This window comes from Psittacula echo (assembly GCF_963264785.1).
Source record: "Psittacula echo genome assembly, chromosome: 3".
Taxonomy (NCBI): Eukaryota; Metazoa; Chordata; class Aves; order Psittaciformes; family Psittacidae; genus Psittacula; species Psittacula echo.
Window position 1 is genome coordinate 45,201,280 of NC_137736.1, and position 72,089 is coordinate 45,273,368.

The following is a 72,089-nucleotide window of genomic DNA, read 5'->3' on the forward strand; positions in this document are numbered from 1 at the left end:
GCCTTGAATGTTTAATCAGTAAACACAGAGAGAAAATATTTAACTACAAACAAAAATCTATCATCGCTGCTATGTCATAAACACATAGGGAAATTCCTATTTAATTTTCTGAAATTGCTTGCTCACAGCACTAAATATGTGGGATTAAATTGGCTTTAAGAAAATGCAAACTGAGAAGCAATGAGATGTTTTGGGCCCTATGCTGCTTCTGTAGGCTTTGCAAAGATGCTATCATACAGCATTTCAGTCATGGCAGGAATGAACTGGAAGTTGCTTGAGAAAAGGTGGTGGGTAGGTAAAAGGTTGCTATAAAACCTTAGACCACCCCTAAGGTCATATTGCTTGAAGCAGCTTGAAAGCTGCTTGAAATAAGAAATGTTAAAAGCAAATAATGCAACTGTGGAGTAAATACAAAAGTGCTGTCTAACAAGACAAGGAGATAAAAAGACAAAAATGATGAGGTACCTCTGAATGAAAGAGAAGCAACGGCTATCTATATGGCCTTTCCTTAATCTTTACATCCCTTCTGCAGCTTCAAGTCCCAGTCATCTCTCACATTCCCCCTCTGAACATCCCATTGTCTCAGTTCCATTCTCTTTCTCCTGTGTAATCATCATTTAACATCTTCACTGACTGGAGGCCTCCTTCTTTAGTGTCTCCCAACTATCTCCCCTCTGACAGCTTGATTTTCCATTTGCCACATGTTACTCCAGCCCTGATTCTGTCTGTAGCACATTGATTCACCTTATGATCTTTCATTCATTATCATTATTTAGAAATCAGTGCAGCTTTCTCTCTTTCCATTCAAGCTGCACAGTCAATTGCCCAACCTGTTCTGAGTGAAGCACTGTTTGTTCTCAGATCTTTTTCCTTTCCTCTTCTTTTTTAAGCCATACTGTTTGTTACTAGTAATTTCCATCCTTTCCTGCTGTGAGTCCTTTGTATGATGTTCGTTCTATCAATTTCTGATTTCTCTGCTGTTCTACAAACTCTTTTTCTTGCTCTGCTTACACTGTTGCTGACTTCTTGACTGAATTTGTTTTCAAAATACAGACTGCTCTTTGGGTTTGAACTGTGCGACAGAGATCATGTTTAAGAGCTAGTATCTCTCTTTTAGGAACCAGTCTTTCTAGTGCATGCTACTTTCAAACCGTCTTTGTATCAATACCTAGGGGCCCACCTTTCCAAAGTGAGTTACAGCCTCACATCACTGCACTCAGAAAAGGGCGTTTCTACCCACAGAATTTGATTCAAACACTGAAAATAAAAGGGAGCAGCTAAACACCAACAGTGTTGCTCCTGCTTTACAGTGGCTGAGCTGAGAGTTTAATTCAGAACTTGTAAAACCTACTCCAATTTATTAATCATGGAAATACTGTGATTTGGACTGTCATCACCCTGGTCCTCCTAGAAGCCAAACCAAGCCTGGGCTGATGTGGATATTTCCTCTGCTCCTGCCCTAGTTACCGGGTGCCACAATTAAGGTGCTACCAATTCTGATGGCAGTTGTATTGCAGACTTTACTGTGAAGTGCAATCAATCAGTAGAAACTGGTTCAAGGGCACTAAACCAGGCTGCTATTATTTCAGCTGTCCAGGAAACCAGTGTGATTGTACGTAACAATATGGTCAGTGCCCTTAGTGGCAACTGTCTTCAGTTTTCCCAGCTTTTTTCCATTTTTTTCTTTCAGTGAGAAGTACATCACAAACACGCAGAGATATGAACACAAATGCTAATGTGTGGTAAGCAGTGCTTCTGGTATGCAAGTTGGCTCATTTTAAAAGACTTGATTTTCTGTTCTGTTGCATTGGAGAAGTAAATCCTTGAGAATAGAAATCTTAAAAATGTACCCAGACTTAGTAGTCACTTTCTAGAATCTTGGCCACATCTTTATATGATGCATGTAATGCTTATTCACTGTAAAAACCTATTTTTTCTTAAAACAGATTACCCTTCAGCATGAATCCAGGTTTTACACTAAAATCTTTAATGCCCTCAAGGGAGATAATGCATTAAGCAATGGATTGTATGAAAGTATATAACCTGGTATTTATAAGCTGCTAATAATCCCCAGCTTTCAAATAGATACCACAGCTGGCAAACTGAACATAATTAAGTAGGGAGTCATAATTCCATAAACGGTCTTTCTCAGTCATATCACCACAGTCATTTCTGTTCATGAGATGTAACGAACAGAAAGGTTAACAAATTTATTTGCTAATTAAGTCCTCATCTAAATAAAAATTAAAACACAGATGCCTTCTTCTTCTTCCTTTCCTTTCTCCTGACTGCATAGGAATGGCTTGCTAAGAAATTGTCATATTTTTCACTTATATAACATGGTTTTACTGACAAAACAAAGGCAGGCAGATACTAATAACTCTGCAAAGTGGTTCTGCATTTGTTAGTGAGGGTGAAGTCAAGATGAGGAGGTGGGAGAGGTGCTGGGAAAGGCAGGAGGTAAAAGAAATACAGGTTGTGAATTCAGTGTCAAACTGGTAATGAATGTGGTAATCAGCTGTGACAGGGAAGATGTATTTCTAACTGGATTTCCAAGCTTCAGTCTTGATCTTGGCAGACAGACAGAGAAAAGGCTAGTGAACAATCCTGTAGGCAAAACCATAACTATTTACAACCTGAGCAGAGATGTGCAGTGTGGAAGGTGGAAAGAGGCCATTTGAGGCCACGCTTTTAATTGAGAATCCCTGTCTTTAAGCATACGTTTGGCTTATTTCTAAGTCTATCCTAGCAAGGTTAATTTCTAAACTACTATTCTCACTGTTAATATTTTTAAGCATTATTTTCTACTTTTCTGACTCCTTTTATTGTAATTTTTACTTAAAAAATAAGAAGAGATTGATAATGCGATACCTAGATACATTATCACATTTCAGTGATCTTAGTGACACATGCGTATGTAAGAAGTGCTATTCTGTTACTAGAATAAAATATTTTAAAATCTGGAATGATTCAGACCAATACTTACAATTTTTAGAACCTGTTCTAAAACATTTTTTAGAAGAATGGGGTGTGCATGAATGAAGACCTTTCTAGTAAGTTAATCATCAGCCACAAAGCAGTGTTATTCATTCAAAGCCTTTTATTCATTAACATGCTATGGACCAAAGAAAGAGAGAAGAAATAAGGCAGCATAATACTCATAGGTTTCAAGTTACTTATATAGTTTTTGTGGTATCTATTTTATCCTGTTACACTTTATACACTGCCTGTCCAGGTGCTCTGAACAATCCTATTTATTAATACATTCCTTCTTCAACAAGGCTGTGGAGCAAGCAGGCTGTACCTAGGCTGCATACCTATGCTGCATATATAGTATGTTGGGTTATGTTAGGCAAGACGCAGTCCCACAGTGTGATTGCTCCTCAGGTGGCTATCTGTCTGTGGTGGTATCTTTTTCTTTATGGACTGTGGAGAGAGGAAGAGATGACTATCCAAATGCCTAAAGCAAGTGACTTAAGCTAGGTGGGGTTGAATTCCTGAATTCCTCCTCTCATAGCAGCACCTAGGTCAATGGATGAGCAGCCCTGAAAGCTTGTTACAGTCCAAATCAGAGAAAACTTCCAAGTTCCATTTGATTACTACATCCTGATGCTTCAAGACAAAATAACTTTTAAAAGATGCACTATGTCTTACACCATGCAAGTATGGAAAAATTGCAAAATGCCTTAACAAGGGAAACCTCTTGCTTCCTTCTACGAATAAGAAACTGGGGCAAAGAAACTGCTTTCCTACCTTGGCAGGTCAGTTCTGTCACTGTTCTTTAGGCTATGTCACCTTATTCTGCTATTACTTTAACACTTGATATGCCATGCCATATAGGGGCAGGATGTTTCCCACTGACATCAGTGTAGCCAGGTCGTGTCTGTGATGAATGAGGATGGAAGAAAGGAGTCCTTTATATTTTCATACTGATAACAGCCTTATTACTCATGCATAATTTGGCTCTGTTTCCATGTGAATATCATATTCAGGGCTTACTGTATGGACTGCATTTCATTTGGACCTACAATTTTCTGGTATTGGGTCTGTCTCACTGCAGTATTAGATTTCATAGGACGGCATTCCAAAGCCTGGGATGCATCAGCAGAAATTTTTAATTTCAGATGCCCAACTGACATCTGTTGTAAGCTGTTCCTAAGACAGATGACTTTCCTTATGGCTGGAGAACAGCAAGCTTTTATCAGCAATAAGCTTGCCACAGTTTCTTGTCAATGATACATCAAGGTCAAACATTTGGAGCAGATGAAGAGGAGACAGCCCATTTCAAAGCTCCTTTGTTCATAAGCACCCATGGCCAAAGCTGTAAGCTTCCTAGGCTGCAAAGAAAGTTAGATTTATGGAGTTTAAAACACGAAGAGGTATTTCAGCAAATGCTGTAGAAAAGCAGAACAGCCATTCAAATAATAAAGCACTTTTATTCTTTAAAATAGTATTTATCCCCCCCCCAGCTTAACACTGACAGTCTCTTTAACATTCCTCTCCAACAATAAAACACCTCCTTACACGGCTAGTATGCAGCTGTAGAAGAAGCATCCCCACACCGTCTGCTGCATATTAATGGCCCTGGAAACCAAACTCCTTATGCTGCAGAACAAATACAGCAAAGATTATAAAAACCCCAACAACCAAAAGACACAATTTAGAACATTCCTGGAAACATCGTGGATCTGTCCTGGAGATTGTAAGTAGGTCCTGGTCAAGACTTGGTATTCAACCTATAGTGCTATATAAACACTCCGGTCAGTGGTTCGCTAAACAGACATTGGATTGTATCCAGGCCGTTTCCCATCTGCTGTTTCCTGCTCCCAGTCATGCACACAGCATTTTCAAAGACAGAACTAACCCCTGCTGTGTTTTCTGGGATGCCTGATTTAAAACTTCCACACTGGGCTCAACTGTTTTACTGAGCCTCTCAGGTGAGAGCAACAGCATGTGTTATTGCCAGATGCCAGCCTGGACATCGTGTGTGAGCCCTTCTGCTGTGGCAGGGCTGGGCACGTGCAGAGGAAGACTCCAAGGATGTTTTGAGTAAAAATCTGAGCTAGTTCTGGATGCTGCTTTACCCCACGGTAAGTAAAGTCCTAATTGTAAGCTTAGCTTACTGAGTTCCACTGGCATAAGCATCTCCTTACGGCTGTAGGTCCCTTTCTGAGACCAGCTGTAAGGTCACACAGGGAAGGTGCAGCACAGCTGGCTATCCATCCCCGTGGTCTCACATCCTAGGCCCATATGGAACTGCCAAGCCACTTTTTTTCACTGCAAGCTCTGATTTATGCATCTGACAATGCCATTTAAGTTTCCTTTGCTGCAGCCACAGCCTATATATTTCACAGCTTTCTACAGCTGCTAAGAATCATTATTTTTATCTAAACCGATGATAGTTCAGGTCAGCGGAAGTTAACCAAATACTTATCAAATCAGCGTGTCTACAGAAACCCATGGCAGAAGAAAAGAGGTTCATTTTGCATTTCAAAGCACCCTTTTGATCTAGATGAGTGCCTTCAATTAAGGGGCATTTTTTCAAGTTATTTACTTATTTATAATTAATAATAAATGTATTTTTTAAACCCTCATGAACATTCATTTTTTTATTCTTTATGCTATTTTACATGAGAGTATGATAAGTTTGGGTTCATGACTCCTTAATCAGCTACATTCACTACCTAGATTTTTTTTCCTTGTTATTGTGATAAACTAAGCTCACCACCTGGACTCCTGGTTTGGCTGCAACCTTACCATCTTCAGGTGCACTGCACAGCTATAAAAGCTCATGCAAATAATCTGCTTTGCACTTGCATTTGACTTAGTATTGAGCGTGAGAAATGAACTGAAGAATCGCATATATGGGAACAGAGTGATTTATCACATTCGGTATCACATTTAATATCACTTTGTTAAATGATGCGGCTTAATTTTTACACAATCATTCACATATGCTAGAAGTGAGCCACTCTAAGGAACTCTGTAAGTGAAAGCTGTGATATTTTCTTTCACAATTGCTTTTGGCATTTTCATGTCAAGATAAAAAATAAAGGGTAAAAATATAGTGCAGTTTCCAGTTAGGTAAAGTCATGAGTGAACAATAGGTTTCTGCACATTTATGAAAATATACTGCTTGGTAATACACTAAAGTTTTCACAGCTATTACAGCAGTATTTTAACTTCTGGTTCAGCTACATTTAGTTGCAGTTAAAGCAGTATGCAGAGGCCAGTTAGGTTAACTACTGAAGTGCTTTACTTAGGAGTGACTTTCCATGGTTTGAAGATAAACTATGGAAAAATAACCAGAGCCTTCATACATGACAAAATAATAACTTATCTGCGCTGGTCCTGTAAATGAAACAGTGAATTTTGTCTAGTTGTGAAAAGCATTCTCTACAAGCTGCATTTTCCCCATTTTTCCTTTCAGTGCTGCAGCATGTTGAGCTGTGCAAGCACCTCACAGAGCACTTCCAGGAATTACTTCTATCATCTAAGAAAGAGTAATAAACAGCCACAGTGGAGGGAAAAAAACAGGAGTTTGTTGGTATAACCAGTGGTAAGTACCCAGGAATTTGTGGTTTAGAATGCACGCACATAATCTGGCTTTGTTGATTTTGCAGCAATGATAGAGACACAGGTGGTTTGGCCTAGTTTCTGCTAGCTATTCAAATAGCTGCAGGAATGAAAACAAAGCCAATGGGCAAAACACTGTAAAAATGGATTGATTAATTTTTCTTAGTAATTGCATCTGTGGAATCAACTTGTGCTGAAGGGGGAATGTGGAAATGGGGGAAGTTCTGACCTCACATCCAGGCTAACTGAAAGTAAGATCAGGCCTGATCCTTAAACAGGGAGAGGGACATGAATCCAAGGCCTGAATGCCCTGAATTGCCGTCTAGAAGTACAAGCTCTTATTGCCTCTCTGATCTTACTACATTGGATGCTTCTACCCATGATGGAACATTGTTAGTTTTATTTGCAGGTCAGCTCTATAAATGTGTCAAGATAAAAAACAGATTTTGTAAATGAATAAACCACCTCTCTCCATCATGCTCCTTCCCTGATTTTGTCCCCTTTCTAACTGTCTCGCCATTTCTTTGCAAGGAGAAAAAGAGAACAATTGTACACAGCTGTGGCAGTTGGCCAAGATAATTACAGTCCCCTCACCTGGCGCCTCTTCATCGCTTCCTGAACATCTGCACACTGCTGCTATCACCACTCCACATCTAGACACAGACAGCATTTTCCTTGTAAAATAAGTCCTTCTTCTTCTTGCTATAGGTAAGGCAGCAATGCTTATTTCTGCTGCTTCCAGACCTAAGGCCCAGTGCAGGAGGAGATTACATGTATTCTGCTAGCCTTTTATAAAACAGCCTGTATAGCACTATTATGGTCAGACAAGCTTAGATGTACTTTTATGTCAAATAAAATTCACTTGAAAAAGCCTCATACTCCACTTTAAGTCAAAAAGAAAATAAATGCAAGGAAAGGAGTCAGTCTGGCTTGATTTGTTATATATAAGCATCTGGCATGATAGAAAATGCCCTCAGGTACCTTGCCTAGTATCCAGCTGCTGGTCCAGAATGTCTTTGATCTCCTATAGGGGCTTACCCACATCTGCCAGCCCCATGTGCAGGTCTTAGAAACCCTAAGACCTAAACCAACATGAGATGAGTTTCAAAATGTTGTTCCAAGTCTGTTTATTAACTGAAGAACACCTTAGGATATCTCAGACCACACCAGATGCTTATCTGGGTAACTGAATCAATTTCAGTAGGCTTAGAGGAATTTACACTTTAAAAAAGATATCTGGTAATATGTTAATAGAGATCCTCACTGAGCTGTGAAAGAGAAAAAGATACAGAGACTTTTGTAATACAATAGCAAGTAGAAAGGAAGACATTTAACAAAAAAGGAAAAAAAAAAGGTATTTCTTTTTTGGTTGAAATATTCCTTTCAAGGGAAAAGAAAAAGGATGTACTACCATGTGTTTTCAGGACTGTTAGAAGTGGCAGTAACATAGTATTCAGCCACTACTGTATCTGCAAAGAACTAAAAAGAGGTAGCTTTAATCAGGAATGTAGAGAATAAGATACACAATTGGTTAAAACATCCAGTTCTATTTCAACAACACTGGAGCCTTAAACATCAAAGTAAACCCCAGACCCACATCTGTCTGAGTGACTGCTGCTTAGACCTCATGAATGTTGTGGATTCTCCCAGCTTACCTTAAAATCAAACCTTAAATTGTGTTTCGTTGGGTAGTTCACATCAAAAGCTCATAAAAATCTGAAATATTTAAGTGAGTTTAATGCATCTACTAAAGATGTTGAGCTTTTTTCTTTCTTTTCAGCTTCCCGATTCAAACTGGTATGATCAGAGGAAGAATTATATTAAGCCTTCTTTATAAAGTTACCAGCAGTAAGATTCATAGATATAGTATTTCTCTTCAGATCTTACCCTGAAATTAGTGATTAAGGCAACATCCCTCAAAATGCCATTAAGACATCCCTGATTTTAGTCTAGACTACGGAACATACTTAATTGGAATAAGGGATAACATTTTCAAAATTAACTGAAAAGCCTCAGGACCCTCCTAGAAGCTGTAATGCTTCATTAAAAACAAGAACCAAAACCAAACCCCAAACTGTTGTCTCTGCCTTTAACATAAGTAAGAAGGGAAAAAAGGAAAAAAAAAGTGCCATCTCACGCAAGTATTCAGAAAATTGCATCTCTGGGAAATGCTACCAATGTGTCCGATCTGTCCGTTGTGCCTTTTTCTCATGGTAATCTTTTATCTGGGAACAAAGCCATGCTTGCTGAAACAGCTCTGCTTGTATAAAATAACAGCTTGTTCAATAAGCCACAAAGGACAATTTAGTTCTCAGCACAAATAACCTGGCTGACTCTAGATGAGCCTCCTCAAGGAACAGAGCAATAAAGCTTTATTCTCAAATGAAGCTAAGCAACCTGGTTACACCATGCTAACACTCTCACAGGTAGCATCTGGATACCAAAGTAAACTCATACAGAATATGTGTATATAGTTACAATATGTGCCTAGCTCTGGGCTGGCCTGCGTATACAAATCAAAGGTTGTTATACATAACATCACCTTAATGTCATTCCAAGATCTGCCTAAGTTCTTCACACAGGGCTGGCCTTAACACCCAGAGAGGTGGTTCCACTTATCTTGACTATGGTATCCCATGTCAAATATTCCACTACAAACCAAGCTAACTTAAGTCCATAGCTCTGTAAGAGAAGAATTACATAGGAACTAAGACCAGAGAAAGGCATTTGCTCCTCTAAAAAAGGCATTGTGTACCTCAGTCACATTTAAACAAACAGCCCTTAAACAAACTTACTCCAGAATAGTGCATAGGTGTCTGTCTGGATGTACTTCTATTGTAACTCAAACTATTACTGTGATAAACTGGTAAATAAGGGAAAGTAAAGTGATAGTTATTACTAATTTGAGGGGGTAGTCAGATACTGAAAAGGATAATGGTACCTTGGGGTATCTTGTCAGTACCCAGACAGAAAATGAATTACATATGAAGAGTATAAGAATATTTGAGAGAATATAGTAATTGCCACAAATAAGAAATTATGTCACCCTTACCTTATTTTTAAAAACAGATTCAAGAACATTAACAATCAAACAATGAATTTATTTGCAGAACACATTTATCACACATAGAAAACAATACTTATTGTTTGGTTGATTAAATAGAGAAAAAAAACCAAAACAAAACCACAATACATTATTCAAAGTGTTCCATATATTCGTTAGCTGACATTTTCAAAATGAAGCTTTCTATTTTTTGTCTTTTTTTTTTTCTTTAAAAAAACCCCAAAACCCCACAATCATGAACAATGCATAGTGGGAACAAAGGGTCTAGAAATCTAACATTCCACAGCTGTGAGTCAGTGAGAAAAATAGAGGAAAAAAACCCCACAGTGAATTTCAAAACAATACGTATTCCACTGACAGGCTTCAGATAAGATCATCTGACCATATGAAATATAAAAGCAAAGTTATGTAGGGAAAAGAGGAATTTAAAATATTAACAAACAACTTGGGAAGGAAGAAACTAGATTATTTTTCTAGTGATGGCTTAGAAATAGCATCCAAACTTTCAAACTAATATCAAATGAAGGTCAATTACACTATGGTGCTGTAAGAAACAACATGAACATGTAGAGGTGGGAAATACCAAAGTCCATTTTGCTAAATAAGCTACAAGTACCCATACCACTTATTCAGCATGTATTTATGAGTGGAATGACAAAGTGTTAAAAAAAACAAAAGTTTGACCACCAGTCACTGAATGATTCAGTGAAGGGCTGGAAAACATATCTGCACGCTCTGAAATGTTAATTACAAGTTCTTTTCACATTTCATGCCAATGTAGATGGAATGAATGGAACTGCAGTGTCATATCCTGCTCTTTGTTCCTGTCCTTTCACGCTAGGTCAGCAATGTGAAGGCTTCATAAAGCTGCCATAAACAGGTTCTTCGCTGCCCTTAGTCACTGCCATCTGCTCTTCTCATGATCGTAGTGGATGAGTCCAAGGAACAAGAGTCACAGAGCTGCTGTTTTCTGGCAATCCCTAGTACAATGCTTCCATATGCTGCATTAGTACAAGATATGTATTGCAGATAACTCTGCCACATTAAATAACTAATCTATAGGTACTGTTCAGAATCAAGAGAGTATAAAATAATTGCTAATGCTGGATCTTATCCGAGTTAGATTCAGCTTCCTTACTCACAAGGTTACAAGAACAAAGCTGAGGCAAGACTGGTTGTAGAAACTGGTCTGAATGCAGGTGTACAGAATATATAAATAACTATTTCTAGAGTTTAATTTACATCTTTTTAAAGCAACTGAATACAGATGATGCTACAAAAACCTTTATAACCCTTCTTCATCTGCCATAAATGATATCCAGATACAAATTAAGATCTTACAGAGAGAAGACACAGAATTTATTTAGAAAAATATTTGCTACAGGTTATCCTTCGCTGTTGTGTAAATTTATACGAAACTATTGGGAGAACTTGAATTGTTGATATTCTAAACTGAACAAAAATATACCCTTATTTTAAGAAAGCTGAAACACCCTGATTTCCATGGGGACATCTGTCCTGAAAACATTACTTTTCAGTACACTTGTAACTAGTCTCACTCATCCCAGCTATCATTCAGAACAGCACAGGCAGCAGCATTTAGAGAGTGATGGATTCTAAGGTTGACCTCTTTCAGTTGCCCTGGAAAATCTGTTTATTATACTTGTAGCTGAGGCCTCACAGAAAGCAAGAAACATATTTTAAACACCAGCTGAACAAAACTCATGCAGCTGTGGTTACATTATGTCCATCACTTAATAAATAAGTTAGAGCAGTTATGGGAGAAAAACATAGATGCCATTTTAAAATCCAAAGAAAGCCATGGAATTTATAGAGAGAAGGAAAAGAAAAACAAAACCCTACACTGCACGTTATAGAGGACTGCTGTTAAGTTATGCCTGAAAAAAGCAGCAATACAGACTGTGGTTGTGTACATATCTATTATATGCATGTGTGCATGTGTACACACATATACACAAACACAGAATCATCATTGCTGAAAAAATGACTCAACAGTTTTCTGTTTCATTCGAGATAAAAAGGATAATAAATTAACAGATTTTCCACCATGGCTCATAAATTTGGGCTGATGAATCTGCAAGTTCATCTGTACCTTTTCTAGCAAAGTCTCTTCATTTCACTTGTACAGAAGCGAGATGGTTTTTATTTCCTAAGTTATCAAAGAGTGTGCAACATCCCGCATGCTAAGAATTTTGCCATTTTCATCTCATATCATGCATTATCAAAACATGCTGCAGAAGTCCTTGCTGATATAAAAAAAATCATAAAAACCCAAGTCAGAACAATGACTGCTTATAATCATGAAATTCTTCTGGCAATTTTCAAGTAAAAGCTACATATAACAGTTCCCAATGTTAGACATTATTTTTTCCATCTGATACAGATTTAAAATGCATAGTATATACATAAATAGTAGTATCCATCCAATCTTTAAGAATGTTCTGTTTTATACTCAGTCAATATGCCCTATAATTATATTGATGGATTTTGTATTAAAGAATACAGAATCTTTCTGAAGGGCTAATTAGAATGAGATGTGGAAAGATTTCATTTTAATGAAAGGCTTCCTTTCATTTTTTACAAAAACATAAATAGAAGAAACATTGCAAATACTGCAAAGTAAAAATCCAACACAAAAAAACCATTGTGTCCTCCTGTGTTCTCTCTTGCTAAACAAACAGGAACCCAGCAAAACTTCTCCCAGTAGCTGTATGTATGGTATGTGCTTATCAGACTGTAATTCATATGTTAGGCTTATAGGAGAATGAAATGCATCCACTGAACAACTGTTTCTTCAGAGTGGTCCAACTTTACTATTACCTTTGCCCAGAGGTAACCTAAAGTGTGCTGGGTCACCATTCACACCCAGTTTGTTTAAAGTCTTGATTCAAAGCACCTGTACGTATGTAAATCAACCCTTATTTAGTAGAACTCCAGCACACGGAGAAATGGACTCAGGAATTATTTTTAAACACTTCTAGTACTCTCTCTCACACATAAGATAACCAGGGTCATTACAGTGTATTAGTGTGTTTTGCTAAAACCATGACCGATGTCTTCTCTACCCTGTTTGATGACGCAGTGAAAAAACAGACTGAAGTTCTACTTAGTAGAACTGTGGCTTTCAGTGATTGTGTAAATTAAAATGGACTGGATTTAGTTCCCTTTGATAAAACATCATGTTTTCGTAGTACATTAAATAACCAGGAACAACCTGCCAGCCTCATTGTAGCAGATGTAACTTCTATGCGTTAATTCAGAAACTTTGTTTTTTAAATCCCTTGCCTGCATCTCCAGGTGGGGTTCTATGCCAAAGAATTCTCCTAAGCAGTTGTAGTCATCATGAATAAAGAGATAAAGTATCAAATTTGAAATGTTTTCCACAGAATATTTTCAAAATCACCATAGATGCATTTGTCGTTGTTTTAGATAATAAGAAAACACTGATACATAAATAGTAGCCGTTTTGAAAAGTAAATACCCTGTCTTACTAAATTGCATTAAAACTCCTAAGTGCAAATTAATTTTGTGCACTGTAGACTGGACAAGACACTGAGATAGAGAAAAGTGGCACAGAGCCACGATAAAAAAAGAGCTCAGGTTAGTAAACAGCCACTTAGGTGAGCGAGCAGGCTTCTGGAACATAGCCTCAGAGCCAGGTGCTCCTATTCCTCCTGTCCATAGAGAGATGGAAGAGTGGCCCATCAGAACTGCTATCCTGAAACCCCTATATGTTTCTAGGAGTGATGATGAGCTAAACTTTCAGGGTGTCTCTGAAAGAAAGAGAAGCCCGCTGGCAGTTTCTGATAGTTTGTGTTTCCTTTCTTGCATTTTGTGTGACTTCTAACAGTCCCCAAAGGGACCAACTCATGCTGGATTGGCTGGAGAATTTACTCTAACCGGGATTAGTGCCAACATGCCTGGGTTGAAATGACTGAAAAATGAGAGGCATGGGCCTGCCACCTCACAGAGGTGAACGGTGAACTTCAAGAGGACCACTCAGCCTGTGACAGCACTGGACACGTAAGTAAAGTAACACAACAAACAAACTTGCTCTCTCACTACTGCTTGCATCATCTTGAAAAAAGAATACATCTTCAGTGTGAAGGCTACTGTGCAAAAATACAATAGCACATCAGCAGGCAAATGCAAACATCATAGTTACGAATCCATGCTGTAGCACCAGTAACTGGGCTCAGCCCCACTTTTAAAATTATCCAAGCTTTTATCTCTGGTGGCAAGAGCATCTATATAAGCTGGTCATGAATGCTTCAGTACTCCCTGCAGGCCAGTATTCATGAGCTTAGTTTCCACTTCAGTTCCTGATGGAAAGGCCATTTCTGTAAAGAACTCTGAGCTGCAGTGGCTTCTATAAGGAGCACAGTACAAGGCAGAAGTTGCAAGGTATTTTTCAAAATTTTCCTATTTCAAATATTTAGGCTCCCACACTAAGGTTTTTTTGCCCTTTTTTTTTTTTTAATATCTGAGTATATTGAGGCAAGCTCTGATTGCACCTGATTTATATAAACAAGACAATATATCACAGGAGGACACAACAGTCAATATATAATTCTATTGGGTATAAAATATTTCAGACTTTAGAGCTTCAAAGTATGCCAGACACTTCAGTCAGCAAAATACTGACTATTCTACCACTGTTCATTTAAGAAGAAGGATGTGGTCTGTATTCATTTCAAAAACAGAGCCAAACGTTTAAATAGTTCAATTCACAATCACATTCTTCCTCTAAAAAACTGTGGTCCAAGACCAGCTTCACCTAGACATCTTTGTTAGCTATCTTTGAACAGAATGAATCCTAACAAAGTAAAACAACCCTTTGAAGGACAGAAAACCATCAGTGAGTTACTGTACATATTACATGCATAGCATCAGGAGACAGACACCATAAAAACAACAGGTTCCACTTTTAACCGTAAACAGGTATAGTTTAATAATAACAATATTGTTTTTCTGAGTAAACAACACAAACATTATTTATCACTTAGGAATAACTTTGCACAGAATACTTCAGCACTCAGAAACTAAATTCTGGTTATTTTGTAGCTATTGCTGACAAATATTGCCTTTAAAAAGTCTTCAGCTCCATATGATATTATATAACTGAATTTGTAAGAAACAGTCACGTGGGCTTTGTTATCCTCCCCCATGCTTCATTCTTAACAGACACTGACACTTCTCATCTATATCCTGAGGACAACATGCTTCCAGTCATTTTGGCCAGCTGAAAAGGAAAGACACTAACCCATATAGCCTTTCTCTCCTCATTACCACATGGTAAGCAACTCCTGAGCTTTTCACCATTTTGAGATCAGACTTTAGGTCTTCTCAGAGTCCAGTTTGGTAAAATACCAGATAGAAAAAAACCAAAACAAGACACTCAAGACTATGCTGACTGAGAAGTAATCAGAGCTCACACTGATTTTCTGACAATTATTCAACTTGTAAAGTAAAACCTAAGTGGTTTTTAATCCCACTTTACAAATGTTTGAGGCCAAATAATTCCCTCACTTTGAGATCTGAATTAATTCTTGGGCGTTTTCCTGTGAATCTTTACAATGCAATCTCTCTAAAGAGATTTATCAGTATTATTCCCAGGCCGAAAGTCAAAACCACAGTGCTGCACCAGCTACTAAGAAGGAGAAAAACTGATTGCTGCTGCTGAACCCAGGACAAATTAGCACAGTGCTTAAAAAGGTATATAAAAAAGGTTCATACTTCTTTCTATTAGATTTCCCATGACCACAGACACAAGATTATATAATTTTAAATTAAAACAGCAGCCACCACTCAATGTTCTTTCAGTGTCATTTTAAGGGAATTATTTCAATCTCAGCACTGAACAAGTTTTAAAAGGCAATGGATTCATTATTTCTGTGTACTTTGAGAACTGATGGAAATGTATCCAAAGTTCTATCGCGCTGTCACCATCCAAAGTCCCAGTGCAACATTGGCAGCCAAAAGTGCACTACCAGCAAGCAAAATTAAAAAGCCAACAAGCTCTCTGTTTTGTTTCTCTACAATCAGGGAGCTCAGAGTGGCTTCCAGGAATGAATTTAATATCCACTGACCATCCAAAGCAAAGCAGGGTACAGCGTTGATAACTGCCAGTGCTCCAGACAATGAAATGAGGCACCTGTTTGATATTAGTTAAGGTTCACAAATAATTTTCATTAAAACGTAAAAAAAAAAAAAAATCCCACCAACAACCCCCCATATTTTATATTTCTAATATGCAGAAACATCTCAGAGTTATATTTCTTAGCTGCCATTTTGTTTCACAGAAATTATGAGTTTTACCCCATAATACACCCAGCTCAGAGAATTGCCTTTATAGATTCATTTCTTTCTAAGCACTAGGTCTGGATACTTAAAACACCTTGCAGTCTTTACGACTCAGATGAAAGCAGGAGACAGCAAAGCCACACTTAACGTTGCTCATCTTCCTCCCTTGTTTTGTGTGGTTTTGGAGGAAGGTTATAGCTCTGACACCACGCCTGAAGTAAGAAGGTATTCTAGACCTATGACCTAAGTATGAAATAATGATTAGAAATATTTTCCAAAACACTCCCTCGCTGGAGTAAGTAAATGTCTAGAATATAATTGGAAATCTGGCCTCTCTCTCCTACTTACCTGTTAGCCAGAAAAGTTGAGTGGATTTCTGTACGTGCATGTGCATGTGACAGTAAGGCAAAGGTAGAATATTTCTATTATTGGTAAAAGCTTGCTAACTGTAATACTCACCTCCATTCTATTACACCCAGACAAGAAGACGTAAGACTCAGCAAGCAGCTGGGTCAGCATGAACCTTGGTGTGTTTCCAGAAAAGGGGAGCATGTGTAGCATCTTAACTCCAGTTTTATGGACTACATTGAACTACACTGTTTAATTGTTCTGCAGCCACTCATAAACATTTCCATTTCTAAGGCTAAGGGTTCTTAGATTACCCATATTCAAGCCTACTGATCTTTATGCATATATATATCATCTTGTTCATTAATAAACACGTTTTAACTGAATTATGATCCTGATTTTTTTCTTTTCTGTTGAATAAAACAAAACCAAAATAATTATACACTGTTATTTAGTTCAGTATAATGACTCAAAAAAATTATAAAAATCCAACATACCAAAGCTAGCAATAACATTTCATTTATCCTGCTGTAAATTCAGGCTTACTTTGACTTTCTTGTCAGAGCTGTAAAGACTCACCCTCAAGAAAAGAGTCAAACAAAGTACTGACCAAAAATATCCTACTGAGCACAAGAAAGTGAAACATTTCATTTTGAGCTTGGCACACAGACAATAATCAATGCAGAGAAGGGATAAAGATGTCAAAACTCTACAGAAATGTTTCAGACATCCTGTCTAAAATGATATCCAACTGAACTTTTGCCAGTTCACCAAATTCTAAACAGTGCTCTTCTTGCCTCAGAAGAACAAACATACTTCAAAGGATACTTGCAAAATGTCTCTATCACCACAGGCAGATCGATGCTTAGAAAGTTTTGTCGTGGTACAAAACTGCTGAGACTTACTGAAATGGAAATATAAAGATACACAAAACATGAACAGTCATTCCAGGATTATAAATTATGAATTTTAGATTATAATTTTGCAGAAAAATCAGATCTGAAATGACATTTCTTCAAGGATGAATAACCAACCTAAGTATGGTTTTCCTTTGTTTTAGCTGTTAAGAGTGCAGCCACTAAATATTTCTTAAACATGGTCACTATCATAGTAAAGTCACTCCGCAAAACACAACTAGCATGATTTCAGTGAAAGTAGGTCTAAGATATGCATTTTCAGAGGCAACTGGACATCTGCAGTCATAAAGACCACATTGTGTAATTCAAGTCCTTTTCAAAGAAAAACATATAAAGATTATAGCTACCAGACTTTTTCCAACATATGCAGTCCACATGTATACATTCATACTGTGGGTGCACACATGTATTTTCTCAGAAGGCCAGAAAATTTACCTGCAATACCTGCAGAAGCCCCCTTGACTTGAGGCTGAGCTCATGGTGTAGAAGAGTGGGGGCAGATAGGGTGCAGAATTCTGCAGTCACTCTCAGAAAGTGACAGCTAGGACAGCATGTGGCTTCCCCATCCCTGGCAGTGTTCAAGGCCAGGTTGGATGGAGCTTGGAGCAACCTGGCCTAGTGAAAGGTGTCCCTGCCCATGGCAAGGGGGTTGGAACTGGATGATCTTTAAGGTCCCTTCCAACCCAAACCATTCTATGGTTGTATGATGCACAGCTGCACTACACAACACCAATTAGCCAGCACGTAAGTTGCTTCTTTTCCTGTCTTCAGATGAGTGACCGTGACTCCAAGATGGAACTTAGTATTAAAAAGCTGTGAGACAGGACTCAGCATCTTTCATATAAATAGTAACTGGAAAATTGCAGTGTCAAGCACCACATGACCTTGAAACACTTCTTCAGTACTGTAACTTCTTTGAAGCTTCAGCTGACTGTATGTCATAGAATCATAGAATAGTTAGGGTTGGAAAGGACCTTAAGATCATCTAGTTGCAACTCCCCTGCCATGTCAAACGTTTAAGAGAGACTCCTCAAAGAAAACTGAGGTAGCTTGAGGCCTCCCGGAGTGCACTCTCTTAGTACGGGGATGCTCCATCTGGGTTGTCTTATAAAAAAGTCTTGACACAGTCTTTCAACTTAAACAGCAGTCTCTGTTTGCCAGCCTCAGGGACCATTTGAAAGCCTTAGTTCTGTGACAGCTGTAAGAAAGACATCTTTCCTTCTAGAAGGCTCCACTCATAATATAGCAGAGTCTTATCCCCAAAAGGAAGAGGTATCGGTAAATTAAGGCAGAATTATAAAATCACCTTAAGGATGAGCTTGCACGGTATCAACAATAGTCACTCTGTCCCTAAAGAAAAGCTTTGGATGCGAATTGAGACCAGGCGCAATGGCCTGAATTTTCCCTAACAGCCTGGGGAAAAGTTTTAGGAAAAGAAATACCGTCTCTACAGATATATATGAAAGGGAGAGTTCAAATCCCCACTCAATACAAACATCCCTTGAAAAAGGAACAATTTAATCCACTCCTTGAGAAATTCTAAACCCATGGGCTAAGAGAATACTGGGAAACTCAAAGCACTAGTAACATACCAAAAGTGCTCTTAAGTATACCTTAGCTAAGAGCGAGAACCAGATTTCTTCAGGTTCAAAAAACAATTCAAGGACATTGGAACAAAGATGAGGGGAAAGTAGTTCCAAAGGTGTTACTGGCACAGAACTGGTCCATTCAGTCAAATAAACACATTTTCTTCTGATAATAAAGCCCCTTGTGATGAGTTCAACCAGCAAGCACACCATAGGATGGAGAGATTTGGATAGCAAGGAGTCTCAAAAAAAGAATGGTGGTGTGGCAACAAGCAGAGAACCTTCCAACACCAAACTTGCCATAGCTATGCCAAGACAACTTGAAAATCATGTTCCCTCATTCACCTTAGCTTAAGAAAGACCTTTGATTTAAGGGAACTGAGACAAAATAAGTCTGGACTACTAAGTGAAGAACATAATAGACAGAAATCCTGGACACCATCCAGTTCAGGAAGTCAGAGGCATCCAAGTCAAGTGACATCCAAAGAAAACAACTCATCAAGCTGAAGGCTGGTATCAGAACATCTGATCAGACTTCTTGTTCAAGAGCCAAAATAGCAAAATGGCTGAGGCAGCAACTGTATTCAAAGGCTTCAAAAGACAGTATACTGTAATTTCAAAGCTTGACTGCCTATTGACAAACACCTAATGGCCACTAACAAGTTACCATCCTGAACCTGAATGGACTGAGATTCCTACACGGAGAATGGATCACGCATCTCCTTCCCTTTTTGTTGTCACTGACAGCTGCTAGACATGGATCTAAACTCCAAACCTTGCTGCCGAAGCAATACCCAAAACACAAAAAACTCGTCAGGAAGATACTGGACTGAGCTCTAGACATTGTAATATGAGGCAATGAATGAATTTAGTTGCTGTAATGGATCAAACCTAATGGCAGCACGCAAATCTGCCCTTCAACAAATAACGCAAGAATTACAGAAATTATGTTCTCCAGCCTTGTCTTCAAAAGACACTACTGGGAAGAGGTGAACAGCAATGAGGCTGGGTGAAACAAAATGGTCTTTGCTTTCCCACTCCAATTAAGCAATTCTTTGACCTGGAATTAACATTTCTTTTGTTGGCTAATACTAGATAGTATTCACAAATATTGAGAAGAATGCACAAGGGACACAACTTTAATTAGAAGTGATTTGGAGACCAGGTTGATCAAAGAGCTTTTCAAAACTTCTTCATGGGGTAAGAGCATGGATGCTATGGAGGAGAGGGACAGTATGGCATGACATTATTTCTATGTGGTCTCCAGAACATGCAATCCTTTAAATATAGGTTGAAAGCAAAGCAGGATCATCTTCAGCAATAAGGGAAAACAAGCATGGAAATACTGAGAAACCACACTGTAGCAGACAGAGCCTCCTCCATCAGGGTTAAGGCTGCTGTTGACCAAATAACATCCCCAAAGCTAAGAAGTGGGTTTTTTTGTTTTAGAAGATTTGGATACAACAGAAGTAGAAGACTTGTCCAGTTTGGGGAAATTATCTTCTAAGTAAGTTCCATCTTCTTTTCATGAAGGAAATGCAGGTTTTGATCCTTGATGGGCAACGCAGATACAGGAACACTCAGGGATATGATCTTCCCTCAAACAGTGTAATTCCAAATGCAAATGTTAGTCACCATATTCTTCCTAACCAACAAGGTCCAGAGAAGGATGCCATGATTTTGCAACAGCAGAAATTACATGAAGGAATAAAACCCCTCACAAAATAAAGAAGAAACACTGCAGAGTTGCATGGCAATAATGACAGGGCTCTCCATTTCGATCTTACATGTCACCTGTCCAACATAGGGAAAACCTCTAGAACATAACTGGCCTGCAGTAAAAGTCTAAAAGTTTTGAGTAATTCCACATGAATTAAACCTACAGTATGAGTTTACATTTGATTACATTGGTACTTTTTACAGAGAGAAGGCTATTAGACTGGATTAATTAATGTGTCCATCCTAAACAACATGTATTCCTAATCATTCCTTCTGTTTTAGTTTTGGCCAAATCTCCAGCAGTGTAAGTTCATTTAGGATTATGATTCTTAACAGGATTGGTTTTTTTGTTTTTGTTTTTTTTGGTTGGTTGGTTGGTTGATTGGTTTTGTGGTTGTGTTTTGTTTTGTTTTTTTGAAATCCTGTGTCTGGAAGCTAGTTTCAAATGAAAAAATATGAAATAATTACTTCTTCTCCATATAGCAGGACTATCATGACAACAGTAGAAATCTAAGTAGAAAATAATACATGCAATAATCTTAGTGACATTTCTACAGAAAGTAAAATCATAGTACACACTAGTGCAACTCCCATATTAGGCTGTGTGTTAAATGTAGCACCACTCTAAAAAGGTAATGTTTCCTGCAGGTAGAAAGATCACACTAAAGCATAAAACATTTCACTAAAACATATTCCTGTTTCCAAACTCACATAGTAAAGGAAGAAATTATTTTCCTTTCACCAAAATGCATTCACTGTTTCAAAAATCACACACACAATAGAGGAAGAAATTATTTTCCTTTCCTAACTGTAATAAATATGGTTACCACATTCTGATCAGTCATATTTGGGGGAAAAAGAAAAAAAAACAAAAAAAACACCAAACCTGACGGTCCAAAGCAATGTTGTACAGTGCAAAGTTAAGTCTGAAATATTTAGAAGCTGTTTCATTGGAATACATGGGACTTTATGACAATACAGTAGACTACCTGCTGCCCAAGCCAGGATCCTATAATTTTAGCTCTGTTTTTTTTTTCTAAGACAAACACAGTGCATAGGTTGCATTCGCAGCAAAGTTCTCAATGAAGTCAAGCTTCTAGCTTTGAAATTAACACATCTAATGTGCAATTCCCAGGGTACAGTAAATCATTTTAGAATCATATTCCTGTAAACATACTGCAAATTGCATTTTCACACAGTAACTTCTTAAAGTAAAACTACCTCTTTAGATCAAATAACATTTTTTTCTGACTTCTGAAAGACTTACAGGTTCAACTGTTTCGCAGAATTACTGTTCAACAGGAAACACTGACTAAAACTCCATCACTCCAACATATTGGAAAAGAGAACAATATCAATTGTTCCAGAGCACCTAGAGCTTGTATTGTTAGAGACCAAAGAAGGGAACTTGTAACAATTATCAAACTCTACTCTTAAAATTTGTTGCTGCATTTGGAATAGATGCCATCAAATACAGAACTGTGTATTAATGATACACAGGTGAACAAAATTTGCCTCCTAAATGGCAAGAGGGCAGAAATAACAAGTGAAGAGATCATATTTTGGGCTTAAAAATATGACCAGCACAGAAAGATGACTGACAGATTAACTGAACATATGTTTATGCAATAATGCTAATGGATTTACACTACCAGATTTCATTACTGTTTCAAAAGCACTTTTGTACTTAAGTCAGAAAAATACCATGCCTTGTTAAGGAGGTACTTCAAGATGTCTGAAGCAAAATCTCCCCCTGCGAGGTATAGCCGTCTGTGAGGAACGGACAGGTTCCTCACAGGAAGGGACAACAGTTTAATGCTTCACGCTTTTTTAAGCCCATCTGAAGCTAATTTTCAACATGCCACTCAAGCTTCTAAGTAGGGATGTTGATGTGTTTGTTCTTTCTTTCCATGCTTGCTCCAACAGCAGAATTACTTTTTACTCTACCTGGCTCAAGAATATAAGCTCGCCTAAAGGAGAGCCATAGTCCATTTCAAAGTCAGTCAGAAACTAAACTGTTACATGTTGCTTAATTCAGAGTACTCAAAAAAATAATCAGGAAAAAACTATGTTGTGACTGTACTTGCGGCTTGGTAGTCATGGGAATCTGTCACAGACACTTGGGATATTAGGTGTGATGTAAGCAGCCATGCTAATATTCCAGGCAAAGTCTTAAGAGTAAGATGCCCTAGAGATTTTACAGTATCATTCTGAGAAGTTTATGTGTTAGGAAAATGCAGGTGACTGGTTCCCATGACTAACCTGAGTTAGATCTGTTACAGAAATAGCCCTTTCATATTCTTCTGAAAAATAAAAACAACCCTAAACAAACCAACCATCTCACATATGGTTTCTATTACCTTTGTAACTCATTGCACTGTGCATATTTCATTTTAGGTGTGAGCAGTCCACGTCTCTCCACTGGCTGTGACAAGAAATGGATTCTGCATTACATAAGTTAACTGACAAGTGCTCCAAAACCTTGTACAAGCAGCCAGGCAAAGTAAACCACACTATAAATCTTTTTTTGTTGAACCGTTTTAATAAATAATACCAACCTGTATACTGAAGATGCATGGGGTGTCCTACATACAGCATGTCAATATGGGGTGGATGTTTTACCCTGATTAGCCTTGTTTGGTTCTCTAAAGAAGGAGTCACACAAAAACTAGGAACAAAGTCTTTCTGGCAGTCCATGTTGGTTCGACAAACTTTGCTGGCTTCAATAACTTTTCGTGCTGGCAGACAGGCATACTGCAAAGGGCATTTAAAAAGGTTATAAAATGTAAAGGTATTTTCCAACAGATCAAAATAAAAGGTATCACATATTCCTTTTTAAAGCAAAGGAAGTGCTTCACTGATATACTACCAGCCCATGAAGAGCTGAAATCTTATTTTTTGGGGGTTTTGTCAAATCCTTCAGAACCTCTACCTGACACATACTCAACCTGTCATTCCATTTTTGGTGGAATGTGAAAAAGAGGCTGTGCACATGTACCAGAATAAAAGCTGTTTTTAAAAATGTACACACATGCACAACAGAAAAATCAAGGCATCTAAACATAAGTCAGTGATTTTTAATGAACAGAGCCTGCATCAACATACTAGTGACTAACTGTTCAAAAAGTTTCAGTCTTCATAGATTTAAAAACTTATTTGGCTGAACAAAACCTTATGTTCAGCAAACAAACCTACCAGCTGTGGGGTAGCTAGGGAACCATTCTCAACTGTTTCACTCTGCAGGCTGAAAGACCAGATCTTTCTTGCTCCCCACAGGCCAAAAGAGAGTACAGCAGAAAGGAACAGGAAATTGGTTTCCTCCCTCATGTCTCTTGTAAAAGCTCAGTGACAGTTTTCCTTTTGTTCTTAAACACAAGCAAGGAAAGTTCTTCATCTACTGTTTGCCTCAGGAAAAAAAAAAAAACAAAAAAAGGATTTTTTTCCTTCTTAGCCCGATAGTTACACTCCCCATAGATGCATGAGTGTCAGACACTCTCCATTAACTTTAATACAAGCTCTGCCTATTCTAATTAGGGGAAGAGGGCATACTTTCAAATACTGCTGTATAGCACTGCAAAGACTGTTTAAAATGATTGTTCAAAACCCCACAGCCTGTCTAAGGACACTTGGAAGTCATAGGCTTCTGGATGCTTTTATTTCTTTTCTGTTCCTAAGAAGCAGTCATGAGCTTAAGAATGTCAAAACTCAGTGAGGCAGTGATTTATCAAACCTTGCTGAACTCCAGGATGTTACCAGCCACGGATATATTTCAAATGAACTGCTGCTCTAGGCTCAATTCTTAGTGACTAAATACAACAAACCCACCCTGGAGTTGGAAGTTTACCATCATAGAAACTGTAAACATAGCAGACTTAGGAACTGACTTATTTCCCTTTCTTTAGGTATTTATCACAAGTCTTCAGAACAATGATGAACTGGTATGTGTAGAAAAGTTTACACAGTTGATACTTGTGCTTTTTCTTGTAAAGAGAACTGTTAGAAAGATTCCATTACTGTCAATCTGGATCATGTATTTTAACAAACTTTTCTGTATCTTTAACAGAGTAAGTCAAAATCCTGCTGACAAACTTTATGGGGTCCCACAAGTTACAAGAAAATCAACGTGGTGAAAAAGGAATCAAATAGAGGCTCTGATTTGAGAAACTGGGCAATCCCTAGGACCTTCTCTTCCATGTTTTTACTTTTATCCCAGTGATCAGAACCGCTGGCTTCAGATAACTGAACACATAATCCAGTGCTTTGCTCTGCCTGTAGTGCTCAGCACCTTTAAGACTGAAGCACCAAAATAAGCAATTTCACGTTGTTCTCAAAAGTTGTTTTTCTCACTAATATTCTGCATCCAGTGGTGAAAATGGGAAAGAGGTCTTTCTGCCTAAAGGAATGAGGGGTATTAAGGTCTTTTCTGATTCTTCCAGAGAATTCCTGAATGGTCATGGGAAAAATAATTTCTAATATTTTGGCTTTTTAAAGCTCTAAATGGGGAGAACAACATACACATACACACCCTTACTACAAAACTGTAGATACTCTTATACACTTAAGTATGCTGCATAAACATTGTAAATATTACTAATTTAATTTAAATAATTTCAGATTAAAAAAAATAAAAATTAGCAGTTTACATAACTTACCAGTTGGCTGTCCAAGTTATTGCTATATGAAAAGCAAACGTCTGTGAGGCTGTTGTTACTACAACATTCAACTGTGCCATCGAGTCTTCTATAGACTAAAGAACACAGGCATAGGGCAAATCATGAATATTCTAGCAACTTCCTGAAAATAAATCAGTCTGCATCAAGTAAAACAATCATTCTGTGGCCCTCAAGAATCACAGCAATTCACACAGCATAGCTGTGGTTCAGTCATAACTAAGAATAGGCTTCACCACTTACAAGTATGAATGTTGCTTGATTTCACCATGTCACATACTGATTTTTTCATCCTAATAAATTCCCTTGAGATACTGGGGATCTACCACTGCAGTGTTCTGAGCATGACAAGTTACAAAATACTTCTATCTGTTGCCCTCAACTTGCATTAAGGTTGCATTAAGGCAATCTGTTAGCTGCTACTGTACCAGTCTCACTGGCTGGCTGTGGAAATGACCAAGACTCAAAATGTCCTTATTAAAAACATTAAAGCCTTTACAAGATTCAAATTTTGAAAGCCTTCTAAGCCTTGAATGCTGCAGCAGTGAATAAATGATGTCTTAAACCATGATTTAACTAGTACGGTACAGAATCTGTGTAGAGATGTTCTTTAAATAAATTTAACCTAACTTAATCTACAACAGCTTTTAAAGAAGCACACAAAAGAAAGGTCACTGTAACAAGCTTTGTCACAGCAACACTGCAGTAGACTACTGTGAAGCAAATCAAGCCTGCGATACTGGTTGCTGATTTATCATTGCATAACCTGCAGGCCACTAACATGGAAATTTATGCCTGGGACTTACAGATGAAAGCACTGTACCACACAATCCTTTTCTCGAGTATCCTGATATTACGCAAGTACATAGAGTCATAGAATCATAGAATAGTTAGGGTTGGAAAGGACCTTAAGAGCATCAAGTTCCAACCTCCCTGCCATGGGCAGGGACACCTCACACTAAACCGTGTCACCTAAGGCCTCATCCAGCCCGGCCTTGAACGCTGCCAGGGATGGCGCATTCACAACCTCCTTGGGCAACACATTCCAGTGCCTCACTACTCTTACAGTAAAGAACTTCTTCCTTATATCCAATCTAAACTTCCCCTGTTTAAGTTTTGACCCATTACCCCTTGTCCTGTCACTACAGTCCCTAACGAAGGGTCCCTCCCCAGCATCCTTATAGGCCCCCTTCAGATACTGGAAGGCTGCTATGAGGTCTCCACACAGCCTTCTCTTCTCCAGGCTGAACCGTCCCAACTTTCTCAGCCTGTCTTCATACGGGAGGTGCTCCACTCCCCTGATCATCCTCGTGGCCCTCCTCTGCACTTGTTCCAACAGTTCCATGTCCTTGTTATGTTGAGGACACCAGAACTGCACACAATACTCCAAGTGAGGTCTCACGAGAGCGGAGTAGAGGGGCAGGATCACCTCCTTCGACCTGCTGGTCACGCTCCTTTTGATGCAGCCCAGGATATGGTTGACTTTCTGGGCTGCGAGCGCACACTGAAGCCGGCTCATGTTCATTTTCTCATCGACCAAAACTGATACGCGGGTAGACTCCATAACTCGTTAAAGTTGTAAAGTAGGCATGCTTTATTCAGCGCTGAGACGCATGGGGGATAGTTCCTCCAAAAGCATGCGTACCTCAGCGTTCTTCTCCTTCATATTTATACATGTTCATGAGGTTACACAACACGCTTACACGTATTCATGACCTATCCCCTTTCGTATTACGATGAGGTAAAAGGTCCTTGCTTACGAAGTGTCTCCTGGTGATCATGGGCGAGGGTCTCAAGATGAAGTAAAGAGTCTTCCTTGAACTTTTCACCTCTAGTCGTCGCGCATGTTCCCTGGTGATTTAGTCGCTGTCCAAACTCCAAAGCTGATTTCAGCCGGTTTAGGGGTCCAGACAGCAGGAACCAAGCTACTGTTCCTTTCTCTTATCAATAGCCTTGGTCCTCCCACCCTGTTCCAGCAAGCATGGCAAGCACAGTAAGTGTTGAGCACGCATTTCTTGAGTAGGCATGAGTAAGCAGTAACATTGTTAAGCAAGCGGCTTAACCCTAACCCCCTGAACATCAGTTAACCCTTCACATCAACACCCCCAAGTCCTTCTCTGCAGGGCTGCTCTGAATCTCTTCTCTGCCCAACCTGTAGCTGTGCCTGGGATTGCTCCGACCCAGGTGGAGGACCTTGCACTTGGCATGGTTAAACTTCATAAGGTTGGCATCAGCCCACCTCACAAGCATGTCGAGGTCCCTCTGGATGGCATCCCTTCCCTCCAGCGTATCAACCGAACCACACAGCTTGGTGTCATTGGCAAACTTGCTGAGAGCACACTCAATCCCACTGCCCATGTCACCGACAAAGATGTTGAACAAGACCGGTCCCAACACCGATCCCTGAGGGACACCACTCGTTACTGGTCTCCAGCCGGACATTGAGCCACTGACCATGAGGCCATGCAGCCAGTTTTTTATTCACTGAGTGGTCTACCCATCAAATTGATGTCTTTCCAAGTTAGAGACAAGGATGTCATGTGGGACAGTGTCGAACGCTTCGCACAAGTCCAGGTAGATGATGTCAACTGCTCTGCCCCTGTCCATCAGTTCCATAGCCCCATCATAGAAGGCCACTGAATTGGTCAGGCAGGATTTCCCCTTAGTGAAACCATGCTGGCTGGCACCAAGCACCTCCTTGTTTTTCATGTGCCTTAGCATGCCTTCCAGGAGAATCTGGTCCAAGATTTTGCCAGGCACAGAGGTGAGACTGACTGGTCTGTAATTCCCCGGGTCATCCATTTTCCCCTTCTTGAAAATGGGGGTTATATTTCCCTTTTTCCAGTCGTCGGGAACTTCACCTGACTGCCATGATTTTTCAAATATGATGAGCAGTGGCTTAGCAACTTCATTCGCCAGCTCCTTCAGGACCTGCGATGGATTTCATTAGGCCCCATGGACTTGTGTACGTTCAGGTTCTTAAGATGGTCTCGAACCAGATCCTCTCCTACAGTGGGCCCAAGGTCTTCATTCTCACAGTCCCTGTGTCTGCCTTCCAGGACTTGGGTGGTGTGGTCAGAGCATCTGCCAGTGAAGACTGAGGCAAAGAAGTCATTAAGAACCTCAGCCTTCTCCAAATCCAGGGTAGCCAGTTCTCCTGATAGCTTCTGGAGAGGGCTCACATTGTCCCTAGTCTGTCTTTTGTTCGCAATGTACCTATAGAATCCCTTCCTGCTATCCTTCACATCCCTAGCCAAGTTTAATTGTAACTGGGCCTTAGCTTTCCTAACCTGGTCCCTAGGTTCCCAGACAATATCCCTGTATTCTTCCCAGGCTGCCTGTCCTTGCTTCCACCTTTTATGAGCTTATTTTTTTCCCTCTAAGTTTCCTCAGGAGCTCCTTATCCATCCACAGAGGTCTCCTGGACCTCTTGCTGCGCTTCCTTCTAGTCAGGATGCAACACTCCTGAGCCTGTAGCAGGTGATTCTTGAATATCAACCAACAGTCTTGGGCCCCCTTGCCCTCTAGGGCTGTATCCCATGGAACCTTACTAAGCAGGTTCCTGAAGAGGCCAAAGTCTGCTCTCTTGAAATCCAGGGCAGTGAGCTTGCTGCACATTCTCCCCATTCTTCTGAGGATCTCAAACTCGACCATCTCATTATCGCTACAACCAAGGCTGCCCTGGAGTGTCATATTTCCAACCAGCCCCTCCCTGTTGGTGAACACAAGGTCAAGCATGGCACCTCTCCTTGTCGGCTCCTCTATTACCTGCTCCTCCACACAATCGAGGAGCCTCCTGGATTGCTTGTGCTGGGCCATACCGTCCCTCCAACAGATATCAGAGTGGTTGAAGTCCCCCATGCAGATAAGTGCTTGCGAGCGTGAGGCTGTTCCTATCTGTCTATAGAGAGCTTCATCCACAGATTCCTCTTGATCAGGCGGTCTGTAACAGATCCCCACAATAATGTCCCCATTGCTGTTCTCCCTTTAACTCTGATGCAGGAACTCTCTGTTAACTGATCACCTGTCCCCAGACAGAGTTCCATACTCTCCAGCCTATCCCTAACATAAACAGCAATTCCCCCTCCCCGCCTGCCCGGCCTGTCTTTTCTAAAGAGCCTGTAACCTTCCACTCCCAACACTCCAGTCACAGGAGCCATCCCATCATGTTTCTATGATACCAATTATATCATATCCCTGCAGTCGTGCACACATCTCTAATTCCTCTTGTTTGTTCCCCATACTATGGGCGTTTGTATAGAGGTATCTGAGCCGAGCTCCAAATGAAGCTGGCTCATTGGCTGGAGTGGCTGAAATACCTCTACATCACTCTGAGTATTTATTATAGGTGCTGGCAACTGACTGGAAGTGTTGGGATGGAATGATGCTCCCCACCCCCAACACATCTAGTTTAAAGGTGCCTTGATCAGCCTGGCAAGCCTCCTACCAAAACAGCTCTTTCCCTTCATTATCGGACCAGCTCCACCAGCCTCCAGTAGACCTGGCCTCCCAAATAGAGCCCCATGTTCTAAATACCCAAACCCCTGACTATGGCACCACTGTTCTAACCATTTATTAATCTGGCAAATCCACCTAGCCTTTTTAGGGTCCTCCCCTTTAACCTGGAGAATTGATGAAAAGACTATCTGAGCTCCAGAGCCCTAACCACCTCTCCCAGGACTCTGTAGTCCTTCTTAATGTTCTCCGGGCTACTATCTATATCACTAGCACCCACATGGATGACTAGAAGTGGGTAATAGTCAGTGGGACTTACTAGACAAGGCAGCCTCTCTGCAACATCCCTGATTCAAGCCCCCGGTGGGCAACACACCTCCCTTGAGAAAATACGTATTTTTGAATAGTGAATGACCATGAAACTGGTTTCCTTATGAACTACATTGAAAACACTTTTTTTAATTTCAAGAAGGTCCTTGGGGCACTGTTATCTGTCTAGCTTCATTCTCAAATAGTTTACTCTTCATTTGTTTTATGGTCAAGTAGATAGGGTCGATTTGCTAGATACATTTTCATTGATATTCAGTATTTATGTCAAGTTGTGAACCGTCAAGATTTTGACAAATGTCAGCTGCTAGAGATTGAACAGAGTTCACTTAATTTAAGAGGAATATTTCTCATTGCTGGAGGCTTTATGACTGAAAATGCAGACAGGCTGGTCTGATTAGAATGCAGCAGTGGGACAATGAGCTGCTAGCACAATACAGCAACCAAGCTTGCAAGCAGTATCGAGTCTACAGTATTAAGTTTCTAGTATTTCAATCTAAACAAGACTAGTTCAGTTGCAGAATATGCAGTTTTATTATTCGTAACTCTGAAATTGCATTCCAGAGAACAGCAGAATCAGAGCATATATACCTACAGCATCTAAGAATTGATTCTTCCTTGTCATCTCTGCCCAGCTGAAAGCATGTGTCAAAGTTGCCCTCCTCTTCAGAAGGATAATCCAAACTGCTAGCTCTCTAAAAGCAGGATCTTACCCATACTTCACTAGTTTCCTGTTTAAATATTTATCTTTATCTTGTTTAAATATTCCAGTTGTCAGATTACTTTCCTTACATACTAGAAAGAAAGATAAATTACCTTTTTGGTCTCACAATGTAACTATAATGCATCAAAAAACATGGGTAGTCAAGCTGCCTGACCTCCTGTTTACTTCAGTATGATGAAACAAACGCAGTGACAATTTTAAAGCTCTGAATAGCATCATATAGGTTTTGCTCAGTACAAACCAGACCTTACTATTTTCCTGAGCAATGCAAAACTTTGAAGCCCAGGCCAGCCATCAGCCACTTAGACTCCCAAAAATTTCGCCCTATGTTCTCAGTAGCCCCTTACCTTTGTAATTCAGTCTCCATGGATGCTTGCATGAAACAAACTTTAGAGAGCTTTAGGGCACATCACAAGACATTCAGCCAATTTAACTTGACTGTTCTTTTTTGTTCTACTAAATTTTTGTTTATTGTTCTAGTTTAGTTCAGTTCAGGGTTTTTTTTGTTTCTAAGGGGTGAACTGTTACAGCAACAAGCACTCTAGTGTATAAATGAAAACAGAAGGAAACAGACTGACTTGCAGAAGCAATATGTGCAATCCAGACAAAACTAAGTTTATGGGCAAAGACACTGTGAGATTGAAGAAGCAAATGAAACTTAAAACCCTCATAGTGAGACAGATCAGAGTAAGTGGCCATAATAAAGCACATTATTGGGTTAAGCCATACAATTTGTAATGTCATGCTGATCAAAGCGGTAAGGTAATGCGTGCAATTTACATCTGTAAAAGATCACTGAGTTGATCCATATAACTGAACTAAAAATAGAGGAGATAATTCTATTACCGCTAATAACTAAGTTATGCAACATCCCTAAGAGGCAAATTTCATTATTCATGTCATAAAGGATGTTTGCATAGGGTGACTGGAAGACTAGAGAAATTCTTCTGTCTTCTACCTACTTCTTCCTCACTTTCAGGTTTCACAAAATAGAATGGCATATTGCTAAGTGCTGAAGACAGGACAGCAGACTCAACTTAGGAGAAATCTGTCCTCACCAACATATCCTACATTCAAAACAGTCATCAAGACATGATAAAATGACAATATAAAATAATGAAGAGAGTACCTAAAGTCATACCTCTAGCTGGAAAGCTTAATTGCTGTAGGGTGGCTGCACTTACACAGTAGCCAACCTGTGACTTCTCTGAAATGTCTCCCAGACAGGAATTCCAGTCTTCCACATTATAAACTGGGCAGTCTTGCAGATTAGTGACAAGGTCTCCCACAAAAAGACCTCTTGGTCCATTGGCAGGAGAATCCTAAGAAGAAACAGTCAAGTCGGTCATATTATTACAGTTAAAACAACAAGGATTTTTTTACAGTTCTGCCAAATAGCCATGAAATCTTTAGGTTAAGACACTATTTCCAGAGAAGGAGAGTATTTCAGGCTCCACGAGAACTGATTATTTCAACTTATGATAGAGCATTTCAAAAGCAATATGCTCTACAAATAATAACTTTTTTAGTCCAAAGAAAAAGAAAAGGGCAAGTCTCCACGTGTTCCAGGGACCGATTCAAACTTGAGAAATTATTTTCATACAAGTTAATACACTGTGGCTTTTCCTACCATTTTAAGTTCAAGTAGCTTAAATTAATACACTGAATCTTTCAACACAGCAGGTTGAACCTATACTTTCAAGGGTATAAAGCATAATAAATGTCACTCTATCCTGAGTCATAGGAGTTCATTTTGAGATCCAAGGCAGACTGAATACTTTCAGCTGTGCTGTTCAACTGTGCTGTTTTTGATTAAGCCAGAAAAAAATCAGTCCTTTCCAGAATCTCAGCAGTCTCTCTCTACTTTGCTTTCAGCTGACCAAACAAGCAAGTAAATCAGCTCAAAATAATCTTTAACACTAAAACCAGATAGAAGTAATTAGAGTGATAATGCAGTTTCCAGTAGATTTACTTGGTGCCAATATTGAAAAGAAGTTAAAATAAAACAAACAAAACCGAAATAAGCCTGCAAACTCATCTCAAATGTCTAAACAGATTTTTAGTATGACGAATAGTCTATAATTATTCACACCATGTTCCTTCATTTATTAATACTAAAACACATGTGACTGAGAAGCAAACGTCAAGCAGCCAAAGAGTGGAATACATTAGACTCTGCAGAGTGCTACACTGACCAAATCTGATTGTGATGATAAGAGACACAGGTACTCTCAGGTCACAAAGCATGCAATATGAAAACAGTAAAGATCTTTTCTTACCTCTGCAACCTCAGTGACAAGTGCCCCAACACCCGTGTAATAGAAAGGGAAAAGAATGGCTGGCAGCAGAAACAGAACCATGAAACTTGCAACACCAAGAACAAAATTATGCCATACTCCTAAAAAGAAGGAAAAAAAATTTTTAAGTAAACAATAGTAACAGAAAGGTGACTTTGCAATGCAAGTTTCTACAGTCACCTTCTAATCAACTTTCCTGAAATGATTACTGTAAGAATGGATGAAAAGTTAATTTTTGAACAGAGGCATAAAAGAATATGTATATTACTTTACAAACTGAAGTATCTATGATGTCACTTTGTAGGGAAGTTTTAGAGAAGCCTCTGAGCCCCTGAGAATTATACTATCAGAAGAGAGGTTAAGTTTATTTTTAAGATGTCATTCTACCATATTGATATTTCATCATGTCACTACTTTTCTAAGTACGTAGTAGGTAGAGTATCCAAAAGAAAAACCGGGCTTCTGAATCAATACTTAAAACTACAGTTTTGATCTACAGTTTCTATCTACAGATCAATCATAGATATTAAAACATTAGTAGAATTAAACGTATTACTTGTCACCTCCTACCAGAACAAACTGTTACATTTAAGAATCTTAATAATTAGTCCTACATGTGAATAAATACTGTTTGTCCTGCTCTGCAAGATGTCTGAAATTTAGCTGCAATTCAGTATTTTTCATGGTTATCTCCATTGTACTAACGAAAATAACTACATGTATATGTGCAAACAAGTTTAGAAAATTATTTGAAATAAGGCTTCTTCTACAAGAAAATCTGGACCTAAAACCACACCAAGAAACTGAGTTGTGCAATCAGCATTTCCTGACACATTATTCTGGGCAACCTATTTGCAACTGCAATTTTTAAACTACGCTGTTCTCCATAGGAAGAAATGAACCAGTATCATAAGACGTGCTTGGCTTCCTTCAACATCCAGTACTATACAGATTTTCCCATTTATTTTGTGTTCTTGGCCAAACATTTCGTATGACCACTGCAGGAAAACTTTTCAGTGTCGAAGACTCCTTATTTCCTTTTTATAATGCTTCATCTTGTTAAAAGGGGTTTGAGTCAGTTCTGTATTTACAGTGCAGTTACAAGACAGGAACTAAAGTAAATATAACCTATCTTTCTTGCACTGCATATAACACAGGAATCATAACATATGGCAGACTCTTATTTGCCCTGGTTATCTCTACCTGTCACCTGGTTGTCTTATACATTTCTAATGATGCAGAAATGAGAGACATTTTTGGAGTACTTTAACTAAGGGTTTTTTGCCATTTCCCATAGTAGATGCTTCTTAATGTGATTTCCCTTTCTATAGTTTTTAATCATATCTCATTGAAAGGCAATCAGATAGATGAAATGTTTCAGCAATCAGTTCTCTTTATCTCGCACACATACGTATATGCGTGCGCACACACACAAGTGCAACAAACCCCAAAGTACTAGGTAAATGTGTTACCTTTATTGCTTTAAACTTTTTATCTTAGAAATTTTTTTTTTTTTTTCAGCTCAACAGCTTAACACAGGATAAAAATCACAGACCAAAACAAAATTCATTTGTAACAGTGTGGCTGCTATAGAGAGTAAACTGGAAAAAAACCCTTAAATAATAAAAAATTAGGTGATGGGACTGCTAGCAGGTGACATGAATACTTTCAAACTGCTAGGAAAACATGGGCTTTAGCACTATAATCTACACAGTTTGCTGTATGGAATACAGGAGAAAAGTCTAAAATAGAAAGGCTTCAAATTCATCCCAGGTGATCCACAGAAAATAAATAGGCTTAAAATGAGAATAACTGTAGGGGCACAATGCTGTGTATACAAGTAATTTCATTTTGCTAAAACAGCCTCATCCGTGGATACCTAATTCCTTATATTTAAAAAGGGATACTTTGCCCAGCCCTTAAAACAACTTAAAATAATTACTTTATTAATTATTAATAAATTTTAAAAAATTAAGTTTAAAAAATCTTTTAACTTTTTCCTGTTGAAGACAACACAAAACGCATTAAAAAGGGTCTCAAAAATAGTACAAATGTTTGAATTATAAGAAAGTGCAGCACAGAAGCACTTTTTATCTACTGGGCATGGAATTAGTGCTAAAAATATCACAAGTCTTACAAGAACGCTCATTCACTATTCTTGAACTCACGATGCCATCTGCTGTATAACAAATATACTCTTTAATCTCCAGAGTATAGGTGGATTACAAAAGGAATATTCGGTGTCATTCTCCACTCTGTTTCTTTACTTCGCTGCCATACAAAAGTCTGAAAGCAAGCCTCTGGAAACTCAGATCTTCAGAACAGTGAGAACACGTTCATTCAACTGCTCTGACAATTAAAAAAAAACTGTGTCAAATTTATCGAATATCACATTTTATTATTATCAAACATCCTAGTTATGAAACATACTTATCATTAGCTGCAAAAAAAAAAAAAAAGCATATATGTGCTATACCTAACTGGTAACAAGCCACTGATGCCAAACCAGTATTGGAACATACTTGTTCCTACCTTGTATTCCCCTATATCTAGTTCCTCAAGAAACCTGAAAAATTATAGGTGTTTGTTTGTCATCAAAAATATGCAATTATTTTCTGTTACACCTTATAATCTAATTTTTCTAGATGATTTCACAGCAATGTAGGTAAACAACCCATTTGGAAAATTAGTATGTCTTCTCTTGCAGTTTTGCTCACAGTAGCTGGAAATGGAAATTGACACAGGGCATCGTGGAAGTTAGCCTATTACAGTGAATGATTTTGGTTCATTAGGGTATTTGGAATATAGATATATTTACTTACCTAACTTTTATCATCGTTTACTTCATTTACGAAAGCTTGAAAATACGCTTTCCTAATGGCTTCTGTATGCCCAGCCTAAACCCTTCTATATAATGTTTTAGTTACAATATTCAAGAAACAATGTTAATGTCTAAACATTACAACAAGACGGCTGCTATCCTACTTCTCCAAGAACTAAACCAAGATGCTAATTTTTTCTGTCTGTCTTACAGTAATCTCTTTGGATGCTGGTGTTTTAGCCTTTATTTCCTCTTGATGGCAACATCAAAACACAGCGACCTGTATAATAACATAACTCAAATGTCACTGAAAATCACTCACAATACTATTGAAAAAAATCACATAATACATTGCTTCTATTGCAGAAAGCGGTAGTGTATTGCTCAAAGGTGTTCACCTGTGATAGCAAGTCATATTCTCATACCACCAGTCTCCTGGCTGAGTATTTTCCAGCTTGCATGCTCCAAGATTTTGCTACTTAGGCCGTACAACAACAACAACAACAACAACAACAAATATAGAAGGAAATTCTGAACTTCGGCACCTGTAAAAGCTTTTTCTAATGAGAGAGTAAGGTCAGGAACCACATACTTTCCTCAACCACACAACTGGAATTTCTTATGCACAGCTAATCTGAATTAGGCCCAGGATATATAGTATCATTTTTCATGACAGGAAACTGGTACTCATTTAAACTCCTAGAAACTGACATCTCTCTCCTTCAGAAAACAGCACAGTATGGACAGTAATGATCAAATGATTTTCTGTAATTACAATGCAGGTTCAGAGCAGAAGGATCACCTTTAGGTAAATACAAGCTTTTGTACTTCTTCATTTCAAACCTTCAATTCTCCATCAAGAATTCACAAATAACGCCTGTAGAGTAAGTAACAGTGCTAAGCAAAGGTTTAGTAAAAAAGCACAAACTATCACCTGCACAAAATATCCTTAGTTGCTGGACTGGAGATATCAGTTGCAAGTGGGTTGTGAAGAGCTCAACAAATGCTCCAGGATAGACAACGAAGATAAAAATCCCAAATCCATTAAATCGTACTTGTTCTCTTAAGAAAAGAAAATAACAATGAAGTGGTGCTACTTCAAACAAAAGAAAAACTGAGAGATTCTACATAGCACATATTTCTGACAATGAGAACAACTAAAATTATAACTGAAAACCTAACATTTTTTCGCAATACCAACAATTGAAAGATAATTAAACTACAGGATGTTTTCCACAGTAGTTGCCACTTTTCAACAGCACACATTTGTGACCCTAGGAAAAGATAAAGGATAAGGGCAACTTCTTTTCTGTCTCCTGGTAACAGTAACACATAAAATACTTAAAAAAAAAAAACAAACAAAAAACCAACAGAAACCAAAACAAACTATTTTCACTTTAACATTTGGGGGATTTTTTCTTTTAAGTAAAGAAATCGCAGCTTGTAGGATGCAGTTTCAAACTAATCAATGAAAAATCATCTGGAAGAAGCAATTGCTTTCGTCTTAAAGGAACACTTATTGATTTCTGGTATTTATAATTTCTGTTTCCCCTGAATGAAATTCAGAGTAAATTGTAAACTATAAAAAAATGAGAGAAATTTTCATTTGATAAAATGAATACAAGTCAGGAGGTTAAAAGGACAAATGCTATTTAAATATATTAATAGCTGACACTATCATACAGATAATAAAAACATTTTTCAGAGGTTTTACAATTGCATTTAAATGGCACTTTTTGACATAACTATATAAAGGTTTTATGAAGCTAGAAATTTCATAAGGCACCAATAGAGGCATGACAACCATATTCCACAACAATTACATTCCAATTATTATTCCAAGACAATCACGTTCCAAGACAAAACAAGCACAGATCAGCTAATCTTGTATTTTTACAGAGACACTACACTGGGCATAGCATTTTATTTATTCACATTTATTTATTATGCATATACAATAAAAGAAGACACAGAATTATACAAACTCATCAGAATGAAGTAATACATTAATTCCCTGGAGTTAACTCATCAGACCTACCCATGCTACCAATTAATGCAGCCTAATGCCTATACATAATTTCATGACTTGGATAGGAGGTACAGAGGGAAGAAGAAAAAGGCTTTTTTGGCACAAGCCTTGACAAAGCTAAGGCTCAAAATATTCTAAGCTCTTTAGTTCACAGCCAATACTATTGTGAACTGAAGTTGGCAAAACTGTATTCAATCTCAGGGAGCCAAAGTGATTTGCCAGAATAATAGTATTTGCCCGCAGCACAGCTATTTAGTAAAGGCTAAACCCTGAGGATTGACCGTAACAGCAACACAGAGCCAACCTGTGCTAGGATTGAAGGAAAAAAAAAAAAAAAGAGTCAAGCACAAAACAGCAGCAGCAATGCGCATCGAACAAACTAATTTTTTCCCCTGGAAATAACCGGGAACCATTTTTTTGACAAAACCTTAACCCAAATGTGAACATTAATAGCCTTTCCTCAGGGTCTTGAACGAAGAAACCACACCACTAACGTATAAAAATTATATATTCTACTTAAAAAGAGCTTTATAGTTACTCCTGGCTTATCTGCAGCTAGCCAGAGCATGTGAACACACTTTGAAAGAAAGGAAATGTTGTTACTTCTTCCTGTGATGGGATGAGCAAGAGCAAGAGCTTCATCCTCTACAGAAAAATCCTTGTACTAGGGGAAAAAAAGCTGAAAGACAAACAGAGCATGAAAAAACACAGAGGGTCCAAAACCACCCCCTTAACTGAAAAATTTTGGGGTTATAAAAATGTAGTAATGGGTTAAAATGCAGTCATGACTCCCTACACTCAAGAAGATTACAGAAACAACTTAGGGCTTTGTGCTCATAATTACGTCCACGAGAAATCCGGAGAACATCTGAATATCAGTCTCAGTAACCACCACTTAACCTTCTAAAGTGTCATCTGACAGCAATGACTAACCATGTCAAGTAACTTTTTTATGAAGTAATCATCATAGTGAAGTGACACTAAAAATATCATCTTTGATCAAAATTAACACACCTTTGAGATTAACAGGGCAAATGACATTCAACTGAATTACTTCTTCAGCCTTTTCATATGCTACTGCAAAAGCTAAGTTTAAACAAATAAAGTTAAAATCCATTTTAAAGTACCATTGTGCAATAATGCATGCGTCCACTTCAAGGGCTACAGCTGCAGAAATGTAATTGCTGTGTGAAAAACAACACTTAAAAGAAGTATTCTTTTAAATTTGATGCAGTGTGGTATAATTGCAATGTAGAAGTCCTTTCGTATCTGTAGAATAGACGCTGTATCAAAACTCTATCCTCACTGAACACCCAAACTTAAAATCTAAGAAAGATACGAAATACAGAATAAACAGACTCTTTAGATAAACCGAAGCAGTGCTAACAACATTCACCTGCAAGTAAATGCTCTGGAATACTAGGCTTTGCTAGCACATAGCAAGAGAAAAGTAATTTGTATTACCGAATAGCTGCCACCCCATGGCCGACTTCATGTATCACACCACTGATGAGAGTTGCAGAGAAGAAATAGGTCAGCTGGCTGACAGGCAAATTTACACCAGGCACCTGTTGATGTGGGCATGACAACAAAACACAACACAGGAGGAAACTAAGAGGTACAAAGACAAATCATTCTGCCCCTGAACCTGCTGCTCTGAGCTTCTTCAGACCCGCAACAGAACAGCAGCTGTTTTCACAGAGCACTGTCAGTTTGCACCTCTTCTCCCAATTTATTCAACATATTTTAAAATATATTAAATACATATTCTTTTGTTGAAGGTTGAAAAGCTCTCCAGGCACAAAAGCCTTCTCTCTGCACTACTCATTCCAGACAGTCCTGACCAAACGTGTTCTATTCTATATTAAGCTCACAAAGTTTATAGAAATGTACACAGACTTCCACTCAAATGAAACAGGCTTGGCAACTGTGAGGTTTAGTTTACAATATTCTGTGGGCAGTCATGTAGGTATAGAGCAGACCCACCCTTCAAAAAATAATAAAAATTGTGTGTCACTTAAAACACTATGAGCCCTAAAAGTTCAAAAACTGAGCCTACAACTGGAGCTGTCAGTTTCCCTTCTTCCTTCCCTTCTTTCCCTTCCTTCCCCTTCCCTTCTTCCCTATCCAAATCACAGACTATCTCAAATTTATAATGTTAAAAAAGGGCAAACTTGCCTACTGTTCAAGTGTTGGCAGTCTACAAATTTGGCTAAAATTTGGCAATTTACCTTTTCTTTTAAGTCCTTCAGTGCACTCAGTAGTCATGAGACATCAACTGATTTCAGACAGGCTTCAGAACAGCCACGAATCAAAGAATGAGGAGCCATCCCCTCCTTTCTCCTTATGGACACAGAGCGCACTCTACTACAGTCTCTAAGAGCTGTTGTGAACGCAGCTTGAATCGCAATCCAGTGGCAGAAAAGATGGTACATGAAAAAATTCTACCTTGTCAATTAGGAGTCTAAAAACTACCCTTGTGGTCAGAAAAGGCTCCAGATCCTGTTTGATTCTATCTTCATTCAGTCCTGCACATTCCACAATTACATGCATTCACCTACCCACACAGCAGAACTCTACAATAGGTTGGTGAGACAATCTAGCTAAAAGAAATTGTTCAAAAGACTGTTTTCAATACCATTAAACAGAATCATTTCACAAATTCTGTTCAGAGTGTGATCATGACCAAGATACTTAACTGGCACAACTATCATACCTCACTGTACGAAGACAGCTGCTCTTCCTTCATTAAGCATCCACTTAAATTACAGCATCAGCTGGTGGCACTAATGCCTCAGTTAACTTGTGTTGCTGTTCTGAGTACGCAGGAGGACAGACAGCAATAGCAAGACTTGACATTTTAATACTACCAAGACTATAGCCTGTCAGAATACAGCACCAGATGCCTTCAGACTTGCTAACTTGCTTTCGGACACGCTAACTCTCATGAAGGTTTCTGAAATCAACAGTGGTATTTTCTTAATCAGCACTGTTATCTTAGAGTTTATGGTCTTCTGAAAATGACTTTTAGTAAAAGAAGATCCTTTGCTAGTAACTGAGCTGTGCTTTTCCCACTTCTGTCAATAGGCAATCAACACGGGGGAGGGGGCAGCTGAAGAAAAAGAGCCCTGTTACCTACAGATGGGTACTTTAACTAAAATATATGACTGAACAAAAGAGGAAGGGTACAAAAATCTTAATAAAACATATGCAGAACTGTATCCCCTCTCTCCATAGCTAAAGGCTAAACACATTTATGTCACAGGCAAAAGTTGAGTTAAAAAAAACCAAAACACTTGTTTGGGGTTTTGTGGGTTTGTTTTTTTTTTTTGGGGGGGAGGCTGGTTTTGGTTTGGGGTGTTTGGGTTTGGTGGTTTGGTTTTTTTTTTGGTTACTTGGTTTTGGTTTGGTTTTTGTTTGTTTGTTTTAATGCCGGGGTGGGGGGGCTGTTTGGTTTCTTTTTTAACTAACTCACTCTCCTCCAGGAAGTCAAATACAAATAGCTAATTTAAATGAGAAGACCCTCCTGATTTGTTCTTCACCTCTTTGCAATCACACATGGATCCCTTTATTGTGTCAATTTATGCTGGCAAATTCCCTTCAAAAAGAATAGTAAAACACTTTAAAGGCAGAATTATACAACTGCGACCATTCAGAAATTAAAGAATGAGGTAGCAAAGAAAGAGAACCACAATTCAAATTAGAAGTTATCTTATCCCTATACATGACATTAAATTATCCCTATACATCTTTTTCAGTGCCTGTCTGTCCTTGGTTTGAATGCAATGATATTGCTAGTAAGCAGTCACTAAGGAATCAATTCCACATTGAAACTGTGAGCATTATCCTAGACTTTTGCTTTCACAGTTCCAATTCACACCACGTTAATTCCAAAGGCTCATCTTTATTTTGGTGGCCTCTAGGTTATTTTCTTCTAAGAGCAATATATTGCAACTGACCACTTTACTCTAGTGTCACAAAAGTGGATAGATCTATGATCTCAGAAAATGAAGATGTAAGTGAGGTTTGTCTTACTCCAGAATGTATGTAAGTACATGCTTAGGATAGACCCTGTTGGCATGTAAATTAAAAATTTTCTGTCTCATGTTCAACTTGTGTTCTACTGGACACACACAGACTGCCCACTCCTGACTGCTCCTGGAGATAATGCAAAAGCAGGCTGTGGACTGGGTAACTGCAGTGGCACTACCAGCACCAGCTATTCTCTCCCAGATCTTGTTACCTGCTTTTGCTGACACATACTGCATTTGCTATATTCACCCTCCATATGTGAAACAGACCCAAACCACCCCAAAGGTACTGAGCTTATGGCACATGATAACGATCAGGCTTCCTGCACTCATGTAACTTTTTAAGTCTAGCTGCCCACATTAAGTTTAGCACTTATGGGAAGGTCTATCATGGCAGCACACAATAACCAGCTTTTGTTCACTAGAAAAGCTGAGTACTTAGAGTAAAATGGCTGGGCATGTCTGCTGTAAGCCATGCAACAGAAGACAGAAGGCAGAGCAATCTCATAGGACTGCGTTTCTGACAATGACCATACATTCTGTCCAGATAGGGCTCCTGGGGAAATGAGGGTGGCTAAGACTCCTTCTAAAAGGTTATAACTGTTGCAAGATAATGTCAGGTCTTCCTTTACTGCCTTGTGTACAGATAAAAAAGGCAGTATTTGCAATCTCTTCCATTCTGTGAAATACATTCCTTTCTAAAACAATACAATATATTGTCAAGCATCAGAAATCCATTAAAAAATTAAATACATTATTATTAGGCCTTTGCCTAGATACTGCCAGAAATGGCACTTCAATTTTGCACTGCAAATTAGGGCATAACTCCTTGAAAAATCAAAAAATATGCCATCTCCTCACTAATAAACATTTGCTTCCACTCACACAAAGCTCTTTATACTTCTTTCGTTTTCCACTGATGTTTTGTATTGTAACAAATGAAATAGAAAGCCTCTCTTCTTGTGGAATAGGGCTGTGCTCTGCAAACTTTACAGCCACCAGTGCCTCTACATTGCACAACTCAGAGGAGGTAAATTCTTAGCTCTGTTTTGTATTCTTAGTACTATGATAATTTAGGGGTTTTCAAAATTACTAGCCCATTCTCACTCCCGAGAATTCTTAAAATAAACTCTTAAACATGTTTGCCTTCATTCATCTTCCCGTTTTTTCCTACCTCCACTCCTCATTCTCAAGGCTGGTAACAAACCAACAAACTTTTGCGTAAATGACTATCAGGAGTTAGGTTATTCTTGTATGGGAGGATTTAAGCATCACACATCCTTAAGAAGCTGGTTAAGATCAGTTCATAACACTCAAATAAAGACCTGAGGGTGAGAACACTTACCACAACTTGCAGCATACGATCATTCTGGGCTTTCGGTGCCTCCGTGAGCATCTGCGTCAGTGTTTGCATCAGTGTCTTTCCAAGAAGAACAACAGAGCCAAACATGGCAACTATGCCAAATACCATTCCTATGCTGAACCTACAGAGACAAACAAATAGTTTAGTAATGCATAGCCATAAGAAGATAGGGTATATTCTCTGGATATGTAACTGCTTTAGCACAACTCAGCACACCAAACTCACAGGGCAATACTTTTCTGATGCTACTATCATTCATGTCATCAACAATCCAGTACAAAAATATTTTCTAATAACACTAACAACATATACTATTTTTCCTGTTTAACAAATGTTTTGCATCCAAACCATATCCTGATTAACTGTCAAATATTTTCATGTTGGTTTTACGCATTCTAAATTTTTCAGTTACCCAATACATGTAACTTGCCATTAGCTATGAATACAAAAACATAAGTAAAAATGTGTTATTTACCATTTTGCACCACCATCATATATTTAGAGACCTTGATGACATGATGGGGTAGCATACATATTTATTTAGCTAAGCTCTTCCAATAAATTTTGCATCTTCTTCACAAACAATAAAAATGATGAAGAACAATAAATGAGACTCAATGTTTTTTAAAGAACAACTGAAAGGTACAATTGCAAGATCAGATTAAAATCAACTACTTAAAACACATTTTTCTTCTCACCAATTTATTTTTCATTACAATCAGCTTGAAAACCATTTCAATTTACAGCAGCCCACCTAGTGGTTAATTTTTATTCAGCACTATTATTATTATTTTATGCTGTCCAGTAGTTGAAAGATCTGATAACAATTATTTTCTAGCTAAAACACTTCAATTAACTACCAGTCCTTCTTCCTCTCACAATGACTGTTTTCTTATAACCCTTAATGAAGCTTACTGGGAAATAGTAGATTTATTTCAAGCAACATGTAGTTGTAATGTTAATCAAAGAGAGTGGTGGAAACATTATACTGTAATAAATTACACGCATTAAAAAATTGTGATTGATATAGAACTATTTCAGAATGAAATAGTAAAATCTTTATGAAAGAAACCAACACAAAGCAGACCTCTCTTTTTGTACTATGTCACTGAGGGTAGCAATACAGGAAATGGAAAGAAATTCAAATTTCACTCATTTTGTATTTTCAGAGCACATATAAACTAATGCTGGAAGGCAGCTGAGCAGTAGTTTTTAAAACAGTCCAGGAGAACCCATACTAACCACCCTGCCTATTTACCCATATGCAGCAGTCTGTACAATCTTAGCAGGGTTAGTTGCTGGCACATAAAAGACAGAAGGTTAGCAATGTGCTTCTGAACAGATATATTGCTGAATGTCTGGACAATGATTGACAACAGGGACACAACTGTCTCTGAATACTTAGTATGCAACTCTAGTGATCAGGGAACAGTTCAGTGTTCAGTGATGGACAGATCTAGGATATGAGAAGCTGTTCCCAGATCTACTTCTGTATGCAGTATTACATGTAATAGCTGTACTCTTAAGAACTATGTATAGTTCAAACCATATGTAAATATAGTTTACAGGTTTCTAGTTTTATAAAATCTCAAATTGCAACCTACATTACAGCTATGTATTTTTTAGCAGAGGAGAAAGACTTACACTGGCACAGTACAATTATGGCAACGATGCTAGTTTGGTTTTATCATTAGCATAGTGAAATATCAATGTCTATCCATTGAACATTTAAGGCTCCAAAGTACAGGCATGGTAAAGTTGCTAGTGCTGTATTTGACCAAAAAAAAAAAAAAAAAAAAAAGAAAATCCTGAATTTATACCATAAATACAGAAATCTGGGTTTCCATCTTCCCCAGCTGTAAAACTGGCGGTTGAAGAGAGCTGTTTGCCATCGCATGCGAAAAGGAGAGATGCTCAAGCCGTATGTCAGCAGCCAGTCTTCATAAGATGCCTTCAGAGTGTTGGATGACTGCAAAACAACAGAAAATTAGTTTGACCAAAAGCTTCTAGAAAGATTTATTTTTTTTACATGACTAAGCAGTCACATTTATTTATATAAAAACAGATTTATAACTTCAGGTAAATATCCTGCACATTATTTATATTTTGACATATAGGTAGGTGCAACATGAAATATGAAAAAAAAAATGTAAATCACAACAGTTGGAGGATTAAGAGAGAGATCAGTTATCCAGTGTTATTTGACAAACAAGGTCTTCAACCATCTTTCCTAGTGGTAAGTCACTTGCAGTAGCCTTTAACTGTCTGGTTACAAAGCTAAAGACTAAACTGTTTACGGCTTTTTTTTCAATGTGCAATTATATTCCAGTAAGCATTTTTAAAACTACAGTAAATAAAAACGCTTTCGGCTTCAGCTAAAAAACCTGGTTCCAATATTGGTGAGATATGGATCAGTACTGTGGATAGATACCCTTTAGTAAGGGTAAATAGGAGGTCTATTTCAAACACAAACACTATGCCTAAGGAGCCTGAAACATTTCATCATGCTAACAAAAAGCTAGAAGGAATTTAAAATTATCAACTTGAACTACAATAGAGATTTCACGGTGGTAACTTCCCAGCACTTCAAGATACTGCTAGAATGCCTTCCTATTTGTTCCAAAGATTTCTCTTCATGAGAAATGTGACCTATAAACTATACGATTAATACCTATCTGCAGTATTATCTCGTATTATAGACCAATAGACATACTTCTGCAATTGTTACTTTGCATTATGTGGCGCTTGCATTCTCAATAGGCTTTCCTCAGCCTGCTTCATGGAAGTTAGTACCAGAAACCCAGCTGGAAGAATGCTTTCCTCGGAGGTGGACAAGAAACTCATAGCTCAGGAAAAGCTCAAAGCTCAGGAGAGCTTTGAGCCTTCTGACTTTGGGTGGTTCCCTGACATAATCCAGACAAGTCTTTGGAGTTGTCTGAACTGGAACACTGTTCCCAAATTTCCCTGTGAGAGCAGCAGCACCTACTGAAGACATCAGGAATGTGTAGTTCACATCAGGCTCCCCTCTCCTCCCCCAAGAGTTACTTCACAAGTTTCTGGCTGTCGTCTGCGGTTCTTAAAACAAATTTAGAACCTGCCAAGTTCCTTGCCTTCCTCCTGTCCTGCCATGGTAGTGGTGAGGAGTGAGGATCTCATCCTCCACAACTATATTCATAGCTGTTCTCATTTTGTTGAATTAATTAAAATGTAAACACTAAAAAATTATTTCAAATAACAATTTTCCTAGGACACAACACCCATTTACTCAGGTCATTGTTCATGTATCACCTATTATACCATTTAATCCCTCTGCCTATGTAGTTCTGTTATCATTTCCTCCTTCACCCTACTGATTTCAGCCCCATTTTTGTTCAGTCAGCTGAGGGCACCGACAGAAATTTTCATTGTCATGTATTCTCTAGTCAACACTCCCCATGACACTGGTAAATTTAGTGTCCACAATCAGATCAGCATTTGCTAATCCAGCATTTGCTAACTTTAACAGAAGAGATCACAAAGATAATTACATATGTACAATTAATAATATATAAGCCAAAGAAACAAAGAAAAAGACCTCCTCACATCATCTACCAGGTAACTATGAACAAAAATATGTATGACATTAGGTACATATGTAGGACATTAGGTATGAAAACCTGTCTTTTGGGAATTAAGTAAACACACCCTATTCATTCACACAGAGCCCAAGAACCCCAAACAATCACATACTATTATAATAAAGCTAATCTGAAATACTGATGTGGAACTTTCAAAATGTGTTTCTTATCACACGTAAAAATCACTTTTTCCCCTAGAAGCGCCACAAATTCATCCTTCCAAATTCATTCCAACCACATCACAGCTGCACTGTGTTAGCGTAAATAAATTTGAAGCTTTCCATGAGAAATATCAGATTGACCATACATTTGCCAAATGGGGGAAAAAATAAAAGGTACCAAAATTCACTTACCTTTTTCCTCACAAGTTGTATAAATGGTATTCATGATCAATAAATGACTGCATACATTTGCAAAGTATATTTAAAATCTCTATGCAAACTTTTGCTCCTTCTGTCCCGAGGCCAGTAGGATCACCACATTACCACATGCACTCTCACACCATAGTATGAGGTATGTTAGTATTCTATGTTTCATTTCAAACTTCCCTCATGCACCCCTTGGTTCTGCTTCTTTGAGTTCTTAGTGTCTGTCTTATATTTATTTTACTATAAAACTAATACCTTTTTTATTTATGCCAGCCTTCAAAATAACAAACATCTGCTAAATACCCCAGGAGCTCCATAAATATCTGCCAGCAAACAGGAGTCCTTAACATTCTTCTTTGCTGACAAACTGTTCAAGAGCTCTGAACCATTTCAGCTTCCTGACCTTAAAAGCTGAAGGCTAACCTTGACTGAATGCGTCTAATGCATCCTTTATTTCTCATAGCAGAAGGAGGGACAACCTTCTACCCTTTGCTCATTCCTGATCCTTCAGGCAGAATGAAACAGGATGATTTAGGATGCTGGAGAGCAAGAATTTAGGAGTCTGCCTGACTGATTCCCTTTTATAGAATCTAAGCTTCAATGGAAACTTTCATGTCAGTGTTTCAATGAAGAGCAACAAGACAGACTTAAAATTCCAAGTCCCAGCTTGATTTGGCAGAATTTTAGTTTGCTAACATGAAAGTATCTTGTAATGTAGCTCTAGCAATATTGTGTGAGTTTATTTGTGCAAAAACGGACACAGTTATGCCTTCTACGTTATACACTTTCTGAGAGTCTGGCTACCTAACAAAATGTTTGAAATCTGAACAAAATCGGTAAGGGTACAAACTAAGCAAGAGACACTGCACATTGAACAAGTTTACAGAATAAACATCAACTGCAAAGTTACAGCTTGCATCCTTCCTTCACCAAAAAAAATCAATGGGATCACGCATGAAAAAGTACTTCTCTATTATTCTTCACTCACACTCTGTACATCCTTTTGGTGTAATTAAGTTGTAAGTGATTTAAGGTTTAAGCAGGGACTGCCTTTTGCTATGGTTGCTAGCAGCCTCGGGATATGAATGTGGTGGAAGATTTACAGTACCAGCAATAAAACAAGTAACTCCGAGTTTCCTAATTATAAATCTAGTTATTTAATTCAAATTCTACTTTGACTGTGGTGCTCACAGTGAAACCTATCAAGATGCACATACATGAGATCTACCAGTAAGGCCCCTAAAACCCAGCAGCTCCCACATACTTCCTGATGATTAACCTTTGCCAGCTTTACTTAAAAGATCAAAAATTTTAACTCCTGGACAATCTTGCTCGCTATAGCATTCCAGGCATTAACTCTGCTTTTTCAACATAAATCAGACACTAAGTTTTCTCCCCTGCTGCTGCTAAGCTCTACCAGAGGTTGTAACAAGAAAACCAGTGGCTGTTCTTACTTTAATGTCTAATGCTGAAAGAGATCTTCAGAATCTCAAAGATACAAATGGGTTTCAGCACTGTGGCACAACAGTCTGCTACTGGAGTTCAGCTCTTGCTTCCCACTTCATCAAAGAGTTACCATCAAAAGAAAACCAGCCTGCTGTCTGACCTTTGTGGTGGTTTTCTTGTGTCTCACTACAGTCAGGAGCATGTTTTTCTGGTATCCGGTCAATCTTCTACTGTGTTTTGAAATGTCACATTTGTTTCCAAATAGCTAGTATAGGCTTGATGTAGCAAAATCTGAAAAATCTTCAGATAAATTACCGTAATTTTTATTGTCATGATGTACAGACTAATATTTGGCAATTAATAGCTCGCATTACCTACTGAGCTACATTTGCTCACTAACAATTAGCAGCAGGGGGCGCCATGTATTTTCCAAGTTCTCTCATCACCTAAAATTTCTTCTGTTTCTTCCTATAATTTAGAGGAGTGGCAAAATAAAAGGTTTTTTGCTTTGAAAATGCAAGGCCCCACCTCCACTTGGCAGAAACACATGCGGCTTCTGGACTGTAATGTTATAGAAAAGAATTATAAATCAAACCTTTAATTTCATTTTGTCTCCTCACGTTTAACCAGCATGCATCCTATTTTGCATACATACTTTGCAATTTCAAGATGAGATTAGAAATCTTATCTGTCAGGCTAAAAAAACCCAAAACAAACAACAAAAAAACCCACTCAATAAAACCTGTGCAATGCACCTATACATCCCTAGATATAATGAATGATGTCTTGTTGGTATATTTTCTTTTCAAACCTTACCATCCCCATGAGGAGGAAAAAGATGAGTCTTACACAATTCTCTGAAGATTAAAGTTTATTTCTTAAAAAAAAAAAATTGTATTGATCTCTGACCCAAGTTGTTTGTTTTAGAGGTTTTTTTTCCAGTAGAACTAAGAAAATTCAAAAGGAAAAAAAAAGGGGGGAAAAAATGCCTTAGTTATGCACTAGAATTTTAGAAAAATAATAATAATTATAAAACACATACTCTCGTAAATGAAGGAGTGCCTATACAATAATACTTTAAATTCCACAAAGCACGTTAAAGTGCCACAGAACTGTTTAAGCAGCAGACCAAACGTTCTCCTCCCTAGCGTTTCCCAGCTGTGGTCCTTTAACACTGGCCTGAAGGCCCCGCAGCCGGCTGGGAGGCGTTGTCGACCCCAGAGACGGGCGGAAGCAAAACACTACCTCTCCGGGGCGCCGCTGCAAAAGCTACTCGTAGGGCCGAAGGGTCCCGTTCTTAGGGCAAGGGATGGCCTCACGAGTCGGAGAAAGGACAGCAAGGTGTGGAGGTGTGAGGACAACACCCTTGCCGACCGCAGCCTCCCCAGAGCTGCCCGGGGAGCAGTCCGGCACAGGGCCAGAGCTCAGCGGGGCGAGCAGGGGAGGCCCTCATCCGCCTTCCGTCCCGTTAGATCTGAACTGCAAGGAGGCTGTGAACCGCCAGCTCGGGCCTGCAGGGTTGGGCTGGAGAGCGGCACCTCCGCCTGGGTGTGAGGGTGAGAAGTGAGGGCTATGGCCAACCCTTGTGTTTCGGAGGGTGGGCGAGGCGAAGACGCCTCTCCCCGGTGGTGATTCCAGGCCTCGCCCGGGGCGAAAGCAGAGGGGAGAGAGATGGGGCTACCGGTGCCTCTTCCGGGCCCCGGAGAGGGGTGAAGTGGCGCTCTTGCCCCGGCGTGCCCGGGACCAAAGGCTCCCGTCCGGCCGTGGGTCCGCAGCCCTCACCTTGAGCAGCGTATCCACCAGGTAGATGGCGCACCAGCCCCCCAGCACGCACACCACCACCGTGATCGGGATCATCGTTGCAGCCCAAGCGGTGGCGGCGGCCGCCGATCATGCAGAGGAGTTCCCGGAACTAAACTTCTCCCGGAACCTTTCTCCATCAGCTACATTGCCCTGTCGGACACTTCCGGCCACAGCCTCGAGCGAGGGCAGACGGCGGGGTGACGTCACGGCGCAGGGGGAACGGAGCGATTGCTCAGGGAGCCGGCCTACCCTGACGCCGCTGCCAGACTCGGGGCGGACTGCGCAGGCGTGGGCGGCTGTCTGCTATGGGGCAGCCTTGGGGGTTGGGACAGGGAGTTCTTCGGCTGTCGCCGAATGAGTGTTAGACGGTACGTCGAGGTGCAGCGGTGTGAACGTGTGGTGTTTTTATGTGACTTCTTGGATGATGGAGGCGTTCGCAGGCGAGGGAGCTCCGCTCACCTGATAGCTGAGCTCCCAGTGGCGCTGCGGGGGAAGGAACTGGAGCTCTTAAGGGAGCTATGCTGAACGTGATGATTTACTCCCTGCGGGAGTAAAGGGGAGATTTAGGTGGTTGTGACCCAAACGGGGGAATAAAGGTCGTTTGCCGTGGGGAGATTAAAGGGGATTGTGAGAGTGCTTGAGTGATGAGAGAGTAATGGACTCCTTGGGACCACCGACATTCTTCCAGAAGTTTAACATCGACTTCGTGACACAATAAAATGAGGTGTGTTGTAAGAATGACTGTCAGGCAAGCACTGTGCGGGCTATTGTGTCTCCTTCCTAGTCCACTGTCCAGTTGTTTCTCTTGATTGTGTGGAAAATGCTCCATCCCTGGCAGGGTTCAAGGCCAGGGTGGACAGAGAGTCTTGGGCAACATGGTCTAGTGTGAGCCATCCCTGCCTGTGGTAGGGTTGAAACTGGATGATCTTAAGGTCCTTTCCCACCCTAACTGTTCTGTGATTGATCTCCCACTCCTCTTGGGCATGTTTTTTTCTTAGTTTAAAAACTTTCAGAGCTTGAAAGCTAAAAGCAAACAACTACAAGATTTGGCAAAGGTTAAGGGAAAGTGCCTACATGAGCTATACAAATTGAACTGTCTTCTTCTCCTCCCTTCTTTCTCTTTCCCTCCACTCCGTACTGTGAAAAATAGACACTCTTCTGTACTCAGTTTTCCCATTAATTCTGTAGACTTTAAGGAATCAAGACAGCAGCAGTGGGACAGCCCTCTGAAGTTTGTGGCTTCTAGTCCACTTTTTCCTGTGTGCTCCAGGAAAGTTTTCCTTGCCTGTGGCTTGTGATAAATTCCTCAGAAGAGCATCTCTCTACTGCAAATGCGTGTTGCATCCATCCTTCAGCTCTAATGCATTAGTTTGTAGGTTCGTGGACCATTCTGTGGACAAGCTAGGACTGCCATTAGGAGAAGGCTTCATGAAAAAAAACCAGCCTGTCTTTTCTACACAAAAAGCTTTGTAAGAATTGTAGTTTTTTGTTTGTTTTAAATATACAAGTGTCTGTCATTTGAATAAAAAAAAAAAAAAAAAAGCCCTCTTTTTGCTAGATTAAGTGATTTTAATGCTGGTTTTAAGTCACATTTTCAGATTTTTTAGCTCTTTTTTGTTCCTTTGTTCCTTGCAGAGCCAGCGCGTGGGGATGTCAAGACTGGTGCTCAAGTGAGAGCTTTGAGCTCTCCAAGAGGACCGACACGGTGAGCAGGGGTCAGCGGGGCAGCAGCACAGGGTGCAGCGGTGCTGATGAGTAACACGGTGGCTTCAGCGTTTCTGGGCATCAGGAGAAGTACCAGCTCTGTGCCTGCCCAGTCCAGTGCCCCATAGCTGTGCCCTGCAAGAAGAGAGGCAATAGTGCTGTGGGGAAGGGGCTACCATTGCTGGCACATCTCGACAGGGGTGCTGGCAGCACAGCCACCAGCCTGAGCGTGGGGTCTGCAAAGCCGGGCTGAGAGGTGCTGAGCCCTGGGGTGAAATGCAGCACTCGCAGCAGGGGCTGCGGCACCTCTGACAGCTTTCCAGGCAGTGCCAGGCACCCACCAGCCTGCCCAGGGGCTCTGCTGGAGAAGGGGTAGCCGAGGGGATGGCGAGGGGCCCGTGCTGTCTATCCTTCCCCTCTGTGCCCTGCTCTTCCCATGGCCATGCTGGTGAGCCCAGTCTGCTGGGCTCATGCTCACCCTCATAACCTGTGCTGCCTGCTAAGAAGCCAGTGCGGAGGCCGGTGTTTGCAGAGAGGGTTTTCTCTCCTGCCGTCAGTCACTGTGTTACAAAAATGAGGTGCCATGTCTCACACAGGCAGGTAAAATCCTCACCCTGGTGCCAAACATCGTGGCGTGCCTGGAGGATACTGATGACAGTGATGCCATCTCCCTGGCCACACTGGTGCTCAGCAACTTACTCCTGCTGCTGGAGGGGAAGACACGCATCCTGAGCGCCCTTGCCAACGCTCCGAAGCTCCCGTTGCTCTTTGACAACGTAAGGCTGGCGGAGAGACCTGTGCCCCTGCACCGGGCACCCCCATTCACACCTCCCACCCCAGCCCTGTGCTCTGCAGGGGGATGCTTTGTCACACTGCCCCATTGCTGCCCTCTGTGCCTCTGCGCTGTGCCCCATCCCCTCCCTGCATGGACTAAGCCTGGCTTGGCCTCCCTGCTTCAGGAGTTGGTGGTGGCAGGATGGCAGCAGGGCTGCTGAGCCTCAGCCTGCCCTGGCGGCATCCCTGGCTGGGCCTCCCTGCTTCAGGAGTTGGTGGTGGCAGGATGGCAGCAGGGCTGCTGAGCCTCAGCCTGCCCTGGCGGCATCTCTTGAGCCCGCCTAGGGTCTCCTGCTGTGTCCCCCAGCCCCGCTGGGCAGACGTTCTGCATGCTGCAGCTCACTCCCATTTGGAGCAGGCTGTTTTGGGAACATCCATCTCCACGTCAGCCCCCTGCTTGCCGTGGGCTTGGGGCTGAGGTCCTTCTCCCACAGGAGTCAGACACCGTGAGGCAGCTCTCCATCTGCTCATTCCAATATGTGATGGGGCTTGTGACGGGTGCTGAAAAGAAGATGAAGAAGGAGGTGTGGGAGAGCCTGCTGCCGCTGGTCTTCCACCTGCACGACCAGAAAGAGAACGTGGCCAAGGTGAGATTCCCAACCAGATCGGTCCTTTGGGCACGGTGCTGGTGACACTGGAGCCTTCAAACGTGTGTCACCATGAGGTCTAGCTTGCTGAGGCCCGAGGACCGGCCAGAGCCCCCCTTCACCCACTGCTGCCTTTCTCCTCCTGCCTCCCGGATGAAGAGGGTGGTGGGTCCCTTTCCCACCCAGCTCCCTCCACACAGCCCCTGCCATGGGGCATGGGGCCCTGCAGCCCCAGAGGCAAGGCTATTGCTCCACAGCAGCCTGGGGCCACCAAGGCCAAAAGCTTGCAGCCCCAAGGGGCTTCCAGGCAGAGAGGGTGGCTGGCCTTATCTTCTCCTGTGGTGCTGAGCCTGGTGGCAGCACCAGTGCCCAACTCACGTGTCTTCCCTGCAGGAACCGGGAATGTTTCTTTCTTCTGTCCTTCATGAAAAGAATGCTGCAAGCTTTCCTTATGCTACCAGCAGGAAGAGCATCTCAGCTCTGAACTCCTTGGTTCTTTTCAGCTCCCTTTCGTTGATAACATGGTATTGCTGAGGGGGAATAAGGGTCTGTACCCCAGGAGATGGTCAGGAGGCAGGTAAGGGGAGACAGCCCTGAACAATCTCATCATTGGCCATTGTGGGAGCAGATTTGGAAGCGAGAACTGGTAATGCATACCTGCTTTCACGTGTTCACTGGTGAATATCTTTCATGGAATTGGAATAGTTTGGGTGGGAAGGGACCTTAAAGACCATATAGTTCCAGCCCCCTGTTAATGTGTTAGTAATACATTAATTAAGATACTATCAAATGCAGTTAGCAGTTTAATGCCATAGGCATCTTTTCCTAGATGTAGTAAATATATTTATCTTAAAATTAATTATCGTGTCTAAAAATTAATCTTTTCAACTTTGAGCTATTATGGAAGTGGGTATGTGATTTTTCAGCTGTTACTGTAGAACACATTGCAAAATAAAAGTAAAACCAGTTTTAGCAACACTTTCAAAAGCATTGGTGTTTAGAGGGATTTGTAGGGCTTCAGGGAAATTGTACCTGATCACAGTTCATTGCAGGGTCAGACCCAAAATCAGCTAAGACTTGCATTTTGATGGATGTGAGAGGTAAATTTTGCCACTTCGAAGACAATAGAATCACGACATTGATTCTGGTTGGGTAAGTGTTTGAGCATCAAGGACAGCAAATGGTTTTTTACGTATGTTCTGAGTAGTATTCACCAACAGATTGTTGGGCACAATCTGCTGGAAAGGAAGGCTGGAATAAAACATGATTCTGCAGACACTATGTGCCAGCATGACCTGAAATGAAGGGGTGCTTTCATGGAGTACGTGAATGTTTGCAGAATAAGCACCTAAGTCTAGCTAAGAATATGAAAGTATGGATGGACAAGGATGCATGAAAGAAGAAATGGGTAAAGATGAAATACATGGTCCATTAAGCACTTACGCAGGTGAGGAGATTGCTTCTGGAGGGAATATAAAGATCAGAGTAAAGAAGAAACCTGAGACACAAGAGAAGATACACAGAGACTGGCACACTACAGAGATGTGTATAGCATTGGTTGTAAATGTCTGAAGGACAAATATGTTTTCATTTACTTTAATAATCATTGTGGTTTAACCCCAGCTAGCAACTAAATACCACACAGTTGCTCACTTACTTCACGCACCCCTGGTGGGATGGGAGGAGAATTGGAAAAAGGTAAAACCAGGGCACTAATATTATCATGTAAAAATCTCAGTATATGGCAGAAATATGGTAATACAGGTGATCTTTTAAACTGAAACTCAAACAAGAAAAGAAAAAAAAAAATCATCCTTGCTGTGCCTAGAAAAGAGCAGAATGTTACAGAATTTTCTTCATAGCTTTTTATGTTCCACTTACAGTACATACCAGTCTTGCTTTATTTAAATAGAAATGATGTCAAAAATATTCTGTTAAGGTTAGGATTTGTTTGTAGCATTTAACCTGGTTACCAAAAATACATGCTGGAAACGTGGTATTTTAACTCTTAAGACAAGTGTAATTTGTTCTTAAGTCACTGTTCATATGAACAATATAAGTAATGTAAAAGCACAAGCCTTCACAGAAACACTCCTTTACGAGGTTAATCTGCTATAAAGAGTAGTTGTACATGATTTTTCACCATTTGTTAATTACTAGTACTGATCTACAACATTTTGAATGACAGGATTTTCTTACTTGCAGCAAGATTAAAAAAAAAAATTAAAAATTCTAGCATTTACCCATCTGGCATACTTCTGTTAGGCACATCATGACTGGAATTACATCTTAAAGAAGGTCCTCCAAACCTGTAGCACCCCAAGGAGAAATGAGTGTCAGACCCAAAGGAAAAGGAAGGATAAGGACAAACTCGAGGAATGTGGCTCAAATATTATTCTAGACTACAGTTCTGTAAGAGTATTAGTTTGGGGCTTCAGTTGCTTATTTTAGCTGATAGTCTTGCTTATTTATTACCTGTTGGGCTTTGCATCCTCTGTAGTCATTTAGAAATTATATGTGAGAAAAAGTATGGAATATCTACCACGGAGTAGTTATTCTGTACTGTTATGTTGGGAGCCCTTTACAGCTTTAAGTCTGTCCTTGAAATTAGGTTTACCTAAACTGCAGGAAGAAAGGGACTCAGTCACTGAAGGAGGAGAGCACACATGGGAAGAAAATGTGACTTTTTGCTGTGAAGTCCCTATGTACACGATCCCCTATTCCTCTGCAGGATGCAAACTAAATATGGAATAGTTTTAGTTTAACAGGTATTATTTCATGCTTATTGTAACCTGAAATTAATGCACATGATAGTATTAGACCTATCAAGTTTGAACCCCAAAACTTGTAGGGCAGCCTTGAACCCTAGGGAAAGAAGTGCAATTAGCTTGAGTAAGTCAAAGTGAGATAATGAAGAAGATAAATCAGTTTGTAGTTCATCATTTAACAAACAGACTGTTAAAGCCTGTAGCATTTCTATTTCCTATGTGTATATATAGTATTTAGCTGTTCTGAATAATAGGAATGTCTTGCACAGACTAAGCTGATGAAGATATCACTGTCCACCTGGGCTGTACAGATGGTTGAACTAGCTCCAGAATTGCTTCATTATACAGCATAGCACTCTCTTAAACCAGCACTGATTTTGCTCTGCCTCAAGCACAACAGGGAGCTGATTCCTGATCACATAGCTGTTGACACAGTGGAAAACTATAATCTGGACTGGTGTCCCAGAATTACAAATCCCTCTGCCCCTGGTCAACAAGAGCACATGTGAACTATCCATGACAAAACAGCAGTTTTGCCTTACATAGATCAGTTTATGTCAGGAACCTGAGCTAAGAATGGTCCTTTTCTTGCTAATAAAAATAAATAATCAATTTGAAAGCTATGAACATCTTCATGGATATTCAGAATATAAAGATTGTGGCACCTTACTGATAGTTGGTGAGCACAGGAAACACAGAGCAGCCTGCAGTTCTCAGAAGTTATTTGCAGGACAATTGAGTTTTAAGCACCACTTTTAGCTCCAGATCTTGGGTACTTCAAAGGGCTACCCCCTGTGTTGCACAGCCTGATGTGGCTGAATGAAGCAGGTTAATATTTATAGTTTTCTTTTTTTAGGTTTGCTATTATCCTTGGATAGAAGATACTGCCATTCCACAACCTTCCTTCATATGGATGTATAGTAAGATGTGAAGATTTTAGAAGCTACTTTGTATAATTTCCTAAAACAATTTATTTATACTCTTTTTTAATACTTGAGATTTGATACTGTATTTGGAAACATCATTTAGAAATTAGCAGCTGGAGGACCTTACTGGTCTTTCTGTTCCAACACTGATCTCTTTCAGCAATTAGGAGAGGATCTGGCTCGAGACCATCTTAAGAACCTGAATGTACACAAGTCCATGGGACCTGACGAAATCCATCCGCGGGTCCTGAAGGAGCTGGCGAATGAAGTTGTTAAGCCACTGGCCATCATATTTGAAAAATCATGGCAGTCAGGTGAAGTTCCCGACGACTGGAAAAAGGGAAATATAACCCCCATTTTCAAGAAGGGGAAAATGAATGACCCAGGAAATTACAGACCAGTCAGTCTCACTTCTGTGCCTGGCAAAATCTTGGACCAGATTCTCCTGGAAGGCATGCTAAGGCACATGAAAAACAAGGAGGTGGTTGGTGACAGCCAGCATGGTTTCACTAAGGGGAAATCCTGCCTGACCAATTTGGTGGCCTTCTATGATGGGGCTATGGAACTGATGGACAGGGGTAGAGCAGTTGATGTCATCTACCTGGACATGTGCAAGGCGTTTGACACTGTCCCGCATGACATCCTTGTCTCTAACTTGGAGAGACATCAATTTGATGGGTAGACCACTCAGTGAATAAAAAACTGGCTGGATGGCCACACGCAAAGGGTTTTGGTCAATGACTCGATGTCCAGCTGGAGACCAGTAACGAGTGGTGTCCCTCAGGGATCGGTGTTGGGACCGGTCTTGTTCAACATCTTTGTCGGTGACACGGACAGTGGGATTGAGAGCGCCCTCAGCAAGTTTGCCGATGACACCAAGCTGTGTGGTTCGGTTGATACGCTGGAGGGAAGGGATGCCATCCAGAGGGACCTCGACACACTTGTGAGGTGGGCTGATGCCAACCTTATGAAGTTTAACCATGCCAAGTGCAAGGTCCTCCACCTGGGTCGGAGCAATCCCAGGCACAGCTACAGGTTGGGCAGAGAAGAGATTCAGAGCAGCCCTGCAGAGAAGGACTTGGGGGTGTTGGTCGATGAGAAAATGAACATGAGCCGGCTTCAGTGTGTGCTCGCAGCCCAGAAAGTCAACTGTATCCTGGGCTGCATCAAAAGGAGCGTGACCAGCAGGTCGAAGGATGCTGGGGATGGACGCTTCATCAGGGACTGTAGTGACAGGACAAGGAGTAACGGGTTAAAACTTAAACAGGGGAAGTTTAGATTGGATATAAGGAAGAAATTCTTTACTGTAAGGGTGGTGAGGCACTGGAATGGGTTGCCCAGGGAGGTTGTGAATGCTTCATCCTTGGCGGTGTTCAAGGCCAGGTTGGATGAAGCCCTGGATGGCATGGTTTAGTGTGAGGTGTCCCTGCCTATGGCAGGGAGGTTGGAACTAGATGGTCTTAAGGTCCTTTCCAACCCTAACTATTCTATGATTCTATGAATTTCTCTCTGTAGAGGTATACTATTTGTATGGCAGGAGACCACAGATGATAGAAAAATGTTCCTGTAGCAGAGCAGATATCATTCAATAAAGTAAGGTTTGATATAGATCATGTTTGACTACTTGATAGATAGGTATGACTACTAGATTTATTCATATCTTCACCATGGAAAGCATTCATTCTTAATTGTCTTATTTTTCAGAATGTTTGAAGGATGAGAAGCTGGGAATTTTTTTCCATATGACTCATAGAAACTAAGAGAAGTGTCCTGATATTGATTCAAACTTTAAAATTCTTCACATCCACAGTTTATCAGTCTTCATTTTTTATTTTATGTTCAACCAAGGCAAACCAAAGATAGCAACAGATCAATCATGTATGATTCAGCAGTTTGGTGTAGTTGACCTTGAATTTGGTCATTTTTTATCTAAGTGCATTCCTTTCTTTATAATATCCTTGATATTCTGCTTCCTCCAGCACATTCCCTCATCTCCCTTGTTCTGGGTGCATTTTTCTACCAAGCAGATTTTCCATGTCTCAACCATGTCTTTATTCCTGTTAATATGCCATTTAGATGAGGAATCATCAGGAGTTAGTCTTTGTATTCTTTGTCAGGCTTCAGATGATTACTCTCACAGGAGGGTCATAGCTGTGCGCTAGCTGATCACCTGCACAGCTGAAATTTTGTTTCATGCTTTATTGCAAGAGATAAACACGTTGCTTTGTGTGGTGCTGAGTCCCCAAGTCCTCTGGTACATCTGTGCCTAGTTCTCATACATCTTTGGCTCAGATGGGTATAACAGCAAAATTCCTTACTGTACATCAGCTGAGGTCTCAATCTGACCGTTGAAGGCAAGAGTTAATAGTGTTCAACAGATGTGATCAACTGACAGGGATGGCCTTCCTCAAAAGAAGTCTGTTATGGGATTGAAAAAGATAATAGATGCCTATTTGAATTATCTTGGTCTGTGAAAATGATGAGTAGTCTTCTGTTGAAAATTTCACCAGTGATTCAGTCAGATCCTATTTTGTCAAACATCTCTGTCCAGAACAGTACCTGATGGTGCAGTGTCATGTTTTTGTTTCTTTTCTAAATGATGCTGAATCACTGTAACAGACAGGATGCTTACAAAATCAGCACGTCATTTAAAATTCATATTCCCTTCAAAATCTGCCAGTACCCTTGCTCTTTCTTATGGTATCAGCTTTGCCAGGTATAGTTGCTAAAATTTCCCAGGAGAAAAGTGGAAACAAATTTGTTGCTTGTACGTCATCATCACGGTTCAGTTACTCAATACATTTTGGGAAGTAAGAATTTTATAGAATACAAATCAACAGAGAATATGGCTTTTGGGTAATTCAGTGGTCAAAGCTATGACGTTCTAGCATTTGCATGAGTTATATTCATAATGCGGTTTTTAGAACTTAATAGAAATTCTTAGATGGTGCTTACAATGCTATTAAAAGATGCTGGAACTATGAAATATAGAACAAGGTCACTGGCAGCCTCTAATGAGACCATCTTCTTAATACAAGTCTAATTATTTCTTGATGGAACAGTCTGTGATAATAATCACCATGCTTTTATATGGAAAAGAAAGGGAGAATGCAGGAGTTGAATTAATTAGCAGCTCAGAAATGTCACAGAAACAAAATCAGCTAATTTAGATATATTTGTTGATTTCCTGTCCACTAGACAATAGCAAACATTTTCACATGCTATTTTATGTCATTCATTACTTAAATAGCCTGATGTTATTGTTGTCGGCATATCTGTACAAGCAGAAACTCAAGAGAAAGTGCTTGATTTTTTTCTTGGTATTAAGAAACATATAGGAGGAACCAAGAGAAACAATGAAGCTGATGATACGCCCTCAAACAACTTTTCTTTTGACAAAGAGGCTGAGGTTTTAAATTCTTTCTGCAGTCTAGGATTCAAAATGATTTTCAGTTGAAAGCAAGAGTAAGAATGTGCTGGTAATTGTTAGCTCCATTCTATTTAATTTTTTTATAGTTCTGACTAACCTCATGTGACTGGATACCATTACTGAAAGTCTGTCTTTCATCACACCTGTGTGCCAAGCCATTGTTACTTGGAGCAGATATATCTTTACTAAAGGAAAAGAGCCCAAAAATACAAATAAAACCTGTGTGAATTAGAACATGAATAGTGGTGGGGTTTTTCCCCAGGATCCTCTATGTTAGTCCTCTGATAAATCTGTCTGATAGCATGAAAAGAGTAGTTGCAGTAGTTGCACTGCAACTTTAGGTTTCATATTGTTCATCAAACAATTCAAATGAAGATAGATATAGGAATTAATTAACCAAATACTGAGTATCTTAGGCCCACTGTTCTTACCTGGTAATAAACGGTAATTTATAGAATTAAAATTAAGGCATAGAAGCAAAGTTTTGCATTGCCAAAGATCTATAACATGTTTCTACTACTTCATAACTTGAAGCAGAACTCCAGGAATGTATTTTAACATTTTACTTTAAAGAAGTCTTATTTCAAGTGAGCTGGAGTTGTGACTTCTCCTTTGTCGACTTGCATTTTCAATTGTATTACATTATTTGCATCACACTAAAACATTTTAGACTATAATAGAAAACAGTATTTTTCTTCTGGGAGCCTCAAGGAAGTCATATGTGCTCATGTGCTCATGTCAAAAAGCAAAATATTTAAGTAAGCATATTAAGCATTGGCAGCTTAAAGAAACACTTCTGACATTATGCAGTGAAATATCTCAGTGAAGTAAGATACATACGTGTTTCTGTTAACCATCAAATTTGCTTTCAAAACTAATAAGCTGTTCCAGGAAGCACGTTAATTAGACAAGCTTCTAGGAATGCAACAAAAGCATATTTTGAGTTTTATTGGGATTTTCATAGTTCAAATAAATACATTGCTACTGTCTTTTGGATCTCTGTACATGAGAGATAATTTTATTCAGTGCATGTCAATGTACCTGGCCCTAATTTACCAGACATTGAATGCATCATCTGAAATGCACATCTGCCTCATTGTATACTTACTAAATAATCTGCTGCACATATTTAGCAGATGGACCTGCAAGCCATGGGGCTGTGCATCATGAGGTTATTCAAAGGTAGTGCTACCATACAAAATAATGGTCAAAGTGTCTATTTTTCCCTCTAAGATCTACTCAGAACTTCATTTTCTAATATTAGTGATAAAATCTGGGTTTAGTCCTATTATCCTCACAATTTAAAACAGTTTAGTTGTGATGGTTTATGGGTATTAGGAATGTGACTGAAGTAGATTATTTTCCTGTTTGCACATCACTACGACTATCTATTAAATTACTTGTCACTGCTATGAAAATTTGTTGAAGGAAACAGCATTGAGCTGGTATTTCTTAGGCCTGTTTGCACGATGATGGGATTATAAAATGTAAGCAGTGAACTATCTTTGCTAAATTAATGACACATGGAAGAAAGAACTGTGTATTTCAGAGCTAGTCTGTAATATAACTATTGTTACATAAATTGAAACAAATTCATGTACAAGTCCTTGTTACAAAAATATATTGCCTCTTTCATTGACTTCTAACACTTCTGCTGAAAATATTAACCTTCCCAAGCAGGTATATAAAGTCACTTGCCTGACTCCAGCTTTGCTTTAATGTGGTCTCAACCACCTGGAAGGCAGGACCTTAGACTGTAACAGCAAACTCCTCTGTTCTAGGCAAAACCAGGTGTGTGAGCCCTGTTGTGAACTCTGCCATGTTTCAATTGCAATAGTTTTCTGATGTCTTAAAATACTTGACAAAAGCGATGCTCAGCCTTTCGGCAGAAAAGGCCAAGGAGACTCCTTGGAATGAGCTGATTGCTATACATATCTCTGTCAGTCTTGACCTAACACAAATGCATGTGCTTGTTTGTCCTGGGTTCAGCAGTGGCAGTCAGTTTGTTTTTTTTCTCCTTCTTAGTAGCTGTTGCAGCGCTGTGTTTTTGACTTTTGGCTTGGGAACAAAAAACTGATAACACTGATGTTTAGACTGACCAAGGACTTTGTGAGTCTCATGCTCTGCCAGGGAGGAGGAGGGGCCGGGAGGAAGCGGGGATAGGACACCTGACCCAGACTGGCCAAGGAGGTGTTCCATACCACAGCACGTCATGCCAGGGGATGTAACTGGGAGCTACCCGGAAGGGCACGTCCCCTGGTCGGTCGGGCTGTCTTTTCCGGCGGGCGGTATCGTATTCTCTTCCCTTGTTATTTCTCTTGTCGTTGTTATTGTTGGTGGCGGCAGTGGTGATTTGTGTTATACCTTAGTTATTAAACTGTTCTTATCTCAACCCGTGGGAGCTGCATTCTTTTGATTCTCCTCCCCGTCCCTCCAGAAGCGGAGGGAAGAAAGGTGGGGGGGGCAGTAGACTGCGTGGTTCTGATTTACAGTTTGGGCTTAAAACACAACATTGTTGCATGCCTAGCTGTGTCATGGCTTGTTGTCTTATCATGGCTTCTTGGGAAGGGGGTGGCTATGAGTAGTCTACAAGCTGCTAGAGGAAGTCAGCAGGCTAGTCAACTGCTTCCAGATGCCAGTGCTTTTGGAAAAGAAGGCAGCAGAGAATGAGTCACAGGCTAATTGAAGTGGTCTGGGTGATCAACTTCCTCTTTGAGATACTTGAAACAAAAAGAGTGATTGGTCAAGTAAGTTAAAGTCAAGGGAGATCATCCCTGAAACCACTGTCCCAACCACTGGTTGTTTTAGATGTCTTTGGCACTAATTTTGAAATTGTTGATCTAGAAGTTGCAAGTAGCAGCAGCAAGTGGCCTGGACAGTATTGCCCATAATGACAGTGTTGTGGGTCAGGGAGAAAACAGGTACGGCAGAAGAGTGATGAAGGGAAAAGTTCACTTTTGTGAAGATGTAGTGGGTAGGAGGCCATGCTTCTGGGAATGGAAACATGAGGCTGTGTCCCACGCAACACTTGCTGTGGCATATCTCCTCCAGTAGCCTTCACCGAAGACAGTACTCCAGCCAGCATGAGCATGACTTACAATAACATTTCACTTCCCTCATGAGCTATAGCAACTCCTCCCGTTGCCTTCTCTTCTTTTAGCTTTTCTTTATCCACATGTCCTAAGATTCATCTGCTGGCCACTGTGGCCTCTCACAGTCAAAAGAGGCACGATATGCCGAGACCCCAAGGCAGCTGCTCTGTGAGTCTGCTCCCAACCTAGCAACGATATAGCGATGGTGTGGCATCGTTTCCCCTACTTACCTCCTCCAAGGCGAGTTCTTTGTCATTACATCTCCATAATTATTTCCTTCTCTGCTGTGTCAGTAGGGAGGTACGTGCTGCCCCAAACACTGCAGGAGGAGATGTGCATTGCCTTCTGCTGCAGTGTGCCTGGTGCTTGTGAAAAACCCTGAACAGTGAGAGGGAGGGCAGGAAAAAGACCCAAAGGTGTGTTCCTTCAACACCTCCTGCTTGACACTTGAGCCCTGGTTTTACGATGGTCAAATGTCATTGGGGACCAAGTTACAGGGTGCATCAAACTCTATATTTAGGAAGAACAACTGGAAGCTATGACAGGAATTCCCTTTTACACTTCACTTCTCAGCTGAGTCCCACTCCAGGCTGGAGCAGCTCTCAGTGCCATCCGGGCTGAAAGCATCGAAGCTATTTCAGACACATTAAAAGGATCACAGTCTTCAGCTGATAGAAGAAGGTACCTCTTTCAGCATCGAAGGGAGGTCCACATATTCACTTGACGGTTTGGAGCTTTTCTTATATAAGTAAATAAGTAAGCTAATCTTGAAGGGGTCAATTGAAAACCTTGACGACCCTTACAAAAACTCTTAACTGCTGCGAGGTGACTGCAATAGTTGTGGGTTTCTGCTTATTTTAGTGTCTTGTGCAGTGTTATCAGCGTATTCAGAGCAGATTGTTCCTGCTTTATAGTCTGTGGGGATCTTTAAAGATTTTAAACTGAAAGTCACTTAAATACCTAATGACTCATAAGAAGCGTGACTGCATATTAGCTCAAATACTGTAGTACATAGGCACATGCTTATTGTTTTCTATATGTTTGTTTTACCTGGTTAAATATTACATGGGGGTTTAAATGGCAAGAGAGGTGTTCTGTCACTGTAAACTTAACTGTAGTGGAGACAACTGCATTACAGAAAATGTGACCGCATTTGCCTGCAGCATATAGTAAGTTTTTGTGTAACAGGCTGGAGGCTGCAAAGTGGGGGTTTCTCTTCTTTCTTTGTACTAGCTGGTCTCACAGTAGTGTAGTTCCAGTCAAAGCCTTTTATTAAGATAATACACTGCAGTTCTGTGTCCAAAATACCCATTGTGCTTGATGCTGTGAGTGTGGCAGGGGGAAAGGACAGCTTCCAGCTGGGGCAGGGGGAGGGCTCTTTCTGTTGTCTGTGTGCTACTGTACATCTCTTGTGCGGATTACAAAAGATGGCATTATGATGTCTCATCGTATTTAAAGCAAATTGAATAAGTCAGCTTATTATCTTGCTGCAGCCCTGTCAGAAATTATTTTTAGCAGAGGGACAGAAGATAGGTCCTTTGTTTTACACAGTTTCCTTTCAAAACACTGATTTATCTCACTGTAGTAGTCCTGTATTTCACAAGTAATCCCGTTCATGAGTACTTCACTGTGAAGCAAGGGAATTTGCAGGGCGAGTCTGGCATAAAACAGCTCCAAATTGAACTAACGTTGCTCTGCTCTCTAAATCTGGCTCAGCATGCAGCCCATACAAGGTAAAAGATAAGGTGTGGGGAGGCCAGAAAGACACTGAGGAATACAGTCTGCATTTCTCTGGCTGCGTACATGCAAAATCCTACCATGGAAGTCAAGGTGAAGAGTGTTTTTTTTCAAGTTTGCCGAGCTGATTAGAATGCCAGAAATAACTTAATGCAATCAGTGCAGCACCCTTGACTATCTCTCTGGGACGTGTGGCAAAAGAATTTATAAAAATGAACTAATCACTTCAGTAATAGATGCATCTGTAATCTAATCTTTATTTTCCTGTGTTGATGGTCAGTATTGCTCTGGAGGGAAACTCAGGGAAGGGAGGGAAAGGAGACAACCAGAGAAGATTGTCTATTTTTACTCAGTAGTGTGCTGTTGTCCTGATTTCTCTGGCAGTAATGAGGACAGCATGAACTGGAAGGAAAGTTGCCTCCTCCAAAAGCAGTCCTACACAATTGTATCATGCATCCATCTTTAGGAACTGGTGTCTGATTGCAGGCATTTTGAAGGCAGACTTCTTTTGAGCCAGAGCACCTCACTGAGAAGCGCTATCACTGTACTTGTTTTAAAGTTGAGATTCAATGTAAATCCTTGCCTGTTTAGCTGTAGATAGCCCAAGAAATGCATCAGTTTTTACAGTGCACAGGCACACAAGATGGAAAGTACATCCTAGCATGAATTTCTCCGTGAGAGTGGTTAGAAAGTAAATCCGTGGTGTTTAAAAATGTTTTATGTTAATTTCCTGTGCTTTTGTTTACATTTTTCATCCTGGTTAGAAAGAGGAGAAGATTATAAGAAAAATTAATTAAACTTTTCTGGTTTATGAGTCCTATCTTTCCAGTAAACCAAGGGACTGTTTTGTGTTTTTCTTTGGAATACAACCACAGGTTAACAGCACACTTATTTCTATGTATAGCAGAGACTTTCAAAAAAGAAAGGCAGAAAGTGCAGTAAATCCTTTTGGCTTTTTGAAATCTGTGCAAATTTTGTCATGAACTTCAGTGGTCAAGATTTCATCCCCCAAAGTGAATTCTGAAGTTTTTAAAACTGCCACTGATTTTAAGATTGCAAATGTAAATATAAAACCACAACATAAAACTCACTGGAAGCATGCTGGCTTTATGTTGCACAGTGGGATTTTTTCCTCATTTATTAATTTCGTGGAAGCAATTTAAACTCAAAGCAACCTACAAAGTTGACGTCCTCTAACTTAATGCTGTGTTGGTTTGGACAGCACTCTTCGCAGCTGAGAGAGTGATCAAAGGGAGACCTCTAATGGCAGGTCATTTTTACTTTTAAGTTCTGCTCAGCATTATATACAGATTTGAAGCTGATGTGAGAATATGCAAGAACAAGTCTTCCATGCAGCTCCAGTGATGATAGGCTGATATTTATATTTCAAGCTGATATTCCAAGCTGAAGCCAACCTGCAACTCATCGATACTTTTCTCCGGTATCCACTTGACAGTTATACTCTTTGGAGTACCAAAGCCTTTGACCCACTTTTGCTTTCTCTGTATATTTGTACTGTCTCTCCTACATAATTTATTACTTTTTTTCAGTATTTTCTTTCTCATCTCAGGTTAAGTATAGTAGCAAAAATATGATGTGTTTTGGTTGTGGTCAATGAGTTCTCTGGTGAACTTGTTTCTCACTTTTTGATATCACTATCTTATTTTGTATTATAATGGTAAATAACCAGACTTTGATGAAGGTCCAGTCTAGTTAAGAACCTAATGCTCAATGAAAGAATAAAAGGATGAAACAATGTTTCAATTAATAAGATTTCTTTTACAGTCTTTAGACTTTGGTGTCTTTCCCTTTGTTATGGCATATTAATACTCTATTAGTCCATATTTCTCCACTTGCATAAAACTATATGGAAAGCCCTGTTCCTTTTTATCTTGTTGCTAAAGAAAATTGGTGAATCTATATGATCTAAAACTTTGAAGAGAGGCTGCTTCGTGCCCTAGCAATTGTCAAAGAGAATTTTATAGTTTGACCATCTTGATAATTTTCAGTCTATACTGAAATTAAAGGTTTGCAAGGATGTGTGAGTCAGAAAATGGTTATGATGTTGGTGTTTATCAATGTTTTGTACAGCAAGTTAGCTTTATTTGAAAGAAGTTTTAAACTGAGAATTCTAACAATTCCCACATACACACTGTGACAGAGATAATCATACATTGTTTATGCTCAAATGCTTCCCATAATTCTCACTCATTTTACAATGCAAGGTTGCACTTTACAAATACAAGTTTTGAGAGATTCCATATCTCCACTCGTTATTGTTTTTAATGTGAAAGAGAGAGCTCCATTTGTGGCTATGAAAGATTAATTGGAGAAGCTCGGGTATTCTATCTCCTTCTGATATTCAGAAGGAATATCTAAGCAACTCTGAAACTGAGATGGAAACAGGAGCTGGGCAGATGAAATGGATGCCTGTCAAGAGGCAGCATGGGTTAAGTTCTAGCTTATCTCCCTTAGCTATCAGAATGTCAGAGCCTGTAACACTTTCTCATTTTGCTTGCAGGGATAAGCCGCTGTCTTAAAAATGTCAAAACAGCCAGCGTCACATGTCAGAGCCATTCAGGTAAGAGACAGTATTTATGTTTCTAACATAATAAAATAATAAATCTCAACCTCCATTGCTTGGCAAACTGCATTTTTGCTCAGACAAAACACCACAGAAGTGCTAACTGGGGATTATTCTTTTAAAGTGAAAAGCTTAGTGGATATGAAAGCACTGAAAAAGTTTAACCTGAAGAGCATCTTGTGATCTGAGCTGATAAAAACCAGGATCAGATGGGCTGGTTGATCGCTTGTTTGCATGGTCTTTCCAGTGTTAGATTATGCCTTTTGGTGGATCAGCTAAGCGAAACATGGTGCTGCATCTGTATGACTGGTCAGCAGCATGAGTAAAACTAATTTTTGCAACTCTCAGATTTTCCACAGAATTAATACAATGCTGGAAAAATTACAGGCTAAAAAGATGGCATAGAAATTGTGAAGTTTTCCACATCTGCATTCCTTTAGGAAAAAATCCACAACTTCCAATGTATATTTAAACAACATTTTATTTAAAAGCCAAAGTAAAATGAGAGAAATGTTGATATTTTCATTTTAAAAATTCTTGTCTGTCACATACCTCTTCAAATGGCATGTGCTCATATGGATGAAGTTGGTTGTTTACACTTGTAAAAGAAACAGCTGAAGAATTATCCCAACATCTTCATGAAGTAGCATCATGAAGAATGTATTTAGCTCATACTATTATTGGTTATTGTCAAAAGGCCAAAATACCTCCTGAACTGTAGAATTTTCATGTATTTTGTAAAATGCAATGAAATTTTACCATGAGTTCAGGTTCCTTGAAATTATGCAAGAAACAAAATTGAATGTCTAAAGTCTGATCAGTTGCTCAAGATAATACTGACTCAATGAATTGGCATATCAAGAAGTTTAATTACGCAGTGGCTAGACACCATACTGAAATTGCAAGGCACTGTAAAAATGCTAGTTCTCTTTATCAGCATCTACTCTGCTGGAACAGGCATACAAACTACTGTACTTTAGTTGGGTTGAAATTAGCAGAAGTTTGCCATTGATTTCACTCAGTTCAAATTTTCATCCTTCTTTTAGAATGACTGTGGAAGTGTTTTCTGATTAATGAAAAAATGTAATCAATAGATCAAAATTATTTGCATTTTACATCTGAACTCCATAGGCACATACAAGGATTTTTAAGGAGTTAATTTGGTTTACTTTTTTTCCTTAAAGTAGTTATAGACTCCTTTTTATTTTTATGATGACTTTTTGACTTCTTAATAGAAAAAAAATAATTCTAGTTTGTCCATTTAAAAAAATGCATTAAGTTTAAGCACTAAGTTTAATATTTTAAGAACCTTTTTTTTTTTTTCCCAAGGTTAATTTGAATAATGAGAAAAATTGCAACACAACTTTTAAAATAAATCTATTAAACATTGTGTCAAAGGTTGCTCCAGCAGGGAGACTTGCACTGGAATTGAGGCCCATCACACTTTGAGCACTGTGAGAATCATGACTCAAAACATAACATTACTTTTATACAATCTGATTCATATAGTATGACCCTTTGCTATTATGTGCTATTATAGTAGGACTGACATCCCCTGGAGAATATACATCATGCTGAAGTGATGGAAATGTAATGACACTTACCTGACTGAAGTATTTCATGGTACTCAATGTCAAAATTGACTTCTTTCCAACCATATGAGGTACATGCTAAAATCTGCACTTATCAAGAGCCACTATATACAGATGTAGGAGAGATAAAGATAGCAACTGGTTCCCAAGAGTAATTTGGGGCAATAGAGGATCAAAGTGCTGTTAACTCCTGCTAACATTGTTGGCCTCCCCTTCTCAGTGTATAAAAGGCTGTGTACAGCTCTGGCTGAAAATTATTCTGCCTCCAAACACCACTCTTGACTTTCCCCAAAGGTAGGGGTGAGCGGTGTCCTATTTTCGTTTTTTCTGAATTACAGTAAGTTTTCTCTCTAATTCGTTTATTATTATTTTTTAAAAATCAAATATGTTTATACTGAAGTGGCTTTCCAGCTTATTTAATCGTCCTTCTGGGCAGCTAGGAATGGCTGTGATGCTGTGAAGAATTTATCCGTAACAGTCCTCAACTCAAGCATGGTTGCATAACTTGTATCCTAATCTGGATATCCAGTTTCTACTTCTACTAAACAGAAAGAAAAATGCAAACAAATGTCTAAATGTCAGTTTAATCAAGTCAAACCAACAATATATGTTGTGTATCATGCTTACAGATATTTTTCCTTTGGTCTGTTCAGGAAGACATTAGTAGAGTATATCATTACAAATACCTACTCATTATGAAAACTGCAATGACATCCAAAGTATGGTAGGCACTTTCCAAAAAGAATGACAGCTGAATCCCTAATAGTTTTAATAATTAGTATGATTAAAAATACTAACCACACCTAGAACGTCTGTCTAAAGCAATTATAATTTAGGATTTCAGGGGTCTGGAACAAAAAAAAATCCTGTTTCTGTTTTTATTGGATGGGGAGCAAGCAAAGAAGATGAGCTCACTAAGGTTCATATCTCCATCCCAGAAGATAGGTGACAAAAGCCTTGAAACATATTTTAAAAACAAAATTGCAAACTTGTGCTGATTGCAGCACAACACAATCCTTGCAGAGCTACACTGGCTTACAGAAGTTGATCTACCCATTACATGGCTGCTTGTCTGTGGGAAGGGACCAACACTGGATTAGAAGGAGATTTATAGCTCAGGACTTTGGTACCTCTGGTCAGGAGCTGTTTGGAAATCAGTCATACTTTCATTTCATACTGGAAGTATTTTAACTTATAGTATGTGTTATCAGATCCAGACAGAGTTAAAGGCTATCTTAAAGGCTGCTTGTTCAACCAAGTTAATATTTCATGTCACATCTTGTCCAAACTCTGATGTGAATTCACTTTTTGCAGATAAAAGAGTACAAACTGCTTTCGTGTGACAGAGATTACTGTGAAAATGCTGAAGCAGACCAAAGAGCAGTTTATTTAATTTAATTAGCAGTCTGGCACTTAGTGGTTTGGGTTTTTTATTTCCTGAAGCATTTTTAGTCACAGTTGGTCTGTCAATCATAGTAGGAAATGGAAGGGCTGGGTATCAGAATTGCCATGCTGTGGTATGCCCTAGGTGGCCATGGGAGGCAGGCTTCTGCTTTGATTAACTCCAAGGGGAAGGAACGCCTGAGTTCAAAATGCACGAGAAGAGAAAACTCTTAATGTTTCACCTCTGTGAGTTTGTATGCTTACACTAGCTGTAAAGTGCAGAGAAGTTTCATTTCCAAAAACAGAACCTGCCTGGAGGTAACAGAGCCTGGTTGGGGAGATGCTTAAAATTAAAAATAGCAAAGCTATTTTCATAAATTAAATAATGTATTAAGTACTGTGATGCAGAAAATGCCCCATCTCTGAGGAACTTAGGAGGTGTAGGTGAAAGGTTTCACAATGTCTAAACTAAAGCTCAATGAAAAAGCCTTATGAAATGAATGCCCAATTGTCTATAAACTACGTGGCCCCACATTTGCCAGCCCCACTGAAATGACAGCATCACCTTGCATAAATAAAATAATCGTAAACAGCTGAGTAGAATACAGGGAAAGGTGCTTATTTCTTGCAAATTGATTCTTAATTTCCTTGATATTTGATTGCAACTGTGTGAACAGTTGTTACTGAAAACAGTGGGCTGTTTTCTTGTGGCTGCCCAACCTGGGGCACAATCTGCAGGACCACGATTTGAGCAGAAGGATGGGATTATTCATCTTCATTTAATGCAAATCATTCAGATGGTAAACTACAGTCAAACAGCTCGCCGTTCAAAGATTCTCTGCTTCTGCTCCATAACATTACTGATTCAACCTCTGGTTTTACCAGTGGGAGTCATGATATTTTGATGACATTTCCTAGGACCAGCTTCTCTTCTGAGATCACAAGATAAGAATTTAGGTATAAATTT

The 72,089-nt window shown here is 39.6% G+C and overlaps 2 protein-coding genes across 2 annotated transcripts in view; one reads left to right on the top strand and one right to left on the bottom strand.

Annotated features, from left to right (window-relative positions):
* Nucleotides 1-9,687: 9,687 nt before the first annotated feature.
* On the bottom strand, nt 9,688-51,057 carry MBTPS2 (membrane bound transcription factor peptidase, site 2). Its single transcript, XM_080614469.1, has 11 exons — nt 50,465-51,057; nt 45,072-45,220; nt 43,234-43,372; nt 39,322-39,425; nt 36,763-36,890; nt 32,990-33,108; nt 31,852-32,032; nt 25,187-25,281; nt 23,093-23,288; nt 17,141-17,216; nt 9,688-15,815 (listed from the first exon to the last, which is right to left on the bottom strand). Exons 1-11 carry the CDS (start codon nt 50,537-50,539, stop codon nt 15,593-15,595), a joined length of 1,485 nt encoding a protein of 494 aa, XP_080470595.1. The 5' UTR covers nt 50,540-51,057; the 3' UTR covers nt 9,688-15,592.
* A 17,048-nt stretch (nt 51,058-68,105) lies between these two features.
* SMPX (small muscle protein X-linked) overlaps nt 68,106-72,089 on the top strand; it is a gene marked incomplete at both ends in the record, with an annotated part of 9,169 nt that continues 5,185 nt past the window's right edge. Inside the window, one exon of the mRNA XM_080613936.1 lies at nt 68,106-68,144. Within this exon, the coding sequence (XP_080470062.1) occupies nt 68,106-68,144 (39 nt within the window). The remainder of the gene's footprint in view (nt 68,145-72,089) is intronic.

Coding starts and splice junctions, on each gene's coding strand:
- MBTPS2 (XM_080614469.1), bottom strand. CDS start 50,539: ATGATCCCGATCACGGTGGTGGTGTGCGTGCTGGGGGGCTGGTGCGCC. Junction 39,426..43,233: donor ATCGTATGCTGCAAGTTGTG/GTAAGTGTTCTC, acceptor CCACATCAACAG/GTGCCTGGTGTAAATTTGCC. Junction 23,289..25,186: donor ATAACTTGGACAGCCAACTG/GTAAGTTATGTA, acceptor TGCCCTTTGCAG/TATGCCTGTCTGCCAGCACG.